This window comes from Manis javanica, chromosome 13 (assembly GCF_040802235.1).
Source record: "Manis javanica isolate MJ-LG chromosome 13, MJ_LKY, whole genome shotgun sequence".
In the NCBI taxonomy this organism is placed as follows: Eukaryota; Metazoa; Chordata; class Mammalia; order Pholidota; family Manidae; genus Manis; species Manis javanica.
Window position 1 is genome coordinate 18,977,569 of NC_133168.1, and position 72,089 is coordinate 19,049,657.

At 39.6% G+C, this 72,089-nt stretch overlaps 1 long non-coding RNA gene across 1 annotated transcript; it reads left to right on the forward strand.

Annotated features, from left to right (window-relative positions):
- Positions 1 to 8,244: 8,244 nt before the first annotated feature.
- Positions 8,245 to 44,635, forward strand: LOC140845756 (uncharacterized). Its single transcript, XR_012124632.1, has 3 exons — positions 8,245 to 8,743; positions 19,477 to 19,899; positions 42,647 to 44,635. It is a non-coding gene; the product is annotated as an uncharacterized lncRNA (long non-coding RNA).
- Positions 44,636 to 72,089: the final 27,454 nt, after the last annotated feature.

Consider the following 72,089-nt stretch of genomic DNA (forward strand, 5'->3'; position numbering starts at 1 on the left):
GCTGCATGAGAGGTAAGACAGAGGCTTCCTCCTAAAACTGCATGTAATATGAAAATATAATTAATACAACTAATCTTAAAAGAGCAACAGGAAAGAGGACTGCGCCAAAAACTGCATACACCTGGAGTAAAGAATAAACCTCACGGAACAGGGTAATGTACCAAAGCCATGGCCCAGCAGGACCCAAGCCCTTCCCCCACCTTAGCTCACTGGTGGGAGGAAGAGAAACAGAGCGGGGAGAGAGTGGAGGCCTGGGACTGCTGAATACCTAACTCCGGAGATCTGCTCTGGGAGCACAAACCTACATTTCATGGTGCTTGCATGGTACTCTCTTGATTAGGGGGTTGGAGAGCTAAGACAAGCAGCATTCCTGGAGAAACTGAGATTTCAGCTGCTTGTGGAAAGCAGGGATCCATATCCACCTGCTCTGGGACAAAGGAAAGGCAGGATGTCTGAAAGACTTCCTAACAGCAAGAGGGCTGCTAAAGGGGCAAGGACTGCACAGAGCTTAGTGCTCAGGAGAAAGGACAGGCAGACAAAATTATCTAAGTGCACTCTGCCCAGCAGGTTAGGAACTTTAATGAACTTCAGGTGCTCCAGCTCCCTGGCTGGCTACACAGCTCCAAGGAACCCCTCCATGATATGCAGCCTATTGTGCATTTCTCCCTGACAGCCCCACCTTGCTCGCAAATCAGAAAACCCTACCCTGGCGTTAGGCCAGCCAGAGGAAAGACCTGTCTACAGCAACTACAAATGCGAAGCATAGAGCCTTATACCTGTGTGTTCAACCAACTGGTTCTGGCAGTGGGGACAGGCATAGCAGCCAGGAAGCAGAAAACAGCTCTTTCTGCCCCCCAGGCACCAATACCACTCCACTGTGACCTCCAACATTGCTTCAGGGGCTGAGCAGCTCCAGAGAGTGGAGCTTCTGGACACTAGAGGGCACCATATACAAATAAGAAATGCCGAAGGAACCTGGTTCAAAGTAAAATTTTGAATACAGCTCCTGAGAAAGATTCAAACGACATCGACCTTGTGAATCTTCCTGAAAGAGATTTCAAAATAAAAATCATTAACATGCTCATGGAGGTAATGAAAAATATTCAAGAGCTCAGGAATGAATTTCAGTCAGAGATCCAATCATTACAGAACACAGTATCAGAAATGAAACATACAATGGAAAGTTTTAAAAGATTAGATATGGTATGGTAGAGGAGACTATGAATGAAATAGAAATTAGAGGAGAGGAATACAAAGAAACTGAGGTACATTTAAGAATGAAAGAATATTTAGAGAACTGTGTGACCAATGCAAATGGAACAATATTTGTATTATAGGGGTACCAGAAGAAGAAGAAGAGAGAAAAGGGGATAGAAAGTGTCTTTGAGGAGGTAATTGCTGAAAACTTCCCCAATCTGGGGAAAGAGATAGTCTTTCAGGCCAAAGAGATCAACAGATCTCCCAACACAAGGGACCCAAGGAAGGCAACACCAAGACATATAGTAATTAAAATTGCAAAGATCAAGGATAAGGGCAGACTTTTTAAGCAGCTAGAGAGAGAAAAGAGATCACATACAAAGGAAAGCCCATCAGGCTATCATCAGACTTCTCAGCAGAAACCTTACAGGCCAGAAGGGAGTGGCATGATGTATTTAATGCAATGTAGTAGAAGAGCCTTGAACCAACATTACTTTATCTGGCAAGATTATCATGTAAATTTGAAGGAGGGATTAAACAATTCCCAGGTAAGCAAAAGCTGAGAGAATTTACCTCTCACAAACTGTCTCTACAGTGTATTTTGGAGGGATTACTATAGCTGGAAGGGTTCCTAAAGTTTAATAGCTGACACCAGAGGGAATAAAACCATAGTAAAGAAAGTAGAATAGTTAATTACTAAGCAAATGCAAAATTAAATCAACTATCCCCAAAGTCAATCAAGGGAAAGACAAAGAATATGATACCTAATATATAAAGAACGGATGAGGAAGAACAAGGAGGAGAAAAAAAGGACCTTTACATTGTGTTTGTAATTTCACACTAAATGAGTTAAGTTAGACTGTTAGATAGTAAGGAAGTTAAGCTTGAACCTTTGATAACCACGAATCTAAAGCCTGCAATGGCAGTAAGTACATACCTATCGATATCCTAAATGTAAGTGGACTGAATGCACCAATCAAAAAACATAGAGTCACTGAATGGAAAGAAAACCAAGACCCATCTATATGCTGCCTACAAGAGACTCACTTTAAACCCAAAGATATACACAGACTAAAAGTGAAGGGATGGAAAAAGATATTTCATGCAACTAATAGGGAGAAAAAAGCAGGAGTTGCAGTACTTGTATCAGACAAACTACACTTCAAAACAAAGAAAGTCACAAGAGACAAAGAAGGACATTACAAAATGATTAAGGGTTCAATCCAACAAGAAGATTTAACCATTATAAATATCTATGCACCCAACACAGGAGCACCTACATATGTAAAACAAATACTAACAGAATTAAAAGGGGAAATAGAATGCAATGCATTCATTCTAGGAAACTTCAACACTCCACTCACTCCAAAGGACAGATCAACCAGAAAGAAAATAAGAAAGGAGACAGAGGCACTGAATAACACATTAGAACAGTGGACCTAACAGACATCTACAGAATTCTCCACCCAAAAGCAGCAGGATACACATTTGTCTCAAGTGCACATGGAACATTTTCAAGAATAGATCATATAGTAGGCCACAAATAAAACCTCAGTAAATTCAAAAAGATTGAAATTGTACCAACCAGTGTCTCAGATCACAAAGGTATGAAACTAGAAATCAATCATGCAAAGAAAATGAAAAATCCCACAAACACATGGAGGCTTTACAACATGTTCCTAAATAACCAATGAATCAATGACCAAATAAAAACAGAGATCAAGCAATATATGGAGACAAATGACAACAATAATTCAATACTGCAAAATCTGTGGGACACAGAGAAGGCCAGGCTGAGAGGAAAGTATATTGTGATACAGGCCTACCTCAGGAAAGAACAATCCCATATGAGCAGTCTAAACTCACAATTAACAAAACTAGAAAAAGAAGAACAAATGAAGCCCAAAGTCAGTAGAAGAAGGGACGTAATAAAGATTAGAGCAGAAATAAATAGAATTGAGAAGAATAAAACAGTAGAAAGAATCAGCAAGAGCTGGTTTTTCAAGAAAATATACAAAGTAGATAAACCCCTAGCCAGACTTATCAAGAAAAAGAAGTCTACTCACATAAACAGAATCAGAAATGAGAAAGGAAAAATCACTATGGAAAACACAGAAATACGAAGAATTATTAGAGAATACCATGAAAAATTACATGGTAACAAACTGGATAACCTAGAAGAAATGGAAAACTTTCTAAAAAAATACAAACTTGCAAGGCTGACCCAGAAAGAAACAGAAAATCTGAACAGACTAATTACCAGAAATGAAATTGAACTGGTAATCAAAAAACTACCTAAGAACAAAACTCCTGGACCAGATGGATTCACGCTGAATTTTATCAAACATTTAGTGAAGACCTAATACCCATTCTCCTTAAAGTTTTCCAAAGAGTAGAAGAAGAGGGAATACTTCCAAACTCATTCTATGAGGCCAGCATCACTTTAATACCATAACCAGGCAAAGACACCACAAAAAAAGAAAATTACAGACCAATATTCCTGATGGACATAATGCAAAGATACTTAACAAAATATTAGCAAACTGAATTCAAAAATACATCAAGAAGGTCATACACCATGACCAAGTGGGATTCATTTCAGGGATGCAAGGCTGGTACAACATTCGAAAATCCATCAACATCATCCACCACATCAACAAAAAGAAAGACAAAAACCACATGATCATCTCCATAGATGCTGAAAAAGCATTTGACAAAATTCCACATCCATTCATGATAAAAACTCTCAACAAAATGGGTATAGAGGGCAAGTACCTCAACATAACAAAGGCCATATATGATAAACCCATAGCCAACATCATACTTAACAGCGAGAAGCTGAAAGCTTTTCCTTTAAGATCCAGAATAAGACAAGGATGCCCACTCTCCCCATATCTATTCAACATAGTACTGGAATTCCTAGCCAGGGAAATCAGACAACACAAAGAAATAAAAGGCATCCAAATTGGTAAGAAAGAAGTTAAATTGTTTCTGTTTGCAGACGACATGATATTGTACATAAAAACCCTAAAGAATCCACTCTAAAACTACTAGATTCAATGTCTGAATTCAGCAAAGTTGCAAGATACAAAATTAATACCAGAAATCTGTGGCATTCCTATACACTAACAATGAACTACAAGAAACAGAAGTCAGGAAAACAATTCTATTCACAATTGCATCAAAAAGAAAAAAATACATAGGAATAAACCTAACCAAGGAAGTGAAAGACCTATACTCTGAAAACTACAAGACACTCATGAGAGAAATTAAAGAAGATACCAATAAATGGAAACACATCCCGTGCTCATGGATAGGAAGAATTAATATTGTCAAAATGGCCATCCTGCCTAAAGCAATCTACAGATTCAGTGCAATTCCTATCAAAATACCAACAGCATTCTTCAATGAACTAGAGCAAATCATTCTAAAACTCATATGGAACCACAAAAGACCCCGAATAGCAAAAGTAATCCTGAAAAGGAAGAATAAAGCTGGGGGGATTATGCTCCCCAACTTCAAGCCCTACTACAAATCCACAGTAATCAAGACAATTTGGTACTGGCACAAGAACAGACCCACAGACCAATGGAACAGACTAGAGAGTCCTAATATAAACCCAACCATACATGGTCAATTAATATATGATAAAGGAGCCATGGATATACAGTGGGGAAATGACAGCCTCTTTAACAAGTGGTGTTGGCAAAACTGGACAGCTACATGCAAGAGAATGAAACTGGATTATTGTTTAACTCCATACACAAAAGTAAACTCGAAATGGATCAAAGACCTGAATGTAAGTCATGAAACCATAAATCTCTTAGAAGACAGCATAGGCAAAAATCTCCTGAATATAAGCATGAGCAACTTCTTCCTGAACACATCTCCTCAAGCAAGGGAAACAAAAGCAAAAATGAACATATGGGACTACATCAAACTAAAAATTTCTGTACAGCAAAAGACACCATCAGCAGAACAAAAAGGCATCCTACAGTATGGGAGAATATATTTGTAAATGACATATCTGACAAAGGGTTAACATCCAAAATATATAAAGAACTTTTATGTCTCAACACCCAAAAAGCAAATAACCTGATTAACAAATGGGCAGAGGATATGAAGAGACAGTTCTCCAAAGAAGAAATTCACATGGCCAACAGACACTTGAAAAGATGCTCCACATCACTAATCATGAGGGAAATGCAAATTAAAACCACAGTGAGATGTCACCTCACACCAGTAAGGATGGCCAGCATCAAAAAGACTTAAGAACAACAAATGCTGGTGAGGATGCAGAGAAAGGGGAACCCTCCTACACTGCTGGTGGGAATGTAAGCTATTTCAACCATTGTGGAAAGCAGTATGGAGGTTCCTCAAAAAACTAAAAATAGAAATACCATTTGATCTGGGAATCCCACTCCTTGGAATTTACCCAAAGAATACAACTTCTTAGATTCAAAAAGACATATGTACTCCTATGTTTATCGCAGCAGTTTTTACAATAGTCAAGATATGGAAATAACCTAAATGTCCATCAGTAGATGAATGGATAAAGAAGAAATGGTACATATACACAATGGAATACTATTCAGCCATAAGAAAGAAGCAAATCCTACCATTTGCAATAGCATGGATGGAGCTGGAGGATTTTATGCTCAGTGAAATAAGTCAGGTGAAGAAAGACAAGTGCCAAATGATTTCCCTCATTTGTGGAATATAACAATGAAGCAAAACTGAAGGAACAAAATAGCAGCAGACACAGAGAGTCCAAGAATGAACTAGTGGTTACCAAAGGGGAGGAGTGTGGGAGGGCGAAAGGAATTGAGGGGTATTATGTTTAGTACACATGGTGTGTGGGTTCGCGAGGAAAACGGTGTAACGCAGAGAAGGCACATAGTGAATCTGTGACATCTTACTACACTGATGGACAGTGACTGCATTGGGGATGGGTGGGGACTTGATAATATGGGTAAATGTAGCAACCACATCGTTTTTTCATATGAAACCTTCATAAGCATGTATATCAATAATACTTTAATTAAAAATTAAAAAAAAAAGAAACCAGTCATAAATGTGACTTGTATTAGTGGTACACACCATGTCTTTCCAGAAACTCAGACTAGGACCTACCACTGTGCTTCCAAAATCTGTTTATCTGTTTTATAGGTAGCAAACAGTATCATTTCTGTCATGGAAACAAACTTGATGATATTTCTGTATTTTAGGCAGTCCACACAGAATCTGGACAGAGGAGAATGGCATATTTGGGGCTCCTAGCTTTGAAGTAAATGAATTGAGTTGATGAGAGTCATGGAAATGTGTCTGTTAACATGAATTTTCAAAGGTATGACCCCAGGGACTTTACCAAGCTTCAAAAGAGGAATTAACTCTCAACCATTAGTACCATATGGCTCTAGTTCTGAACACCATACAATAAAAAGTTCCGTGCACAGTAATATCTCTTGTTGCATTTCTGTAAATAAAATTGACCAAATAGATAAGACATCAAATAAGTGATATTGAATTAAAAAATAGCTTAAAAATAAACAAAATGTGTGTGGTTAAACCCATATCCTAAGGGTAGAATTTGTCCACAAGGAGGGACTGTAAGACCAAAACTGACATATAGCCCTGGCTTTATTATGAGTGAAAAAAAATGTGCACACCATGTCCCAGTGTCAAGGAAAGAAAAACTGCATCCTGAGATAACCACCTCCCCAACAGAACATCAAAACAAAACAAAAACCCAACAGGGCCCCTCTGCCTGGTGAGCCATTTTCTGTAAGTCACTAATTCCCTTTCCCTGACTTTTAAAATACTGACAACATGTCCTATAAGAAAATTGCTGTTTTCCACCATGACTAGAGTAAGTATAAACTCAAAAACCTTAATGCCTTGGGGTCTTTTCCTTTAAACACCTAATTAATTTTTTTTAGTTCAGTGAGCAGAGTTTGTAAATAAAAATGCTTTTCTCTTCATAATTCTCTTGGGTCTGCCTTCCTTTCACAGTTTAAAGAAAAGCAAAGAAGTAATTATCATAAAAAGCAGGATTACTTAGTCAGAGGGTGGGCTGTGCTTAGAAGGAGCATGCGTGGAGCTGTGAGCATGCGATCAATATTCTATCTTGACCTGGGTGGTGCTTCAATAAGTGATTGCCCTCTAACAGTATTTTGGAGACAATTCTTTATGAGGTGCTCATATTTATATGTGCTTGTCAACAATGGCAGATTTTTCTCTGCTCTCTCTTCAAGAATAACCATGTAGAGAATCCTTTGGCAGGTGAGGGTAGCGTCTCCCTCAGAACCAGAAGGTAGGTTTATTTGCTGTGCACTGTAACAAAGATAAAATTTCCCTTCAGAACAAAAGACAGACAAGCGGACTCTGAGTGCCTCCACACTGATGCGAGCCCACTGCGTGGTCACCATCCATCTGGGCCATTCCACACTGACCCTGAGGGAAAGAGCATCAGCAGGAATACGAAGGTTTTGTTGCCCACTGTGACTGAGTAACAAAGTCCTTTGTCTCTGACCCAGGAGTCTCCTAACTTCCACCAGCGTCTATGACTCTGAGGCTGACTAACCTGTTAATCTGCAAGTACGATAAAATCAATGACTTCTCACAGCCCTTGACAATCATTTATTACATTTATGACCTTTATAAACTTATGACATTTATATTTTATGGCTTTTTCTATATGCATTTTATTCTATAATATGAAAGATTTGAAATGATAATTAATGGTAAGTACAGCTAGTTTTACTTTCTTTTTATACTTCAAGTATATATTTGAGATAAACGATTATAGAATTCTGAAAGTTTTGATGTTTGTGAGTAAATAAATTTGGGTTTGAGAAATTATCTTTAAAGCCTCAAAGATAATAGTAAATTTTTATAGCTGTCCGCTGAAAGAGGAGCCCTCCTGCTTTTTATTTCCTTGCCCAGCTCCCTGCTGTAATACAAAGGATATCTCAGTGTGAAAGGAAATGATCCTTACAGATCGGGAAGGTGTATGAATCAAAATCAATGGAGCAAGAAGTTTAATCCCTGGGGATGTGGCCTACTGACAAAAGGAAAATATATATGAGAAAAAGAGATGAAAAATAAAATAGACATGAAAGTAAAAACAACTTGTACAGATCTCCTCTAGACTTTGCAGGATCCTGGCCTGTTGAGAATGGTCTAAACTCCGGGATCTTGCCTGACGAGGAGAATGTCAGGACTGTAAAGATGAGAGAAGCAAGTTGATATGGGAAACGTTGCTTCCTAAATACCATGACCATATGCTGGCCAAATGGCAAGATGTACTTTGTTCCATGGATGGGAACAGTTTGAAATAAAGGTTATGCTGTGAACAGATGCTAGAAGTCTCTTCTTGAGGAATTAAAATTCAGGGGCAAAATTAGCCAGAATCCACTTTAAGAAAGAGGCTTTAAGAAGTCAGCATCAAACTCTGGGACCAACAGCCAGCAAAATGCCTAGAGCAGCCCTTCTGAAAGTCTCCGCTGAAATCACCCTCACCACAGAGGAGTCCTGATTCACTAAGGTGAGTGAAATAGGACTTAACAGCAAATAGCTGTGTGATGTATATTGTGTTATTGTTTAAATAGGTGTGATTTTTGTGCTCTGTTTATATCTGTATTTTCTTTTTCTACAGATGATGTTTTAGATTATTTACCATCAAGTAGAGTTTATGCTCTACAAAGATCATTGAGAAAATGCTCCATTTTGAAGTTGTGAGCCCTTTAATTCTCAGATGTCTTGGGTGGAAGCAAGACCTGGACTCCTTTCCCCTCTTAACTAAATATGGGTTCTGCTTTAAATCTCAAGAGAGGATTTTTTTTTAACTTAAGTATAGTTGACATACAATATTATATTAGTTCAGCTGTACAACATAGTGATTTGACAACCACATACTTTACAAAATGCTCACCAGAAGTGTAGTTACCATGTCACCATACAAAGTTTTTCCAGTGTTATTGACTATGTGCCCTTTGCTGTGCTTCTCATCCCTGTGACTTATTTCTTTTATAACAAGTTAATATCCCCTTTATCTGTTTACCCCAATCTCCTCCATGCTTTCCCTCCTGACAGCGACCAGTTTGTTCTCCATATTTATGAGTCTGTTTCTGGTTTTGTTTGTTTTTTAAGATTTCACATATAAGTGAAATCATAAGTTCTTTGTCTTTTTTGTCTTCTTCCACTTAATGTAATATCCTCAAGGTCCATCGGTGTTGTCACAAATAGCAAGATTCACTGTTTTTATGCCTGAGTTGTATATATGTACCACATCTTTATTATCTGTTAACCTATCAGAGGACACTTAGATTGCTTCCATAGCTTGGCTATTATAAATAATGCTGCAGTGAACATAGGGGCGCATGTATCTTTTCAAGTTAATGTTCTTGCTTTCTTTGGATAAACATACAGAGTGGAATTACTGGGTCATATGGTATTTCTATTTTTAACCTTTTAAGGACACTTTATACTAATTTCCAAAGTGGCTGCATCAATTTACATTACCACCAAGAGTGCACAATAGTTTCCTTTTCTCTACATCCTTGCCAACACTTGTTACTTCTTGTCTTCTTGATTCTAGCCATTCTGACTAGAGTGAGGTGGTATCTTACTGTGGTTTTGATTTGTATTTCCCTGATGATTAGTGATGTTGAGCATCTATCCATGTGTCTGTTGACCATCTGTATATCTTCTTTGAAAAATATCTCAGGTCCTCTGCCCATTTTTTAAATCACATTATTTGCGGTTTTTTTGGTGTTGAGTTGCATGAATTTATATATATATATTTGGATATTAACCCCTTATTGGATATATCATTTCCAAGTATCTTCTTCCATTCAGTAGTTTGCTTTTTTGTTTTGTTGATGGTTACCTTCACTGTGCAAAAGCTTTTTAGTTTGATGTCATCCCTATTGTTTATTTTTGCTTTTGTTTCCCTTGCCTGTGGAGACTAATCCGGAAAAATATTGCTGAGGCTAGTGTCTGAGAGCTTATTGCCTGTATTCTTTTAGGAATTTTATGTTTTCAGGTCTTACATTTAGGTCTTTAATCCATTTTGAGTTTGTTTTTGAGCATTGTAAAAGAAAGTGGCCCAGTTTCATTCTTCACATGCACTTGTCCAATTTTCCAAACACCATTTATTGAAGAGACTATCTTTTCCCCATTGTATATTCTTACCTCTTTTGTGATAAATTAATTGACCATGTATATGTGGGTTTGTTTCTAGGCTCTATATTCTGCTCCATTGATCTATGTGTCTATATTTGTGTTGGTGCCATACTGTTTTGGTTATTATAGCTTTCTTGTTAGTGTGATGCCTCCAGCTTTGTTTTTTACTTTGTCTATTCAGTCTTTTATGGTTCCATATAAATTTTAGGGTTCTTTAGTGTAGTTCTATGAAAAATGTAGTTGGTATTTTGATAGAGATTGCAGTGAATCTGTAGATTGCTTTGAGTAGTATAGACATTTTAACAATATTAATTCTTTGAATCCATGAGTATAGAGTATCTTTCCATTTATTTATGTCATCTTTAGTTTTTTTCATCATTGTCTTATAGTTTTCAGAGTATAGGTCTTTTACCTCCTTGGTTAAATTTATTCCTAGATATTTTATTCTTTTTGATGCAATTATAAAAGGGACTGTTTTTAAATTTCACTTCCTGCTAGTTTGTATTAGCGTATAGAAACACAACATATACATGTATATTAATTTTGTATCTTGTAACTTTACTGAATTGATTTCTTAGTTCTGATAGTTTTTTGGTGGATCTACAAGGTTTTCTATATTGACAGTTTTACTTCTTCTTTATCAATTTGTATGCCTTTTATCTCTTTTTCTGGCCTAATTGCTATGGCTAAGATAGACAGTAATATGTTGAATAGAAATGGCCAGAGTGGACATCCTTGTCTTGTTCCTGATCTTAGGGGAAGCATTCAGCTTTTTACCTTGAATATGATGTTACCTGTGGGTCTTGCATATATGACCTTTGTTATGTTGAGGTATGTTCCCTCTATACCTACTTTGTTAAGTGTTTTTAATCATGAATGGATGTCAAATTTTTTCAAATGCTGTCTCACAATCTTTTTAGATGATCATATAGTTTTTATCCTCCCTTTTGTTAATATGATGTATCATGTTGATTAATTTATTGATATTAAAACATCCTTGTAACCCTGGAATAAATCTCACTTAGTTATATGGAATGATATTTTTAATGTACTATTGAATTTGGTTTGCTAATATTTTGTGAAGGGTTTTTGCATGTATGTTCATCAGGGATATTGGTCTATAATTTTCCTTTTTTTTGTAATGTCTTTGCTTTTGGTATTAGGGTAATGCTGGCATCATAGAATGAATATACAAGCATTATTTCTTCTTCTAATTTTTGGAATAGTTTGAGAAGAATGGGTATTAACTCTTCTTTAAATGTGAAGCCATCTGGTCTTGGAGCTTTGTTTGTTGGGAGTTTTTTGAATACTGATTCAATTTCATTACTACCTATCAATGTGTTCATATTTTCTATTTTTTCCTGATTCTGTTTTGGAAGATTGTATATTTCTGAGAACTTACTGATTTCTTCTGGTTGTCCAAGTTGTTGGCACAGAATTTTTTGTAGCAGTCCAGAAAGGACTATCAAATCATAAATATTTTAATAGCAAATAGAACTGTAGAGGTAATACATTAAAATCCTTGTTTTAACTGAAAATAAAACTGAAGCACAAGTTTACTCATTAATTTGACCACAAAACAAAATTAAAATTAGACTTCCTAATTCCTATGTCAGAGTATGTTCTATTATATTATCATAAATCCTGAGAATTTCCTTGCCTTACAAATCCCAACCTACTACATATCTTAGCATACTTCTTTGTTCATCACTTGTCTCCAGCCCCTAGAACAGAACTTGCTACGGAGTAAGTACTCAATGAATGTGTTTTCCAAGAATGGATATTCAAGTCCATATTGTAATGTGTGGTATTGCTGAGCCACAAGAGCATGTATTTTTATCTGATGGATATGTCAAGGGTTTCTTCAACATGATTCTGCTACTTGCTCCCCTCACCAACAAGGTGTGAAGGTGTCTAGGTACCTGCACTCACCCCAGCAATGACTTTCTTCACATTTTTAAATTCTGTCACAGATATTTTTTAAATTATGTTTCTGTGCTCTAATATTCTTTTGTTGTTCAATTATGGGAGAAGATGAACACTTTTCATCGCTTTTGAGCAATTTATTTTTTTTCCCAAGAATTGTTTATTCAGTTCCCCTGCCTCTTTTATCATTGAGTTGTTTATTTCTTAACCTTAATGTAAAGGTTTTTTTCTGTTAAACAAAGTGGTTCTTTTTTCTGTCAACTGAGTTGCAAATGTTTTTTTCCCCATATTTTAATGTTACTCTAATTTCTTTTAATACATAGTTTAGAATTTCTATGTCATAAAATTTATCAATGATTCTTTTATGACTTATGGTTTATATCCTATTTTAAAGGCACTTACCATTAAGAATTTTTTTTAATTGACAATATTTTTCTAGTGCTTTTATGGTTGAAGTTTATATGTTAATTCTCCAGACATACATTTTGATGGCAAAGTTAAGGATCTAGCTAAACAAATATTTGGGAACTGTTCAATCATTTAAAAATGCAGTTACCTTAAAAATAGCTACGATTGGGTCAGTGATGACAGCTAAGTGGTATCCAACACAGCTTTGTCTTAGGGAATTTATATTAGTCAATTCAGATAAAGTATAGGGAGCAACACTTTCTTCCTTCCAACCCCTGATTGTCGCATTACTTCATGGATCAGTTGCCAAACTGTTCACTTTTATCATGTATGCATCTTGAATCTTTAGTTGGAAAACCTGGATTGCAATCCAATATTTTCCTGCTTATGTGATTTTAGGCAAATCTCTTTCCTTCTGTGAGTTTTAAACTTTTTTCTACAAAATAAGGATATTAGATGATGACCTCCAAGATCTCTCCAGAAATAAAATCTCACAGTCCTATAATATCTTCCAGCTCTGACTTTTCACACAATTTTACATCTATGGATACTATAGATAATCCGCAACTGGACAGCATGTTACATCTGAAGATTCCTCAAACGTCACACATTTCCAAGAGGGAAATGCAGAATATAGTATTTGCCATTTTTATTTGACCACAGAATCCTGTTTCCTAATGAAGCTCGGGCCTCTGAATACATGAAAATAAAGCTCCTGCAGATTTAATTCCTTTCCTAGTTTCAGTTTCTTTGCTATAATGTTCTCACGTTGTTTATAAAAAAAAATTAAGGAATTATAAGTAGCCAGGTACTTAAGCCTAAACCATGAAACATCATGGTATTTTTAAACTCTACCAACAGCAGAAGTATTTTTCTTTTTAAGATTGCATTATTTCAACTGATTATATCAACATCCAGCAAAGCAGTTGGTTGAAACCTTACTAGCACCATCTGACACTGAGTTTTAGAGAAATTGAGGCAGTTACATGAGAATTCCGTCCTCAGGCTCTCCTCTCCTAATGAGTACATGAAAGAGTCATTGTTTCCCTTATTCAGGGATACTTCTTTCATGCTTTATATTGCTTAAAAGTATCAAAGTCTCACAAAACCCTAGGAGAAATTAGTGTGAATGTCATTGTGAGCCAGTCATATGCCAGTTTCCAACTCGGGAGAGTGAGTTTTTGCACAGCATTTGCAAGCAGGATATTTATAGTGGGTCACAAGAAGAAGTGGTTAACTTACTCCCAAATTATACCTCTAGCCTAGAATGCCTCAAACTTCACATCCATTTATCCGAAGGTCTGCTGGATATTTCTACTCAGATGTCCCAGAGGCACCTCCAAAACATGTCAAATACTTAGCAGCCTTCTCCCCGCTGCCATCTGCTCCTGTTACGGTCTTGGTTTTAGCATCCACCTTGAATTCTTGACTCTTCCCTCTTCCTTACTCCAGTACCAAGTTAATCACTTCTTACAGTTTTCTCCTGTCCATCCCTTTACTCACCTCCCATGTTGCATTTTATCTTCACCACTACTTAGAGGACAATCTCATTGTCCTCATTCTTGTCCCCTTAAACTTTCCACGCACTGAAAATTGCTAGAAGGACTTATTTAAAAACAGATCCAATTATTATTAACTTGTTTGAAAGTGTTCATTAACTTCTTGTCCACACCTAATAGGATAAAGCCTGAATTCCTTAGCATGGCTTTAGACTCTACCATTTTACAAATCTGTTCAGGCACTGTGAGCCCTATAGTCACCCCTGACTTCTCTCTTCCCCAATCCACCCAGATCAGATTAGGATTTTCTCCTGGTTACCCCCTTTAGATCTATGAATACCACGCTTGCTGGACTTGCATGTTATTAAATAGTTACCTGATGTGTGCCAGTCTTCTTCACTGAACTGAGAACTACTTGTAGGTAGAAACTGAGTCCTAAATACTTTTGTTTCTCAACATCTGGCACAGTACTTGGCATAAAGTAGGCATTCTATGAATATTTACTAAATTGAATAAATATTCAAAGACATCAGTCATTTTCAGAAAATATTCCTTAAATCTATGTGAGAAACCATTTATTGGCAGCATGACTTACAAAATATAATGTCCAACTGGAAGACAGATGATATGTAGGCATATTTGGGGAGGAGTCTAACCATTTATATGATATGGGAGAAAATGTATTTTATATTAATTCAATAGTATTTCTTGAATACTTCCTAGTGTGAAATACAGTATCAAACATTGGGAAAGCAGAATTTGAGATTTTCCAGCCACTGCCTACATAGCTGGAATTGAAAGTAGCAAAGCCCTCCTATTTAACCCATTCTCATTTTCCAGGGAAAAAATGTTGAGTGATAGAAAAGAAGTTGAGAAGGACAAATTTTGGTAAACTCTTGGACTGTAACATATACAGATGGCTTATTATTTACTTTAGAAGAAAACAGTGTAAAATTATACATACAGTCTTTATTATAAAGCTGGTTAACTATTAACTTAAAACCATCCTAGCAATTTTATTATTATATGTGGATAACATGTTCCAAGTTATTTTAAGGACTCACATCACAAGCAGCAAATGATTTATGATCATCTATGAAGCACATTAAGAGGGAGAGAAGGGAGTCACCTGAACTTTGTGTTCCAATGACCTGGTTCCACCCACGAGTAGGAGAGCTGCCCTTGAGTGACACTTGTATCTTAGACAAACGATGTTGAATTAGAGTCCTAAGTAAATTCTGAAAAGCTCCATCTATTGTGCATGTACATTGTAATAACACTTAATAACTAACGTGGTTAATGATGTTACAAAGAAAAATACTGCTCCCTCTAAATTAGAGTGTAGGTCTCCAGAATACTTTGATGTGCTTGGGTGGAACAATACAAACTACTAACAATAGTTGAGCGCACTTTGTGTGCTATGCAGATTTTAAGAACTTACTGTCTATTATTTTATTTATCCACACAACAATCTTATATAATAAGTAATCTTATTCCTCTTTTACCATTGAGGAATCTAAGTCATAAATCAGTTAAAATAATTTTCCTGAAGTAACAGAGATGTAAGTACGATGCCAGAACCCGTTCTCTAAACTCGCATTCTCTAATCCCCCACCCTCAGCGGCTTTTCCATGCACATAAATGCACCAGTGTGCACATGGTGGGGAGGGCACACGGAGAACGTGGCAGTGACATGGACAACGGGGAAGACAGAGCAGTCCACATTGGCTTGTGTTAGGAACTTTTTCTAACGATGTTAGAAAGTGTCTGCAATATAAATTCTCCTTCATCTCTGATTCCAAATTATCAGTCAAGTACATGTTGCTCATTAAAGTTTGTTGTAAAGAGCATTTTTTTGTGGGATTCAAATATATGTTGAGTTTCACATCTAGGTCAATGCAGTGAAGTACAGACATAGCATGTGACCATGCCAGACACCAGAGGCAAGGAGATCTGAGAAATTTCAGCACCAGCAAGATACTAAAATTTGGGGGAATCCCAGACATTCTCTAGGCTATGAACTTGGGACTTCATTAAATTCAATCTGGATCTCAAGATTTGTAGAGATCTGTGTAAGTCTTTAGTCAGTATTAAAATAAATCTGTGGATGCATATGCCAGGGCTTGCTAATATGGGTAAGTTAATGTCCCTTCAAAGCTGACTCATAATTTGGGCTTCAGACTGTATTTTCATAATCCCCTGATTTAGGCCTGGGAGGTGTTGAAGAAGACTCTGTTCTATCTTTCAAGGAACTTACAGTTCAGAGGAGGAGACAGGCAAGCAAGAGGCAGTGATTCTCCAGTGTGATTAAGTCCCGTGACTGCTGTAAGCAGAGGGGTGATGGGAATATTACGAGAGGCACCTCTTTCAGTCCGGGGGAGGGAGCTAAGGAAGGGTTCCCAGAAGAATGGATGCTTAACTGAGAATGAAAAACTCAGAAGGAGCTGGTCAAAAGGGGAAGTTTGTGGCAAAAAGAGGAGGAGGAGGAGAGAAGAGAGGTAACTGAAAAGAAGTAACAGTCATGCAAAGGCCCAGAGAACAGGTGGGCCAGGACACCACATACAAGCGGTCCACTGGGGTGGGAACACAGAGCATGAGGCGGAACGGGGCCGGCCAAGCTGCAGGGCTCAGACCTCGGAGGGCTTTGTCTAACTGAAGCATTTGAAATTTGTTCTACTCCAAGTGTTGAGATACTGACATATTGAAAAGGGACAGGGACACAGGCTGAGTTGCAGTCTTGAGATCTCGGTGGCTGCAGTGCTGAAAGGGGGCTGGCAGGGGCGCAAAAGGAGAGGCAAGGAATCCGCCTGCCGAGAGACCGATGCAGCGATCTGAGCTGGAGGGGATGATTGATGGCTGGGACCAACTCAGTCATGGCGGCAGGAGGAGAGAAGCACTGGATTTGGGGACTAGTTTGAACATGGAATTGGCAGAACTAAACCATGGCTGGGAAGGATATGAAGAAAGGGAAGATCAAGGATGACCCCATGCTTCTGACTTTTTTTTTAAGGCTGAAATGAAAAGGACAAACTTGCTTATCACTTAGCCTGGGAACACTGTCCAGTTTTGCTTTGGAGTAGACGCATTTCTTCCTGAGAACCAAAGAGGAAGAATCTGAAGGGAAACACTTCAGTGAGGACTCTCTGGGTGACAGGATAGGTGACTCCTGAAGAAAGCAACAGAAAGAAGAACCGGAATGAGCTGGATAGAAACCTTACTGAATCATGGCATTTTAAATTGAACTAAATTTAGTACGTGAAAATAATTGGCTTTGGAACACGTCCAGGAGCTGATTAATTCTAGTCAAAGTATTTTTAATTTTCTCTTCTGAATTAAACCAAAAATACTCATTTGTCCATGGTGGAGGCTGAACATGTCCAAAAGATGAAAGTTAAAAAAAAAAGTCTTAAAAGTTTCTGGTAAATTTATAAAGGATCATCTCACTTAACTGTTTTCCCATGTAGCAAGACGACGTCCTGGAAAAGGTCCTCTCCCGGGAATCAGGAAGCTCTGACCTGTGTTTCTGCTACTGTCACCATCCCGACCCATCATTCACCTCCCTGGGCTTCTAATTCCTTGTCCATGAAATGAAGAGTTTAGGTGAGACCACCTCTTAGTTCTCCTCAAGCTCTAAAATTCTTAGGCCAGAGCATATTTGATTAAAGAACCTTTCTGTGTGCTGCTCACTCACGAGAACAAGAGGTGCACATGGCTATGGAGTCAGGCTAGCACAGTTCTTCACAAATATTTGACCTTTATGAATGGAAATTGTTTCTGTCATTATTGCTATTTCATATGATAATGAAAGTGGTGCCATGGCAGAAAAAGACAGAAGGAAGGAGGATTTGCCAGGTTCAGCTTCCAAAGTTGGGAGCCATCCCCAAATGATTCCTTAGTGATCTGGAAGAGTTAAAGCACTTGTAGCCAGAATGTCTTTGAGTTGGTCTTTGTAGAAATCCTCTTTTCTTCTGTCTGAACTTGATGGCTTAACTCTGAGATGCCAATACACTGGGCTAAACACCCCAGAAAAGGAGGGAACTTTTGTTTACTTACTTGAATTCTTCCTTTCTACCTTCACAACTCTGTATCTTTCCTTTCTTTGGTAATCTGGGGAAAGCAGTAAGGGAGTCATAGCTAACGCTGGGTGGGTCTCATCTGCAAAGCCTATTTTTTGGATAAGACTGATTCATTAGACAGGTAGGTGCTTCGGATTTACAGCCTGGCTTAGTCATTCCTTGCTGGTCATTGACTGAAGCCTCACTAATGAGGCTTTCTCTGCCCCGTTTCCTTGGGTATTCTTACAGGAAGGGGAGACAAGTGAACTGTTGAGAAGGATCTTCAATAAGACTGATGTTAAAATATCCTGACAGATGGCAACTACTTACATGTGTTCTGCATGTGCATGTGAGCATGCATGTGTGTGTGTGGGGGGGGGGGCATGTGCACACACACTGCTGATGCTCCTGGTGATGTTCATTGGGAGGGGGAATGAACAGCCACTTCCTTCTTCACTGGCTGTTATCTCTTGCCAAAGATCCCTCATCAGGCTGCGGAATGGCTGCCTCCCTGGGGCTCTGCCCTGTGAGAGCTGCTGTAGCAGCTTCCCTTCGCTGGGGCAGCCTTCTGGGTTATCCTCATTCCTGTCCTTCCCGAACCTCCCTCTGTTTCAGAGCCTTCCTCTTGCATTTATTACATTGTTCTCATGGTTTCACAGTTTTATTGAAGCTGTGCCTTTCATAGTATTCTGCATTTAATACTTCTGGAAGGAAATGAAGTATCTATTTCACACACACACACACACACACACACACACACACACACACACAAAAAGCAAATCTGTAAGGGAGATGGGGACCTTCAGCATAGGACTAGGGTTAATTCATTTCTCAATATAGAAATGATACACAGAACTAATTACCGGGCATACTGCAGGAGTAAAAGCTTTATAAGAGTAAACATTCCCTTTTGTAAAGGGAAATGGATACAGGAAATTTCAGGTGTGGTGACCTAATTAAGGAAGCTATTAGAATCCTAATAAACTTGGTCATTTTGGCACTCAGGGAGTTAGTTTTTCTTTGCATTTTGGTTGGCGTAGAAAATAGGACTTTTAGAGGAAGAGTCGAAGTAAGGTTCATGAAAATTTCCATCATATTTATTGTTTTTAATTTGCCTTCTAATATTCAAATACCAATTCATAAAATCATTGTTAGAAATGCTTGACTTGTTCATTATATCTATTAAAACTCTTTTTCTTTTTCAGGGTCTTTGGAGGGAAAGTGGGTCTTTGAAAAAATCCACATTTGAGCAAGAACAAAAGATATGTTTTGTACTGAATCAATCAGTTTGCTTTAACACAAATGGTAGGCACTTCTAAATGGACTTCAGACTTCCTGTTCAAAATATCAGTTCAACCAAGGAATCTGACCTCTTCTCCCACCTTCCATCCTCTCCTCCAAAATTCCATTGAAATGACAGGAGGATATATTTCTAAAAGAACCAATCCATAATAACACTGCAAAACAGGAAAAGTGCCATCAATGGACTAGACATTTTGACACATTTCAGCTGGTATAGGATTGGTGGAGAAATCAGAGAAGAGAAATTACAGCACAAGACACCACAAGTTCTGTGGCAGAGGAGAAAGCATGGCAGTGCCTGAGTTACAGCCAGATGTCAAAAAAAGGTAAAGAAATAAGAGAAGAAAGGGAGTGGATAAGGAGGAAGGAAAGGAATGAGCAGCTGCACCCAAGACTAAAGTAATAAAGCACCCCACTTCTAGAGTCAGGTTCCCCCCTATATTGTCAGTTGTGGAGACCCCATTTTGCCTCTCTGTTGCCCATTGTTTAGCCTTAAAGAAAACCTACTCATCAAAATGCCCTGTCCCAGCACACAAAGCTTGTGGTGAGACCACCGAGTCAGAAGAAAGCTCCATTAAGAAAATGGATCTACTGGTCTCTGAAAGGCCCCTTCCCAGCCATTCATACTAAGCAACAAAGTTCTTTACTCACCATGATTTAATCACCAAGGGTTGTCAGACATGTAAAAAAAAATCAGAAGCGTGAAAGGGAAGCTCCAAGTTAAACAGAGCCTTGGAGAAAGCAAAGATAGTTCAGGTACCAGAAGTGGACTTTTTATAAAGTCTATTTTCTGAAAAATTCCAGAGGTTGTTATATTCATAAAAACACAGTGCTTAAAAAAAAAAGCAATGACAAAAAGAAAAAGGTTTTAAAAAACACATACACAATCATTGAATTAAGGTGTAATCACTGGATAGAACAGATTATTAAATGCACACATCTAATTATTTACATGGTAAGCTGTGATCTAGCAGTATGGATAACAGAATGGAGAAAATTTCCCTCAACCTAGGAAAGAAGTCTTTGAAGTAGGATTCCTGAGTAGCAGCAGAGACATAAGCTAAGAGATTAATAAAAGCAAGTCTCCATATTCAGCTTTTGGCCTTGAGCCTGCCAAGTGCCAGACAGCATGGAAAATGTTCCTGTGTAGGTACACCCCACTGAACAGTCATATCCCCAAGAGCAAAGAGAGAATCCTCAAAGTAGAGAGGAAAAAACAGATTACCTACAAGAGAATAGAACCAGATTGCCTTGAGATTTCTCATCACTAACAGTGGATGCAAAAGGAATTGAGCAATAGTGTCAAAATTTTTAAGGCAAAGATCTTGAATCTAAAATTTTACACCACAGATTTTCAAACACATTTTCAGACAAGAACTTAAGAAGTTTACTAGGCATATATCCTATAATTTAAACCTTAATTTGGCAAGAGAGGAGCAATCAAAATAAGAATCTCAGGATGAGGGTAGGGTGGGATGTAAGAAATATTGGTAACTCGCGTGACCCAGAATTGAGAATTTAAAGAGGATTGTTAGGCCTTGATTCTTGGAGCTTCTCCTATGAGTGGTGAAGTTTTAGCGCTACAGAATTCTCATTGTCTCTTCTGACATAATATTTGATTCTACAGGGAATAATGTTGACATGTTTATATTGAACATGCCATTTGGGGTTTCATTTTTCATATTATCTTACCAGGCAAAGCACAGAGGACTTATATTTATGTAACAGAATATAGAGATGGATGGATAGACAGAAAGGCAGACAGGTGATACGTATAGAGATAGACTGATAGGTTTTTATACACCTTAGAATTGTAAAAATGAAGGTATAACAAAATATTTGTGAGGTTCCTGAGGAAGAGCAGTGGAAAGAAACTTAATGTGATCACTTCTTCCAGGTTCATTGGAGAAGCTCAACGGACAATGTCTACAGTTTGTACATCCAGACATAGAAGCATAATGACAGCAATAAGAAGGATAAAGTCAGATAAAAAGGTTACAAAAGATTCTGTCAGTGGAGGCAGAGTAGAGGGGCAGCCACAAGGAGGTGGTAAAAGGAAGAAATTTTGGCTTCATATTTCATACATTATTTGCTGTTTGAAATTTGTTACTGTGTTCATGGATTACTTTGATGATTAAAAACTAGTTTAGGCAGCAACAGACTCACAGAACCCAAGAGCGGACTAACAGCTACAAGGGGGAAAGGACTGGGGGGGGGGGGGGGGCGGGGAGGGAGAAGGGGGAAAAGGGGCATTACGGTTAGCACACATGATGTACTGGGGGGACACGGGGAAGGCAGTGTATACGGAGAAGACAAGTAGTGACTCCATAGCATCTTACTATGCTGATGGAAAGTGAGTGAAATGGGGTTTGGGGGGGGTCTTGATAATAGGGGGAGTCTAGTAACCATAATGTTCAAGTAATTGTACATTAATGATATCAAAAAAACTAGGAAAAGAGAAAAAAGCATATTAAAATGACTTTATAGTTCATCCATCTTTTAGCTTTGGAGCACAGCTGAGGAAAAGGGAAAATTCAGCTGATCACCCTCATGTATTTTTCAGTGCGTTCAAAAATGCCAGGATGAACAAGAAGCAAGTAATCACTTGAAAGCTATGGTAGGCAAAGTCCCAGATAAAAATGGTAAGTTCTGTTTTACTATACAGAAGTGAATTTAGAAAAATCAGGGATAGTGCAGACCAGTGAGAAAAAGTATTTAAACTGTGCCTGAGAGGTTGCACTTCTTTAAAATCTGCTCCCGCTACTTTTTGACACTCATTTAACAGATATTTTATTGGATGTTTACTACATATCAGGCTGCTGATAATGTATCAATGGAGTTTGTTTTTATTTAAATCTGTAATGAAGATATAACTAATAGATATTTTGTTTAATAATTTTATGTCTTAATAGAGAATTCTGTCCTTGTTGAGAACAAACAATGCTATTGATTCAGTGTCTGTGATTCTCATGGTATCTCCTAAGAATATTTCTGTAGCTGAAGAAAGGCTGACATGGTCAGAGCTTAAGACAGCATCCCTCACCTGCTGGCACTTGCCAGCATTTTATGCACCATGCCTCCAATGTGTCACCAACCTGTTTGTTATGGAGTTTGACTTGCAAAGCTAAATTGGCAAATTGCAATGAATATTTTTAGAAGATAATTCTTAAAGAAGCAATGTTTTGGAAGCAGGCTTTTTTGTGGAAACAAATTTGGGCACCAGACTAGGGAGGGCTGTAGTGCTAGGTTAGAAACCTGAGCTCTCTTTTCCATATTTTTTTTTGTATGTAAAATGGGATAGTAACACTTCCTGCTTTCTAGAATAACTGTGGGAATTAAGAGTTATAATGATAATAGTGTCTGCCACATGGTTAGTACTTAATAAATTTAATAATACAAGTGGAAAGAAGTTCCAATATGTTAAGACAATAAAGGATTTGGAGGATCACCCAGAGAACATCATTAAGGACCAGGAAGGTCCTAAGGAATAACATGAATTATATAATGGTTTTGATGGGCAAAGGCTGAACATAGCAATGGAGATATACACTAACTAGGCCTATACTAGTGTATATGAGGTGCAGTGAGGGACCAGTCGGGTGACACCACAGGGCTTGTCTGCAGAGCAGAAGTAGGGTGTGATGGCTACAGAGGCCTGAGACAGGTGTTTTTCATGTATTCTTTATCCCACTCCCAACTCATGATGCTGACAAGTAGCCTCTTGGTGAATACCACGGAACATTGCTGGAAACTGAAAAACAATTCAAGAACTTTCCAAAATCTACCTTGTCAATTGAGAGTTGGTGCAAGTCATTTGATATAAAATAACCATCTCCCTGGTTTTCTGAAAGCAAACAGTTAGTTTGGTACATGCTCTGAGATAAATTGTGGCAGTACATCTGTAAATTGGGGAGTAAGTACTGAGATGAATCTTTTCATCTATATACCTAGAACCCTCTAGAGTATCAATGCTTTGTGTAGATATAGACTCTCTAGATAATCTACTTCGAAGATCATCATGCTTACAAACATACAGAATGAGATGACGAAGTAGAGTAGAAAAAATGTTATCTATTGTCTTATATCCATGAACACTCTAGAAAATAAACACAAAAACATCTGTTTCAGTTCCATTATGATCTATTTTGGTACAGTGACATTTAAGCAGACAGGGCACATCTTCCTATGATGCCAAGCAAGCTTATGTCCTAAACTGCTTTCTACTGGTCACACAGGGAGACATGAAGGTAATGAATCACCCACATATGATGTGCCCACTCACTCTGTGGAGTCACTGCACCACGGTGTATGTGTTCAGCTGTAGAGAGAGAGGCAAGCTGATAGGAAAATGCAGGCAAGTACGTGGCTGTACACTTCCCAAAGAATGATGAGTTCAAGAAAGGGCAAACTGTCTAACAATCTCAAAAAAAAAAAATGTGAGGCTCAAGGGAAGAAGAAAATGTAGGATGATATTAAAGGGAAGGAAAGGGAAGGTCATCCTGCATGAAAGATTCAGGACGTTCTTGGGTTTGAGGTGACACAGAAAGGGAAGACTAAATCCTCACTCTCTGAGATTTCAGATCTCAAATATGACATGTGGACCTCCTCACTTCCCATTTCCACCCTGGACCTGACCATAGGTACTATGCCAGACCATTTGCCACCAGCAACACACCATGAACAAACCTTTCTTATACTCAGAGGCCTATGGCTAAAATTTGCTTATATCTCTTATAGAATGCTATTGTGTTCTGGAAATACACAGATGAATACAAAACATTCACCAGAAGCATTTTCCCAGACCGACTCAGCTGTAGGCCTCTGTGACTTCAGGATCCCAGACAAGGCGGGATATCCAGTTACTTAGAAATGACTGAGCAACAGCTGCACTTCATTCATTGTAACCTTTTGTAAAACATGACCATAAATCACTAAAATCCCTACCTCTCCAAAAACCCTGTTGCTATATCAGCTGAAGTGCATATAAATACTCGAAAGAATTCCTCTGGGGAGGAATAAAATGGCCCTCTCCATGTAGCAGTTTACAAGAAAGCATTTGATTTGGTCCCTCAAGTACAAGGAACTAACTCAGTTTCAGACACAGAAACTCTGTACCACATACAAATATCATTACAATAGATCACACCTATTTGGAGCTCAAAAATTTGAAATTTTGGAGAATTTTTTAAATGATTAGAATGAAAGATGAGTTTTATTCTGGGAGAATTAGTTGAAGGATTTGAATACAATTCTCTAAATGTTTATTGATTAGATTAGTGTGTTCCCATGGTGTGCTCTATAAAATTTTAAGCGGTTGGGTTAATGGATATGTTCACACACACATCATTACCTTTTTATTAGTTTGTATGCATCCCTGGTAGCTATTTTAATAGCCCTAACCAATTTGTGATGAATTTTGGGGGGTGTTGAATCCTTAAGTCAAGTGTAACACTTTAAAACATTGAGGGAGAATACGAAGATAATTCTTTTTTTTTCTATTTTGGTATCATTAATATACAATTACATGAGCAACATTGTGACTACTAGATTCCCTCCATTATCAAGTCCCCTCCACATACCCCATTACAGTCACTGTCCATCAGCGTAGTAAGATGCTATAGAGTCACTACTTGTCTTCTCTGTGCTATACTGCCTTCCTGGTGCCCCCCCTACATTATGTGTGCTAATCATAATACCCCTTAATCCCCGCTTATCCCTCCCTTTCCACACACACACACACACACACACACACCCGCCCTCCCCACAGTCCCTTTCCCTTTGGCAACTGTTGGTCCATTCTTGGGTTGAAGATAATTCTTAAGTAACAATTTCTTCAATGTAAGTTAGATTTAGGTTATACATAAAGATGAATCTTTCATCTATATGTGTTCCCTTTGCCTTAAAATGTGGTATATACGGTCCAGAGGAAGCAATGTGCCTTCTGAAATTCCAATGAAGGAAGAATTTTCTGACAACAGAATGGTTTTCAGAGCTCTTTTCCAAACCATGATTATTATCTCCTATCACATTTTAGTCACACTAGTCTCGTTTCTAGCCTGGCTCCTGACGCTGCAGCAGCAAGGCACAAGTTCTAGTGGTTTTGGATTTTTCATTTCCAAATTCCTTTGATTGAACAACAGGCAAGAGTTGGTTCTGAAAAGCAGGGATTGGCCCCAGCAGGGATGGCAATCAGTAGTGTAAGGCTGACCCTGTGGAAGAGGTGAGCCCATCCCAGAGCAGAGGGACTGAGAGAGTGGGAATGGACTGGGCTGGACTCCGCACTGGTGTAAGTCCCCAGCCCCACAGCTGCAGCTCTCTGGGTTGGTGTCATGTACTTTGCTGAGCTCCCCACCTGTATCCTGCATCCCTCATAAAACTAGTACAAGGGCACACAGAACCTTCTTCAGGGGTCACCACACACCGTAAATTCCTTCACATACCCCTGCCAACATTCGGGGCCAGTACTTAAATCCTTCATGCAACATCCCTGTGCAGAGTCTTGTGACCGCCACTCACCCCGTCATGCATCTAGGCACACATTGATTGTACAGTTCAACAGCTGTTCTCAGAATAGGGCCCAGGAGGAAACTCAAATCTCAGAATTTAATATGCGATACAGGTGACATATCAAATTAAGGAAAATAGGATGGTTCGTTCAATAAATGAAGGTAAAATCATTGGTTCTCCATTTGGAAGAAATTAAGGTTATATTCAAATCTCAAATTAAAAGAATAAAAAACAAAATTATAAAGAAATAACAATAGACAAAATATTTTTTCTAATTCTAGGTTGGGGAAGGTCTTTCTAAACAATATAAAAACAGAATGATATATAAAATATTTAACAAAACTGGCTTCAAGAATATGAAACTAGATGGCAAAAGATGCTGTGAATGAAATTGAAAGACAAGTGAGACACTGAGAGAAAATACTTGTAATATGTATGAAAATAATCAAATATATGTTCACTGAAGAGGAAATGCAAATAAGTAATACGGAAGCTCCCTTTAGCTAATCATTAAAAATTCTAATTAAAACAACACTGAGATATTTTGTGCCCCACCTCTAGACAAAAATTTATCCGCATATTGGAAGTAGCTACTGATCCCGGGGGTGTAGGGAGACAGGCACTTTTCGTAGATTCAGTTTTGGTGGGAACACAAATTGGCACAACTTCACAGAGGGAAATTTACTAGTATCTAATGTATTTAAATGTTTATAAGGATTTTACCAATCATTTCAATATCTAGAAATTTCACCTATTGAAACACTTAAGAGACAGGGAGAGGGGGAGGGGGGGAGGGGAGAGAGGCAGAGATGGAGGGGGGTGGGGAGGGAGGCAGAGATGGAGAAAGGGGAGGGGGAGGGGAGAGAGGCAGAGACAGAGGGGAAGAGGAGAGGGAGGGGGAGGGGAGAGGCAGAGATGGAGAGGGGGGTGGGGAGAGAGGCAGAGACAGAGAGGGGGGTGGGGGAGAGGGAGAGGGGGTGGGGATAGAGAGGGAGAGGGAGGGGGAGGGGAGAGAGGGAACGAGAAAGACCCATATAATCAACTGTTACTCAGTCATTAAAAGGAATGGGTTAGATGTGAAAATGAATACAGGCAAAAATGTAATTTGCTGAATCCTGTAAATACCATGATCTCATTTCATAAAAGTATGTATGCACATAATTATATAGTTTTCAAACTATATGTATATGTATATGTACGTATAGTTTTATGAAATGAGATCATGGTATGAGAAGAGAAATTGTATATATAAGACTCTAAAACATACATTTTAGAAAAAACTCAGAATGTGTATTTATCAAACTTTAATGATTACCTCTGAAGAGTTGGATTGTTTACTCTTTTAAGATAACAATTATTTAATACCAAAAAGAAAGGTAAAAGTAAGCTTCTTGGAATAAAAGTTTGGAGTTGGAAGAATATTAAGGAATGATTTCATCTAACCCTCCCGTTTGTCAAAAAAGACATCAGAATTGTAGAGAGGCTGAGAAAATCCCCACGCTCACACAGAAGGTGGGCAGCAGCGCCGGTGAGGAGAGGTGAAGCTTGTGTTGTCACGTGCTCAGTCAGCATCGCCCTAGTGCACCCGGTCAGATGATGGGTTTTTCACTTTTTTCCCTTTCATGAGAATGCAACAATAATTAATGCGAAGACATGTTATTTAAACCAAGTATCTACTACGTGGTAGGCATCAGGCTAGGCACTTTTCAAGCATTCCCTATAGCGTCTAAAGCTCACCCTGTGAGATGGGTTGCCTGTGTTTTATGGCTGAGGCGTACCCATTCCTCGCTCCTTGAGACGGTTGAGGAGCATCTCTCCCAAACCGTGAGGCAGCTGTTCTCACCTGGGTCTGGACTCGGCCCGCAGTAACCACTTCACCATCGCCCCACTCAGGCCAACTTCCTCGCCTCTCCAAATACCCACCAGTGTCTACCTGTGGTGTCTGAGTATGAATGTGGTGCATGAACTTTGCACAGGTAAGTCTTACAAATATCGAGGTTGATTTATTTTTTAGGAGCAGAAACATGAATAGAATGTTTCAAGGAGCACGTCCCTTCGGGACTCAAGGTAAAAGCAGATTTCCATTTGTTTTCAGTGGACAGTTGTGCAGAAACCAAAGGAGTGGAGATTGCCATAATATTCTAGTTTGCAGATGGGACCTGACATGTAGCTACAACAGGTCTGTAAAGGAGAAAGCCAATTTCAGCTTCTTTATTGGTGCTAGAAAATGAGAATTGTGGGATGAGAGATTGAAACAGCGGGGCGGGCCAGGGAGAACCCCCTGGGATTAAGGACCGCCCACGAAATCTGTGGGACTCAGCACAAGAAGTGAAAAAAAAGGTCGTCTCCTTTGCCTCAATATTTATTGAGAATTTCAAGATGGCAACATTTAAAACCAACCATGGGGCCCTTCTGAGCATGAGTCCTCTGTGCCCCAGTACAGGTCACCACATCCTTGGAGCCAAGCCTATCTGGGCCCCAGTTTAAGTCCAGTCTCCGTGATAAACCAGATGCTGACTCTGTCACAGCTCTGGCCCCTGTTTCTTCCCTCTTCTCCTCCCAAACTGCATACCTTTGATCATTCTTTATTTCCCCGTCTGGTTTCCCAACTCAGATTTTAGAAGTCTGCTTCATTCCAATATCAAATGATTTCAATGATAAAGCAAGTGCACCTCCTAAGTAAGTATCCTTTCTTCCATCTCTGTTGGCTGCCATCTGTGCAATCAGCCTAGAGTGAAGTGTTTTTTGGAGGGGGTGAGAAAATATTCTTGGACTGACTTGTATTTTTCTTATATAAGTCGGTGTTAGACAAATTTTATAACATCCAAATATTCTTAGATTTGCTGTAGCATAGTGCTTAGGACTCGACTTATTTTGTGAATAAGAGATCCTTCTTAGAAAAAATTTTCTTCCAGAGAGAGCTTCAAAATGTAAATACATAGAAGACTGAGAGACTTCCTGCTATAAAAGCCAGAAAAGCAAATACTGGACCAAAAAACAAGAATGAAAGGGGTCTGCTTTTTTCCTTATAGGCCTTCCCATGACTGGAAATGATTTATTTTTATTTCAGCCAAAGGAAAAAGAAAATCTATTATGAACAAAAGTTTCTCATGAAATTAGGATATTGAGAATGGGCAAATAATATGAGGAGTTAAAGTATACTTTCTTACTGAAATCCACAAGTGTGGCAGTTGTATATGTTTTAAATGTTCACAAGAGTTTTTATGCATTGAGCAATACAGGCACATATGCTATCTCACTCATTATTGGGAATAACACAGAAATGCTGACTTTCTTAAAGACATCTTTTAAAATGCATTAATTCAAGAAGTCTTGATAGTGATTCTCCTCCAACAGACAGGAGTCAGGGTTATTGACCTGGGGGAACCACAGGCACACCGCGAGAGTTGCTTGGGAGAGAACTGGTGAGCACAGGAAAAATCAAGAAATCACTGATTTAAAAAACATATGGTTTGCTCAAGTTGTACATATGTAAAATCAAAGTCACCAAATGATGCAATAGATCAAACATAAACACCCATCTGAGCATTTCTGATCCCACACTCTAAGTCAGGAATGATTCTCTATAGGCTCAGAAGTTTATGGTGTCTCCTTCCATGAGCCCTCAAACCATCCCAAACCATGTGCATGCACTCCACATGCATGATACTAGTGGGCTGATGTAAAATGCAGAATGCAGTGGCAGGTTTCCTTTCTCCTTTGATCTTTAATTCAAGGCCAATCATTATTAAGGGCGCTCTGCAAGGATCCCCCTCACCTAAAGCCCTGGGTAGAGCAATGTGCTGTACTGCTGCCGTGGTAGTGTAGTCATGGTTACATTCAGAAACCTAACCGTCTAAGGAACCTTGGTTTTCAGTAGCGGGACCTTAAGTCAAAGTGGCTGAATAGAGAATGGAATGGAATGTTAGTATGCTGAGGGAAGGTGGACTTTAGGCATTGCTGTAGCCAAGGGTTCAAATGTCATTAAAGTTCTGTATTCTCCTTTTTCATCTTTTATCTACTTTCCACAGCACTGTTTTGATCTCATGTAGGCTTTCGTCATGACGGTGAAAAGATCAAATCTAGTGCTTAGGCGTCCATGGTGCTTAGTTCTCCTAATCTCAGAAAAACGGAGAGAGGACTTTAGTCTTACAAGGCATAAATCTACCCTTCAATGGTTCTGACTGGCTTTCCGTAATACAACAGGCCTGCGTCTAAAGGAAGGAGTCCTCTGCTTGGCTCAACTGGCCCATACGTATGAATCTGTCAGGAGGGAGTCAGGATCTCTGACAGACAGCCCCACAGTACTGCCCAGGAGTGGGAAGGGGAAGTCCTCTCACAGGAGTGAGGAGATCTCATTTGAGATATTAATGAAACCCTCCATATTTTAGGAAGCTGTTCCTTTTGTACTTAATGTGTTGTATAAATTTATACAAAAAGATAAATATATAAATTTATAGAGAGATAAATGGGCAATTGATTCATAATAGACAATGGACAAAGGAGGAATTACAAATATTAACAAAGAGGGAAGTTTCAATCATGCTAAAAACAAATTGAAAATTAAAACAAGAAGATAATGATTTCCACCTCCAGCTATGATGGAGTAACAGGAATCTGGTTCACCCTCCCATCTCAATAAACTAGAAGAACTGTACAAGATACATCATCTTTGGGAGAAGGGAAGCAGGTGAGCCTTATCATTGCCCAGAGCAGGGGCTGCAGAGTCTCCAGGTGACAGCAGGTTCCAAATGCCTTGACATTTTAAAGAAACAAAACTCAACATGTGTTCATGATTCCTTTCTTAAATCATCAAACTTTGTGACCTGATTCAAAAAAACATAGTATGGAATGGAAAAATTAGTAACTTCACAATGAAAACATCTGAAAGATGCCACCTAAACCAAGTGATCATGGTTAACATCACCAGCAGTGTCATCAGACATCAATGATGTCACCAGAGCATGTGCTCCCAACAGGATATGGGGAGAAGGGCATCTCACCTCTGTGGTATGAGCTACACCCTAGCCTGGTAATGAGGAACCATCAGACAAACTCATACTGGGGGTCATTCTACGAAATTCCCCAACCCTACCAGTACCCTTCAAAACTGTCAGGGTCACAGAAAAAAGAGAGAACCTGAAAAACTGTCATGGATCAGAGTCGAGTTGGAAGACATGACAACTGAATGCTAAGCAAACAGTATCCCTTAACTCAAAAACAGTATTCTGATACGTTTAATTAAACTTTATGAAAAGGAAGCTACTTCTTAATGATCGTCTGGCACTTAAGTGACAAAATCACATTTGAGCTTCCCACTAGCTCTGTGAGACGGGGAGAAAGGAATTATGGGTTGAACTATGTGAGGAACAGAAAAAAGATAGTAAGGGTCTTTAGAGGTATTTAAGATCTTAATGAAAACAAAGGCTTACATAAGTCAGAGGAAGTTATACAAATATTTTTGTCAATACTGCACATATCTGATTTCCTGCCACATCTCTGGCCTTGACTGTCAGCCTCCGTTCTCCCTGAATCCTCTTCAACTCTAAACGTATGGATTTCCTCGGACGTGCTCCTAAGCCCCATCCTTTTCTGCTTCCACACTCTCTCCCCACCTGATCTCATCCATCCTCGTAGTTTTAAATATTACTGCTATGCTAAATTTATGTCGACCTCAGGGCTCTCCTCTGACCTCCAGATTTTTTATATCCAAATGCTTATTTGAAAATCTTATCTTAAAATTTCACAAAAATCTCAATCTTAATGGGTCTAAAAAAGAATGTATTGATTTTCTGTCCTAACATCATTCTTCTGCTCCTCGCCATCTCAGTAAACAGCCCCTCTGCCCACCAAGACTGTCAAGTGTTTTACTTGCTAGTCAGACTGGACCATAGGTGCTCCCAATCTGCATGTCTCTCCACCAGCAAATCCTGTGGCTCCCCCCGCAGGAATGCGTCCCCTGTCTCTCAGGTCCTGCCTCTCTCTGGCACAGCGCTGGGTGCAGCTCCCATCGTCTCCCTCTCCAGGACAGCTGCTTCCTTATTAGCCTCTCGGCGTCAATTTGGACACTTTTCCCATCTATTCTCACAGCAGCAGAGTCATCTTTTAAAAAGCACAAGTATGATTAGATCACTTTCACCTTAAAAATCTTTCAATAAAATCCCAAAGCACTTTAAAAGTAAATCCAAATTCTTTGCCACATTCTGTGACCTGCATGACCTACACCTCCCCGACCTGTCAGGCTTCTCTCTCATCTTAGATTTCCCCTCTTCCTGCTCATTATTCTCCAGTCACATGAACTTTTAAATAATTAGCTGAATTATCCAGCTCTTTGCCATCTCTGGGCCTTTGAGCTTGCCCTGCCTGTAAAAGCAGCCCCAGCCCACCCACCCACCCACATACAATCCTGTCTTCCTCTGCCCACACTCCCTTTACATGGAAGGCTTCTGTTCATCCCTCAGTCTGTGCTTCAGTGTTCCCTCCAGAAAAATCTGTCCCTGACCTCCCTGTCTAATTAGCTTCCCTAATTATAACCTGTCATCAAACCCTCTTCACTTCCTTCTTATCACTTAGTAGAATGCATGGTCATCTATGTGTTAGATCATTTAACATCTCTCTCTCTGCAGGACTAAGAATTGCAGCAAAGCAAAGCAACCTCTGCTTTGTTTCCCACTCTAGTTCTGCATTTGGCCCATAACCAGCCCTTAGTGAATCCTTGTTGAATGGCTGGATGTATTAACCAGTTGTCAGTTACTGTCTCCTTTGAATAAATTAGGTTTGTTTTTACCAGCTTCAGAACACAATACAAGTGAAGGAGGGAAACTAAAAATGTAGAAAACATCCAAGAACAACCAAATGGACTCTTGCGTCTTCAGCAGGTAGAGAATGACTAGAGGGTGGTGGAATTCTGCCTGGGTAACAGATGACCAGAGGGCTTGGAGTCAGAGGACTGAGGTCCAGCCCAGGTGCAGAAAGGTGCATGAGCCACTGAAGGCTCCAGAGAAGGCTGAATAGTGACTCTCCAAACACATTCCTGTCCTACTCCGTGGACCCTGCAAGACAGACTTGGTAGATGTGATTGAGTCAAGGGTTTGGAAATATTCCGTTGTCCAAGTGGGCCTGATGTACTCACCAGGGTCCTTATAAGAGGAAGGCTGGAGGGTCAGGGGCCCTGAACTGAGAAATGCAGGCAGCCTCCAGGAGCCAGTAAAGGCAGGGAACGGATTTCCCCCCTGGGCCTCCAGGAGGAACACAGCCTTGCTGACCCATTTACATTTCTAACCTCCACGACTACGAGGGAATAAATTTGTGTGCTCCTTTCAGCCACTAAATTTGTGATAATTTACTATTAATATAAGCCATGAGGTTCATCTCTAAAATCTGCTTATTTACATGTTTTTGCTTTGTTACTGTTGTTGTCTCTCTACACAGCAATGTAAGTTATGTGATAGAAGAGGCTCCATCTCTGTTGTCCACACTTATTCCCAGCACCTAGAACAAGGCCTGGCACAAAGTAGGCTTTAAATAAATACTTCTTCAATCAGTGAGCAGGTGAACACAAATCCCTGTCCAATGGGTTTTTTGTGAACATCTGTTTGCGAGAGTCAAGAGGAAGCCACTCTTCCGTTCTCCCCATTGTACTTCCCTTTTCCTTTCTAATTCATTCATCCCTTCTGTTGCCTTCCCATCTGGCCTCTTCCATTTCTTCTTCCTTGTCTGGTATCCTTTTACCCACATCTTTCCTCAGGCTCTCTACCCTTCATTATAAGTCATACAACAATTCTTCCTGGGGATCCAGGAATGACTGGATTATATCAATACAGAGATGGTCGTTTCTCATTTAAATATATGTCACACATGAGCCCTGGGCCTGTGACTAAATTTAATATGTATTCATGATGTATGAATTTACCTTGATTTGATGACACCATCGTGTGCGACAGAAATTCCAGGTCTGAGATTGCTCACATTGATCACAAAAATGCCCCATAAAGTAGTGACTTGGAGCACGTTTTCTTTTCAAGGCACAATCAAGTCACATGCAGTTTTAGTCAAGTGAGATGAAGTAATTCCTCTGGGGCAAGGCTGGGTTGAAAAGCAAGTTTGTGACCCCACTTTCTTTCCCTTGCAGGCCTGCTGGTCGACACTGTCAGCACTCTGGTTTACCACGCACTGTCTCGGGGTATTTCTGAACTGCAGATTTCAATCAAAATTATGCAGTGTGTGTGTGTGTGTGTGTGTGTGTGTGTGTGTGTGTGTGTGTGTGGTGGGGCAAGGCTGGAGGCAGGGAGTGGGGCAGAGGGAGATGGAAGGGAGCAAGCATACTGGGATGTAGTCTGAAAATCTGACAGCAATCCAGAGGCTATACCTTTTCAGACTTGTTTTTGGTGGTTTCAAATACACAGTATATGTCATGTGAGATCACGCAAATTCCCAAGGAACATGTTGATTGAGAGGAATAGGGGTGTGGCTCTAATCTTGGTCCCTCAGATTTTTTTTCTTGAAATGCAGATGGGCGGGGGTTGGTGACTAATGCTGGGAGGAGAGGAGATTGGTTCTGGTAGCTTCATTAAGCAAGGGTTCAGGAAGCCTCCACTGTGTGGAAATACAGCCTATGCAACCAGACATTCATTTGGGTGAACAAACTCTTCGATTTTTTCCTACTTAATTTTTGAACATCTTCCTTTCTTGAAGATGGTAGCCTCACTCATGCATTAGTCCAAATATGATTGCTTATCTCATACAAATACACTGATATGTACATATATAAGGTATACTTACAAATATGTGTATATTACATATACATATATGTGTGTACACCAGAGAGCTCTTATCCTCTACTGGACAGAGAGAAAATTACAAAAAGTAAGAATGGGGGTATTCTTTAAATAAAGAAATAAGTACTTCCTGGGTTGCTAATCCTATTACTTATTTGTATCTTTATTAACTTAAATTACATAGTCAGAGCAACACTTACCTAAATCAATACACAAAGAATTATTTTAAAGATTTCTTTTTATCATTGACATTTCATCCATTCATTTCTTCATTCAGAAAACTTTCACTGAGCTTCTACTACGTGCCAAACTCTGTGTTGGTAGCTGGAATTGCAGTCATGAAAAAGTCCTCCCTGCCCTTCTAGAGTTTATGGAACAGTGGAGGGAGGAATATGAAACAGGAGCACTGCACAAATCGTGTTAGGTAGTAAAAATGAAAAAGATGGGAATAAAATATTAAAGGAGCCTCAATACTAAAATACTGAAGGAGCCTGAAAAAGAGAATTAAAATTTTTTTTCCTGAACTATTACTATTTCATTTTTATGTGATCTAGAAAATAAAATAATAATATTAATGATAGAAGTTTAGATGTAATTAAAGTAATTCTCAATTCTCATATTCTTCTGACACTTTCTGATTGTCACAGAATAACATTCCATACAACCAGTCCCCTTACGCACAGCCCTCCCCATTGGTGTTATGTAAGCTTGCTAGAAAAGCTGGGATTGACTTGGGAGCCCCCTCAGGCTGAGGGAGAAGGAAGCACCCAACACTGGGAGGGTATATTACAGCCTCTAGGTCTTCTCAGCACTGAGGGGCTGCCCTCTGCATGGAGCTGGTGCCCAGATCCACTTTTCTGCCTCTCTACTGTACCATGACCTCAGCCTACTTAAATTTGACTCATCGCCAGCAACCACTGTGTAACATTGTAAACCTGAGTAATAATCCCTGGCCATTGGTAGATTGTTTTATTTATTTATTTATTTTAGACTAAGAGAGAAGGGCTCAAGTTCTTGCCACTGACATTGCAAAAGTGTCCATGTGGACAATATAGCCTCATATTTCATCACAATAGCTGATGAACAAACCCTGCTTCTGCTGTACTATATAAATCCAAATTATGCATCTATCCCTCCTATCATTAGCTTTTACAAAGAGTTAGGTGTGCAGTTAAATTTATCTTCATGTTCAGAGAGAACTGTTTCATTGATCTAGAAATTAAGCTATGTAATTACCTTAATGAGTAATTTTGGTTACTGATTTATTTGTGCAGGGATCCTCTATCATTTGTAGGCATAAGAAGATATATCTGCTTTCTGAATTATATTTGCACCCATTGTTTGAAATGGAATCAACTGTGTCCTGATTATGATACCTAGGGCCACAGATTACAAAATTTTAGATACATTTTTTAAATTAGGCTAGTACTATGGACTGAATATTTGTGTTACCCTAAAATTTCTTTGTTGAAATTCCAACCTCCAAGGTTATGGGACCTTTAGGAAGTTATTAAGTCATAAGGGTAGAAACCACATGAGTGGAATTAGCTACCCAAAGCAACCCTTCACCCCTTCTACCATGTGAAGTTACAGTGAAAAGATGACCATCTATAAACCAGGAAGTGGGCTCTTACCAGACACCAAATCTGCTAGCACCATAGCTTGGACTTATCAGCCACCAAAACTGAGAAATAAATGTTTGTAAACCACCCAGTCTGTAGTATTTTGTTAAAACTGCCTAAACAGACTAAAATAAGTATTTATGCCAGAATTCCTTGCTCTAGAAAGTCCTAAGGAGAGAATCATAACACAGACTCATGCTACAGTGAAACAAATCCATAACCTTTGTGGCAAATACCTAGTCTCCCTTTGATAGAGAATAGACAGATTCTGGTTGCTGCTGATCTCCTGGCTTTGGGAGAGCAAATGGGCTTGAACCTGAACTACCTTATAACAAACGGTATGCTATTAGTGATCCATCATCCACAAAGCTGACCAATATTCCCTCATAAAGTAGAAGTAAATGGAAACAAGATAGGTTTTGGGCAGTCCCAAAGGATCAATACACTGCATAAACAAGTAACTCATGGTCCAGTGCATTTAATCCTGCATTTCCACATTTCCCTCAACCTAATTCTATGTTCTTACAAGGGGTTCCTTTTGACATGAAGAGGTCAGGTTTAGTCCATGAGAACGTAACAGCTATTCTGATTTGTGAATTTGCGCTTCTCTTTCCCCTCCCATAGATCTCTCACCAAAACCACACAATGAATTTCTGAACATTTTATTCACTCCTATAGTATTTCATGCAATATTGTTTCAGATCGAGAAACTCCCTTTTTAGTGAAAGTAATAAGCAATAACTTAATGCTCATGGGATACACTGGAGCAGCTAGCTTTATAGAAATGGAAGACTTACCACTGAGGACTCAGTTAGGCAATAGCTTTGAGGCATCTGTGTGGAGTAAGTCTGAGATGTACTCAGTAGTGGGCTGGAACTCCCTCCTACCACCTTGCAGGACCTGACTATGTGTTCAGAAATTTTGTAAGCCAGTTGTTAAACACAATCATTCTTAAAAACTAAATCACATAAACTTAAAATTAAATGAATTATATTTTTAAAAATCAGTTCTCAAATTTAATCACTTCCTAATTATTTTTTTGAATTTTATTGTCACTTATGTTCCTGAAGTTAAGTTTATCGAATCTGTATGGTGGAAACACTATATAATGTTGCATTACTGCACATCTCTTTGTAATTCTGTGCTCAATGATGCTAAACATGGTGGGAGTACTTATACCAGTAAAATTAGCAAATGTTACAAATCAGGGCTTTTTCTTCCCCAGAGCTAGTTCTTAAATGCATACCAGCACCCCACTGGTGCTCTCTGAAAGGATGCAGTCTTTACTCTGAGCCAGTAAGCAATTTGAAGTGCTGTCTTTTTCTACAGATGAACTGAATGGCAGCCAGAATCCCAGGGAGTAGAAATGAGAGTGGCATCCCTCACTAAAATGTCTAAAGAGCTGCTCACAATTTCTCATTTCATTTCCCTAAAACCTTGGCCCTTACTTGATTAGATATTTTAGTACTCAAGGAGGCATATTTCCATCAGGGGATACATTGAAATGGTGCTGGTACTGACATTAAGTCACTTTGAGATTTTTAACATCCCTGGAAAAATAACTCCCAAGCACACACAAAAAATAGGAGGTTAATTGCTTAGAGATGATGATGCTAATCATCAAGGGGAAATCATTTTGCTGCTTGAACAGGGTGGGGAATTGTAGGACATGAACTCAGGATGGCCTCTGAGTTGCCTGCTGGTGCCGCCACACTCAGCAGTGAAGTTAAAGGAGAGCCCAGTAACCCCATGCAAATGAAACTACCAAGGAGCACACCTTTCACTGAGGAACAGCCAGGTCACTCCACCAGATAAAGAACTTAAGCCAGCTGAGGTTTTGGTGAAGGGCAAGGGAACGTGGAATGGAGTGCAGAAAAAAGGTAACAAAAGTCACGTAGAACATTATGACCAGCTGCAGAAAGAGGGCCAGGGTGGCTAACTACGGTTGCCTTTCACTCTATTATTCATATATTGATGTTATTTACTAATTGATTTTCTTTTTCTTTTTCCCTTCCTCTGTCCTTTAATAAAGGGTTAACTTCATTATTTAGTCCATAGGTTACAGGAATTAAGAAGTAATTCCAACCAGCCTAAAGGAGGAAGACTTTAGGTCTCCCTCTTGGGGTCAAGGAAGAGAGCACTTTTATTGATAAGAGAAATGGTTGCTTTATATCAAGTGGGAGCATGCTGTAGTCACTGTTTTGTTATTTAGAAATTCCAGTTTGGGAAGAATAGCATTGAACAGCCAAACACGTGGACAGTGGTGGATACAGAGAATCGTCTCTCTTGACCTTTGCTTTAACCCTTTATGCTTGTGTCCTAAACTAAAATGATAGAAGAAGGAGGTAGAGCTCATAAAATGATAGAAGAAGACAAACTAAAAGAAGGAGGAGGAGGAGAAAGAGGAGGAGGAATGAGAAGAAAAGGCGGAAAACCCCACCAGATTCTCTTGAAGGTCGGGGTTCTGACTCTGACTTTGCAGGTCCATGCAGCTCTGCAAGACTCAGAAGGAGAGAGTTGCCAGGGTGACGGAGTGGCTACCCACATGGCTATTAGATGCTTTTGCAAGCATGTTAGCAAGAAATTTGGCCTTTGAAGGCAGCCACAGTGCAGGTCTTAATGTCCAGGCTCTATGTCATAGGTGTTGAGCTGAGAAGGTAGCAATAGGCCTACCAGAACAGTTCTGTGTCATAGTTGGGCTTTCTCCTAGTTGTTTCTTTTCCAGGTCATGTGGCTGTGAAGTACCTACACCTTGAATAAATCCTTTCCTGTTTAAACTGGCTGGAGTGGATTCTATCATCTGCTGCTAAAGGTCCTGACTGATACATTAGTTGGTACACCACCTCTACTAGCAACCCCAAATACTCACATATTATTGTTACAACAGGAAATTCAAATATAACAGAATGAAGTGTCTACCTTCTTAGAGTCTGGTTCAGGAAAATTCCGCTAACATCCATTATAGTAGTATGATTGGAGTCAACTACTTGAGAAAAGGGACCATGTCTTATTTGTCCTTTTCATGCAGTCTCACAACACCAAATACTACACTGAACTGAACCTGAAAGCAGACTGTTCTGTGGGAGAAGATAAGACAGCTCAGTTCTTATTTCAAAGCCAGTGAACTCAGGGAGCTGAAACTCTGCCATTAGAAATTATTTTGACTGTAATTCAGAATACATCATTTACCCTCTTTCTGGCTCACCTGTTTCATCCATAGAAGTAAGATAACAACACCTGATTATACCCCCAATGGTGCCATGAATAATCATAATTATCACAAATAAAAATTCCTAAGTACTTATTAATGGGCAGTTTTTTAGATGTTTTATTTGCATTACCTCATTTAATCTTCACAGCTATCTTGTAAATTACATAGACTTATTATGCCCCTTTTACAGATGAGCAAATTTAGATGAGTCAAAGTCATATATGTAAGATTTTAGGATTTCGGCCCAGGCAGTCTGGCCCCAGACTTCATACTTTTCATCACTATGCTTTATTTTAAGTAAAGTTAAAACTTATTATATAGTGCAGTAGAGATCAAAGGAGCAGCGAAATACATTGAGAGTGATCCAGAAAGTATAGTTTCTCATGGCTAGAAGCTATGAAAATGGCATCAGATTATTTTGTGTAGATTTTGTGGTGGTGAAGTATTATTTTTTTTTCTTTTAGATTTTATGTATAATTGGGAAAGCTGATATGTATTGATTACTAGTGTATATATATGTACTGATGCTCTATGAGAAGCTTGGGATTGGATGGAGGGGGTCCCTATTAACACTAGATGTGAAAACAGTCCTTAAAAAGGAGTTTACGTTTAGATAGGAGAACAAAATATATGTGTCTGAGACAACAGTAAACTCCTGAAGGATTCCAATCATATCTTTTCTTAAAATCTCCATATTTTCTAGTCCACAATGCCTTGAATTTAACAGATAACAATGTTTGTTAACTGGATAAACATCAGTCACCTCGTACTTATCTCTCTAGGACTGTGTGAGTGTAAGAACTTAGTAATACCCAGAATAACAGATTGCAGGCAGCAAGTGGAACTTGGGCCTTAAAGCCTGGCTAAGATTTATATAAGGAGGAGAGAGAAGGTGAGGTTTCTCAGGCAAGGAAACAAGAGAAGGGAAATGTGGAGGTGGGAAGGGCAGCCCAGCCTCTGCAGCAGCCATGGTAGTGTCTTGGCAGCCATGCATTTGTTCAGAAGGACAGGTGGGCAGCTGGGCAGCTGGAAAACAATTTATTAGGTTACTATGATGAGCACATTGGTTTTTAAATGTTCTCTGGAAAAAAATCAAGTCGGTTTTAAGCAGGGGACTTTTAAATCTCATGAACTTTCAGTGGTCAGCTATAGGCACCCGTTATCTGTGAAAATGAGAACAGAGAGAGGCATTACTGTTGATGCATTGCCAAGAAGAGCAGTATTTACTGTATTGTTTCTGTTTAATGAAGAGAGAGAGACTATCTGAAATATGCTAATAAAAACCATAATTGCCCCGTAGTTATCCTCTCCTCTAAAGCTACGATGCTGCCAGGGAACTAAATTACTCAGGAGTGTTAATGATAAATATAAGAGAAAATGACTCTGGTATCAGGCTGATTTTGATGCCTGACTACTCAAATGTGGGTCAGCTGCATCTGTCACCCCTAAAATGGTGGGCTAATTTCAGAAGAAAATATGAATTATCCTGTCAAACCTTTCTTGTCAAATAATCTTGTTAATGGGCCATACTCTTTCATTGCTATGTCAGTCTAATGTATTTACAAATATTTGTGATTTCTTTGTGGGACTGAAAATATACATGTTTGAACTATATTTGGGGGATGACTGGCTGAGTTCAGGATGAAGATCATGGAGTGATGTAAACCCACCATAATCCTCCCTGGCCACTGGTCTTGCAAGAAGATGTTCTCCCCTGATCCACAGCATCCTCTCAAATCAGTATCTGTGATGGTGCCATAATATATGCTGTCCTCTTTCTCCCCCCTTTCTTTCTGCTTCCTTCCCTATTTTTCATGGTACTATGTTGCATGAGGTTTCTTAAATCATCTGTTGTACTGGGGTGCCCTGGAGAAAAATTCTGAGTCATAAGCTTCTTTCCCCTTACTGCAACACTTACTCTAAGGATACTTCTGACATTATGCTATTTCCATTTCTCCCAATTTTAACTGTGAGTCATGTCCTCTGGAACACTGCCATTCCTACCCTGACAAATTTTCACCAGTTCCCTTGATGTTGAACAAAGGTGTATCTTTTCAAGGTGAACTGACATGGTAAGGATGCTGTCGGCAACCATCAAAAGAATATTTCCAAAAAGAGGAATAATAACCCTTTTTGGTAACATGAGGCATTTCCAGAATACGCAGTTTTGTCTGTATATATGTGAAAGTAGACTGCTACTCTGTTAACAATTGTTTTATGTCTAGTAAGAACACTTGGATAGGTATTGATTCACAGGTAAATAGGATGCTTTAGAAAGTCCTATTTATTGCAAAGGAACTCAAAGTTAATAAACCATTAAATGAAAAATTTGTTAGTTACATAGTGCTTGACATGAAGAATAATGACCCATTGTTCAACACCTTTACTAATGACAATTCAAATGAGATTTATGGTAAGTTAAGGCAAGCTGATTACATTATATATCAGAAATAATTTTTAACAGTAGGAGTCATTATGCCTGATATAACCTCTAGAATATCTTTAAGAAAAAAAATCTTATACTTATTTGTATAGTTTAATTACAATCTTCATTAAAGATTTATTGACATATACCCTGTATTATTCCACAGACACAAAAATTGAGTTGATTGTTAAGAAAATGTACTATAAAACAAGATATTAAAAAGTAAGAACTCAGAATCAAGGAAATAAAATTAGATTATTGCTCCCACATCACTAAGAATATTTTTACTGAATTGCAATTTGGTGTAATCTGTATTTCAGGTCATTATTTAAAAGAAAAATTACTCTATAAAAAACTCATTATTAGATCAAATCTAAGAATACTGTCAAGATCATTGTTCCTCATAAATGTGATTTCTAGGGAGATCTAGAAAGATGGGAGATCTGACAGGCAGCGTTTAGTATAATGTTCAATATTCTCAGAAAACAACATATATCAAGTGAAACATACACATCACATTTCATGTTACAGAAACCTCAGCGAGCATCTGCTAGTTGGGCCGCTAAGACAACAGGATGCCAACTGTTCTGAGACCACCAGCTGACTATCAACTAATGCCTCACAGCATGCTCGGCCAACCCTCGGTCAGGTCACAACTGCAAATAAACCTGGCTAGATGGACTTCACTGGGAAGCCACTGACAGCTCCAGAGGGCTGCCAAAATGAATGAGAAGCTGGAGGACCAGGCCTGGATCATGGGCCAGATCGGGAGAGCCCCAGGGACCTGCGCATCGAAAAGGACAGCGGTGGCCAGCAGCAGTCTGATCTGGCTCAGCCACTGCCTTGTGATGAATGCGATGACCCCTTCCTCTCTACGTCACCAGCTTAGGATTTAGAGTCCTGGGAGGAATCATCTGACTGTTCAGGTCAGACCATGAGCTCCCCCCAGGTTTGCTCTTCCTCCTGAAGTAGATGACATCTGTTTGGCTCAGGTGAAAAGCCTTGGCATCATCCATGGTGACTCCCTCTGTCTCACCTCACACCCAGTGCATACGCATATCCTGGAAGCTTGGTTTTCAACATCTCTCTGCATAATCAAACCTCTTCTCAGTAGTTGGGACAGTCAAGATTCTACCCATACACTTATCATCTGCTCCATTAATGCCCTGCTGGGTTGGCCAGTTGGATTGTGCCCATTAGAAAAGCACTGGAGTGAATGAGGGAAGAGGTTGAATGACTTATTCAAGATGGGTCATCTCCTTTGCTGTGGGAGTTTGAGCTTGTGGGGTTCACATAGGACACGCACTCTACTTCTTTTTTAGGGCCATCTGACATCCTCTGCCAAACCGTCATGTAACCAGTTCTCCAATCTTATTTCTGTGACCATGCAGCCAAATTGTTAGCCAAAACAAATGAGATGGCCTTAATCAGACCATTCTTTTCCCAGAATAAGTGGATAATGGACATGCTCTCCTTGAACTTCTGTCCCTGTGGATTACTACTGAGATGGATGTAACAGCACAGTAATGCATTTCTTGCTGGGGCTATCAGGTTATGCAGAGGCATTATAAACCTGACTTGAATTTTTTGTACTTTAATCAACTTCTCCTGCACAACTCTCTGTGAGGCCGTAAGTGTGGGCCTGATTCAAAGTTTATCAGAATTATTGGAGGTAATGGCATCTGAAACAGCTCCCCAATTATAATACACTGGTGAATGTGTGTCTCAAAAATGCTAGGACCAGGACAGTCCTTTCTAAATTGTTCCCCGTTGGCCAGGCATATAGCCATGGGCTGCCAAACATCTGTTACAAAGTGCGGGAGGATATTCAAAGAGATAAGACGAGTTGAGGAGCTTGCCAAATGACATATTTAACAAATATAGATTGTGGAGCATTTTCACTGTTTAGAAACTTACAGTTGTGACTGAAATTCAGATAATAAAAGGACTGTGAATCGCCTGCCAAATCATTTCTTCCTGCCCATTACCCTCTGGGAAAGAAATGAACATATTATTGATTTTGAATGCATACTATGTGCCAGAAACTATTTTAAGTGTTTTACACATATTAACTCAGAATTTAATTTGTGTGGACAAGAAATAACAGCCTCATACAGCATTCTAGGAAAGTTCCTTGTACTTTTGGATACAGTTAATTACATTTTACATAAGAATTTCCCTCAGGTGAAGCAACATATAGAAAAGAAACAGAGAAATAGCTGTTATCTGAATAAACAGTCATTAATTTTTGAATAAAAAGTTGTGATGTTCTTTCTGCTAACAGAATAAACCTATTGGTGACATTATTCATTCATCCTGGACTAAGTAGCCAGATAGGGCTGAAGCTCAAGCTTACAAGAACATATCAATGGAAAGTTCTCTTTTCAGAGCATGATTATAAATTTGCCCATTTCAGAGCATAGTTAAGGATTCTCCAGTAGGAATCAAAATCTTGAAAAATTGTTATTACCAATAAGTGAGTGTGTATTGTTTATATACCCTTTGATTTCAGTTTGTCACAATAATACTCATAATTGATGTAATGTGTTTTTTGAAAGCTCCATGGAAAGCGTTAAGCCCACTGAGGTTTGCTTCTCCTAGGATATAATTTAAGCAGCTGCAGGAGAATTGAATGCCATTCAATTTTCTTAAAGTATATAATTTTCTACTAATTGTTAGATTAGCATGTTTGTAGATTATAGCATCATGATGCCAATGAACTTTAGAGGCAAAATTTCAGTGCAAATTGCAATACAAAGGCATGATTATTACATTTAAAATGACAAACACTAAGGAGGAAAATTAAAATAGCCAGGTTTTGTTTGGCCACGTAAAAGGTTCAGCTTGATCAATAGTCCTAAAGGCCTTTATTATTTTGCCTTACTACAAAGTAACAGAGGTTTAGGGTTTTTTTTAAATACACAATTTAGATAATATAGCTCATCAAAAAGAAGAAAAAGAAAAGTCATCTATTATCTCATTTTGAAGATTACCTTTGTCACATGTTTACCAAATTTCCTTCTAGGCTTTGAAAATTGAATATGCATATACATATTTACTTTTACAAAGAGGTGATGTATTATGTATTCTATTTTTAATCACATATCTATATATTGTGACTATTATCTCTTATAATAGCCATATGTAATCATATATGATGCATAATTATGTTTATCATAAATTATTAACTAATCCCCATTTGTTGGACACTTATTGTTTCCTTTTTTCTTTATAATTATAACCAGTGCTGTCATGAAGGATCCTGACATGATATCTAATAATATGGTTTCTTGAAATGAATTTCCACAAATGTAATTGTCACTTCATGATATAAGCAAAAAGTCAAAGTCAAATTGCTATCAATTAAAAAATAATTTAAACTCTGAGCCACAATATATTGTCAAAGCCTAGTAATAAACATTTCACAGAAAAATATATAAAAATGCCCAGTAAACATGGAAAACATGCTTAATCTCATTTAATAATCCAAGAAATACAAAAATTAAACAACCAAAGATACCATTTCACACACTTTAGATATAAAAATTTTAGGATAAATATTTAAAGAGGTAAAATTTTTAAGAAATTCGGAACAGATAGTTTCATCCACTTCTCAAGAGAGTGTAAATGTCTTGCCAATGGGGTTCAGCCCCAGGCAAGTTCACTATGGATTCAATGTGACTAAAGAAATGACAGTAGAACGGTCTTGGGGAAAAAGGGTTATACCCAACTTTATTCCCACGGTGGCAGGTCAATCACTAGAATTCTGTCCACTCAGAGCAAGTCTGCGTGCAGCAAGCTGGTCTCTACCTCTGGGCCTCTCTACCTGCACAGCCATCCCCTGGGCCTCTCTGCCTGCAGAGCCATCCTCTGGGCCTCTGTCCTCAGCACTGCCACCACTCCAGCCTCTGCTCTGCTCTCCTGCAGCCTGGCAGCCCCGCCACCGTGTCGAGCAGAGCACTGGGTGGAGTTCTTTATAGAGAGTCAATAACGGCATATTGCCCACACCTGTGTAGTGAGCCAGCCAACCAGGGCCAAGTGAGAATCCTGGCCACAGGAACTCTCATTTTATCCACAGTAAGTCAACACAGATTTCTGAGGGCATTTAGGTGTATCCTAAAGGGAAAATATGCATAGCCTAGAGCCCAGTAATTTTACTTTTGATAACTTAGTTTAGAAAATACTCACACCTGACCCCAGGACCAGCCTGGGCCCCATGTCCGCCCGTGCTGTCAGGGCCACACGCAGTGGGTGAAGAGCACTTCTCTAAAGGAAGGCAAACGAGGCAGGCTGTCAGCAGGCACCCACCCCCGGAGCCAGAGGAGTCACTGTGCCCTTCCGCATTCTAAAATCAATTATAAACGACCCACTTTGTGTCAAGTGACATAAAATCTCAAGTTCCTCGGCAAAGCTGTAATTGGTTCATGTTGAATTGACACACCCAGCTGCCACATGGTCAGAAACAATAGGAGCCCTTTTACAGTTTAGAGTAGAAATACATCTTCACCATTTCTAACTCCACGTGTGCTCCCTTTGCTTCTATTCGGAGACTTCTCGTCCAGAGGAAAGCATCTGTCAGATACAATCCTGAGTTACAGCCTCCCTGTGTCAAGGAAGGAATTCTTCCTATTCATATTTACTTTTTAATATTAATATGTACTTTTTAATATTTCTTATTGAGGAAGGAATTTGTGGGAAATTAAGGTGTTAGCACATTGTTTCAGGGCTTGTCTGCACTTTAGAATCACTTGAGGAAATTTTTTAAATATTAACACCTGGGCCCCACCACCCAGACCAGTTCAAACCAAATTTCTGATGGTGGTGAATTTGTACTTTTCAATAACCTCCCCAGGTATTTACACATACAGTGGGGTGTATAAACCACTGTCTCAATGCCTACCCAGGGAACATTTTTAGCTTAAAAGGGAACGATCATGTTCCTGAGGAATGATACAGGTGCTATTTGGGGACAAAAGGCCTTGCCTGTGTCTTTACCTTGATCCACACCTCTTAGGGCTCTTTTCCCACTGGGGTGGCTTTCCCTGGCCATTAGGGAAGGTGGCATGCCTAACCTAGTGGTCATATTATTTCATGGAGTCCACAGAAAGCCAAGTAGCAACATTGCATTTTCTTGGTTCTCAGATGCTGACAATTATATCGTAGGGCTGGGAAGAAAACTCACACTACCATATCAAATATACATATCCATTTTTAAGACACTTAAGAAAATTTGAAGTGTTATAAATTCTGTCTTCAAACTGAGGATTAGTAATTTCTCTATTATTATTTTTAGGGTGTTGAGGTGAGAGTGGAGCTCAGACTGGCAGAAAATAGTTTTGTAACTTGCACTTGGGAAGAAAAAGAAGAAAAGAGGACAAATACGAACGCTGTGAGTGTGCGTTCCTGAGCGCGGCCAGGACCGCCAAGCCACACGGCCTTCACGCGTCCTGCGCACGCTGTAGTGAGGAACCATGGGAAGTGGAACTAATATTTTATGACCCGAGTGGCTACAGTGTTTTCCCCCAAGTATGGCTCAGCTAAGAGTGTCAATAAGTCAATATAAGATTACCCAAAACTCTTTCTGGATAAACATCTTGGGAAGGGCGTAACTTAACTACCTAAAAGGCAATATCCTTGTCTTAAATCTCAGAGAAATCAGCAATAGCCTTTGTAGCCAGTTACCCTGGGAGGTAAGAGTCACCAACTTAGAACAGCATCCACCGACTTCCAGGGCACCGCTTCCCAGAGGCATCACAGTGCCCGACCACAGGGAGCAAAACTATCTCAGGGGAGTCTTTGATTTGCAGGCAAGTGTGAACATTCTCTTAATTTCTGTAGTCTTTGGGTTTCCCTTTAATGAACCAGGGATTAGAAATTGGGATGAGGCAAACGTGTGACCTGCAGTCAGTGCCCTCCCTCTAGGGGAAAAGACAGTGACCTTATTAGTCCCTGAAGATTGATTCAGTGGAAGATCCTCGTAGAAAGTTTCACCCTTTGGGACTTGGTAAAACCAATCAGATGTATGAGAGAGGATGGTGGCCTCTCCAGACACAAGAACTGGGATGTACCGGTTTAGGACAAATGGAAGTAATCAAAATTAGGCAGAAAAGATAAGGTAAGATTGGTTTTTGGAGGAAGGGCATGAAGTAAGTGGTAGTTGGGCACAGGGAACAGTATCCAAAAAACACAGGGCTTAGCCCCCCCATTTAGGACTGCTGAGCATTCTTTTAGAAACAAAAAATTGAGAATTCTTCCAGAATATATCCCACACTCAGGAATCCTGATGCCTGTTTGGGAGAGTTGTGATAACTGGACTTAAGAATATTCTTTTTTCTTTCAAATAAAAGTGACTCCTAGGTACACCAGGAGATTTTTTCTTAGTTAAACTAAGCAGTATATAAAAGATCATTCAAAGTTTCCATTTTATAGTAGCTTTAGAGACACTACAGTTCTCTGGTTCATGGGTTAAGGGAAGCCACCTTGGTAAAAAATACTGGGAGTAACATGAATATCATCAGCTGCTATTGAAGGGAAGGGCCAGAATGTGGTGTTTGAGAGTCAGACTGCTTGGACCTGTAGGGCTTTTCCACTACAATTTCTACACTTTAATTTCTTTACCTGCAAAATAGGGATAATAGCAAAGGCATTAGAATGATTAAATGAAATGAAATGTGTAAAATGCAAGACACACAATAGGATGGAGGTACATAGTAGCTGTTTCAGGACCTATGGTCTCAGAAAGTGTGAGTTCAAATCCCAATTCAACCTCGCTTCAATTGTCTGATCTTAAGCAAGTTAATAAACTCTTTTGTGTTTCCCTAGTTGAAACTAGAGCTAGTAATAATACTTACCTCAGAGCATCATAATATTTGGAGGGGTGGGGTGGTTCAGGGTGGTGCTAAATAAGTTGATATATGTAAAATACTTAGGGAACACCTGACCCATAGTAAGGGCTTGATAAATGTGAGCTAATTGTCAATACGACAATTTTCTGAGTTTCTATTCATGCTGAGTAATAATAACAGGTATTGCATTAGGTGCCTGTGACAAAAAAAGACATCACATTTCCTTTCTGTGTTTGGATTAGAGTAGAACCCTGACCAACATGTGTATTAAAAATAAGCTCCTAAAGTGTTGCCCAATTATTTGTAGTGTCTGTCCAGAGATATCCAGCAAAATCAAATATGAGCCTGTAACAAGCAGAGTCTTTACTAAGTATCCACTCTGTTCTTTTCCTTGGGCTCTGATACATACTTCTTACCAAATCCCTTAAGGCATTCGGAAACTTCCTCTGCCCATCACAGGAACACCAACAGCCATGCCAAATCTACTATCTCCAGAGACTCCCAAAGCTACTCACCTAGAACGCTGTATGTCACGCAAAGGTGTGGAAAATGGTCTCTTTTCCAGTCCTGGGCCACACTCGGTTACCTGAGCCCTGGAGTCACAGGCATCTGGTGTTCGTGTCCTCAGTTTCTGCTTTTAACCCCACACTCTGCAAGGCCACAGGCCAATGCCAACAACCAGATGAATCAGATATCATTCTGTCTCCTATATTGTTCTAGTTGCTTCTTTCAGCTGCCCAGTCCAAACCAAAATGCCTCTCCCAATTATAAAACAAAAGTTCCTGGGCCTAGAAATAGATACAGCCTGTGGGGGATTTTATTTCTCACCCCAGCACTGTGGGTCCTATGTGTCAGCCATGTTGCCCTGCTGAATTTTCATTAAGGTAACTTACAAAAGGCCCATAGTAGACATGGTAGGTTATCACCAATCAGCCATTCTCCTCCCCTCTTATTTGGGAACAGATTTTGTTCATGTATCTGACTGCTATATGTTTTGGAGAAGGCCAATTCTCCCCCAGACTAGGGGTAGTGGTGGAGAGGAGAGAATCTATTGACAGACTAAGTCTATCAAGAGGTAACTCCATTCCTCTTGCCAATTATAGGATTAGGAATGGGCTGGTGGTACAACTCAAAAATATAGGAAGAATTCAAGTCCTCGTGACGTCTTTGAGCTATTGAATTAGCAAGCCTAGAACTGCCTGCTTCTGTACTTCTTGCTATTGACTTAATACACATACTTAATATTTTGCCCCTGGCTGCTCAAAGGGAGGCCCACGTGTCCTCGCAGCATCAGCATCATTTGGGATCTTGCTGGAAATGCAGAATCTTGGGTCTCATCCCAGACCTACAGATTCAGAATCTGCATTTAAATGAGTTCCCATGTGATCCACATGCACATTAGCATTTGAGATGCAATGGTTTAAGTTACTGTTATTGTTTCTTAATATCCATTTGTAAATGAAAGCATCTTGGAACAGTCACACAAGCCAGCAAGTGTCAAAGTTGGAACTTTAAAGTCTATTTTTCATTAAGTCACACTGTCTTACAATTTATGTAATTACCGTAGATGAAATATAGGTAGACAACATTTCTAGAAAGTACAGACATTTTAAAGATGTTTTCTTACTTTCTGAATAAGAGGGCTTACTTTGCTTGCCCAGATAATTATCATACCCACTCCCCTCCACTTCGCCTCTGCAGATAATGCAGTCAGTGAAAGTTAAATATTTGCCCTGAGTTCTCTGGGTGTGAAATGACAAAGAGTTTATGAGTCTGTGATTCTACATTCTTCCCAGTTAGTGGACTAGAGAACAGAGAACAAGCCATTCTACTCTTTGTCTTTTAACTAAAGGCATTTTCCCATGGGACTCCACTGATGTGTCATTAAACAAACACGTGTCTGACATTGGCCCAAGTCGCTTTGGCACATAGCGGAACTTCAGCCAAACATCACATTGCTCTCTGAGGGCATGTTTTTGGCAAGAGGACCCTTCAGATCTCAGCTCTTCAAAGATCCACCAAGACTCTGGGAGCTCTGATATCAGCACCAGCAGTGCTTGGCTCTCATTTTCAACTTTGCTAACAGGCTGGGATGCTTCACCAGCAGCTGGAAGGAATGGGAGCATGTCGTGTCCCATGCAGGAACCCTTCTCTTCCTCATTGCCTACACCCGAGGGCAGATGCCAAGTGTCCTCCTAGTCACCTGCTCAGAGCCACTGACTTTAAACATGGGATACCCAGTAAGCCACATCAAAGCACCAGACAGTTCAGAGGAAATTCTTTTCAGGATCCTGAAGTGTTCTTCTCTATTGATATGGACAGCCCAGGAAAGTCAGCTGTTTCCACAGAAGCATCTAATCCCTCTTCTCTCTATGGGACAATTTAGGAAGGTCAGTGTTTAGCCAGGTGAGAATCCAAGAAGCTACTATTAAAGGCAGACAATCAAGTCACTTGTTCAGAAAGGTCACCTAAAACACCTTTCTTTTTATTGTGAGATATCATACATGTAAGATAAATAAGATAAATGTATGCTTTGGAGGTGAGGCCTCTGGGCAGTAATTAGAGCATGAGGGTGGAGCCCCCATGAGTGGGATTAGCGCCCTTATAAGGAGAGACATGAGAAGGATGATCTCTCTCTGTCATATGAGAACACAACAACAGGCAGCCATCTTCAACCAGGAAGATCATCACCAGGCACCAGACTGGCAGCGTCCTCATCTCAGAGTTCAGCCCCCAGAACGGTGAGAAGTAAATTCTGTTGTTTAAACCACCCAGTCTATGGTATTTTTGTTATAGCAGCCTGAGAAGACTAAGATATATTTTTTTTAGAGAATAAAAATAAAATAACATACCCATGTACTACAAACCAATTCAAAAATAAATAAACTAGAACCAGTATCTCTGAGTGAGCAGGAATGGGTAGGAAAGAATGTGGAGACACCAAAGGAAGGTACTTCTTTCCAGAAGCTTGGCTATGAATGAGAGGGATGGTTAGGGGAGTTGATATGCTCCCCACAGGTAGCCCGCTTCCTCTACCACCCCTCGTTAGCTCAGCAGTAACTAAAATCCTGTGTTTTTAGTTAATATGCTCATATCCCAACACAGTGTTTGTTGTTGGATTTTTCCTGATTTTGTACTTTGTGTAGATGAATCACACGGTATGCTTTGCTTCCTTGACTTTCCTTTTCACTTAACATTTTGAGATTTACTCACATTAATGTGTATAGTGGTAGTTCATTTTGTGTAGCTCTTCAGTATTTCATTTGTGAATATAACATAATTTGTTTACCTATCTTGGCACTGATGGACATCCCATGCTTCTGTAAACAGTGCTGCTTGGAATCCTTGTGTGTGGTTCCTGGTATGCATGTGTACGTGTTTCCCTAGGGGAATACACTGAAAGAGTCGTTAAGGCCGGTCACACATATTCTGCTTCCCATCAAGTCTTATGTTAGAATTGCAGTTCACTGCCCACTTTTAATTTAAGTATGGCCAAGCTGGACGAATGAAATATGAGCAGAAGTGGTGTGTGACATTTATGGGCAGAAGCTTTGGGAAGCAATATTCTTATCCCTCTTCTACAGTGCCTGGGAATATTGCCCATGGCACCTGCTCAATCAGCAAGGACCCTCCCCTCCCCAGCAAGGATGACAGTGACATAGAGTCAGGTTTCCAGTCAACCCTCAATGACCATGTATCATGAATGAAATAGAAACTTTGTGGTGTTTTAAACCACTTTGGTTTTATTACCCAAAACATTATCTAGCTTATCCTGACTGATACAGAAATTGGTGCTTGAAATGGAGTTGTTCGGTGTACATCTATTCAGCTTCAATATATTAGGCCAAACTGTTTTCCAAAGAGGTTGAGTCCATTTTTACACTACTTAACAAAAATGGATGAGACTTGACTTTATTCCACAGCCTCGCCAAAATTTGTTGTTTTCAAACTATAATTTGATCTGATGGAACCATAGGAAATAGTGTCTAGTTGTTTTGACTTTTATTTTTTTGATGACTAGTGATATATTTTTGTAAGTTTGATGACTAGTGATATATCAAATGTTATATTTGATAGACATTCAGTTTTTTCTTTTCTGTGAAATGCCTATTTATCATTTATGCCCATGTTTCTATTGATTTATATTATGTATTTCTGTATACTATTCATTTTCTTTTTTATCATACGAGTTCTTTAAATCTGTCCTCTGTGCCTCCCTACCTCTCTTTCTTTGTTATTTTTCTCCATAGCACTTACCAACATCTTATATATTATTGATTGATTGATGTGCTTATTGTCTTTCTCTCTCAAGCTAGGATGCAGGCTCCATGAGTTCAGGGACATCCTGGACTTTCTTCACTGGTGAATCTCCAGTTCCTAGAAAAATGTCCAGAATATAGCAAGCATCAGGTAAATACCTGAATGAATGAAAAAGCAGTCACAAGAACTGGTAACAGTATTTTAACATTGAGTTTCTTGACCATGGCCAGCTTCCCTGTATAGGCAGGTTTTGTTCTGATTCCTATTGACCCTTGAGCTTGATGGGGACCAAACTTCAATCCCCAGTCTGAACCCAAGAGTTTGAAAAACAGTGGCACCCATGTCTGCATGCAGGAGAAGATGGATGCTTCATCTCCACCAGAGAGAATGGATTCACCCTTCCTCCACCTTTGTGTCCTATTCAGGCCCTCATTGGACTGGATGAGGCCCTCCCATATTGGTGAGGGCAATCTTCTTTACTCAGTCTACTGATTCAAAGGTTAAGCTTTTCTGGAGACATCCTTACACTGGAGACAAGCCTAGAAATAATGTTTAACAGCTATGTAGGCATCCCATAGCCCAGTTGAGTTGACATATAAAATAAATCATCACAAGTCTACCCTTTGTCAATCTAGTGCCTATACACAATTCCTTAAACCATACTCGATCTCCAAATATATACAATAATGTCTCAATTCCACCTAACATGATACAACTATCCTATGTACAAATGAAAGTGCGTTAATCTCTTTCCCAGAAAAGGAGGTAAAATCTTTGAGTGATATTTGCTCTTCTCCTACTATCCTGTAACTTAAATATTTTGATGTAAAAGCAAATACATTTAAATACTGATATAAAAATCAATACATGTTATATGAGAAAGGAAAGAGAAGAAAGAAAACAAAGATATTTGCTTAATATATGTACATATGCCCACAAATATATTCATAACAAAATAGGAGGAGTACTCATGACAGTCATAGTCCTTGTTTCTGTAGCTGATCCTAAGGTTGTAGCTTGTAATTACAGCTACTTTCTTCTGCTACCCATTCTGTGTTCCTCTTGCCCTCAGCAAGCACGTCAGCAGTGTGTGGTTCTTTACCTGGTGATGCCCGTCATCCAGTTTCCATCTCTGCTGTGATCTAAGACTGTTCCTCAAAAGGAGAGTAGTCATCTGCAGATGATGGCAAGGCTTTGCCAAAATCCCAAAGAAAGACCTGTATTGCAGTTCAACTATAGGGGCTTGGCAAAGGCTCCAAACAACATCCCTATCTGCCACTGACACTTCAAGTACCATTGGATCTGCTGAATTAAGGGACACAAATGGCAGAACAGCCTAGACCTGTTGCAGACCATTGTCTTCTTCTGTGCCCCACTCAAAACTAGCATCTTTTCAGGTTACTCAGTGAATGGGCCAGAGCAACACACCCAAATAAGGAATATATTGCCTCCAAAATCCAAAGAGCTTCAATAGGCTTTGTGCCTCTTTCTTGGTTGTAGGAAGGGCCAGATGCAACTTTTCACATTAGAAGGGAATTTTCACATGCCCCACACCACTGGACACCTAGAAATTTCACTGAGGTAGAAGACCTCTGAATATTAATTGGATTTATTTCCCACCCTCTGATATGCATATATATTACCAACAAGTCTAGAGGAATTGCTACTTCTCCCTCACTGGGTCCAGTCAGCATAATGTCTTCCATATAATGAGCTAGCATGACATCTTGTAGAAGGGAAAGGGCAACCAAGACCTCTCTGAACTAAATTATGACAGGGATGGAGAGTTGATATACCCCTGAAGTATGACAGTGAAGGTGTATTGCTGGCCTTGTCAGCTGAAAGCAGATGGATTCTGATGGACCTTATGGACAGAGATAGAGAAAAAGGCATTGACTAGATCAACAGTTGCATACCAGGTACCAGGGGATGTGTTAATTTGTCTAAACAATGAAACTACATCTGGTACAACAGTTACAGCTGGAGTCATCACCTGAGTAAGCATATTATAATCCACTGTCATTCCCCCACGTCCACCTGTCTTCTGTAGAGGGCAAATAGAGGAGCTGAATGGAGATGTGGGAGAATCACTACCCCTGTGCCTTTTAAGTCCTTGATTGTGGCACGAATCTCTGTGATGTTACTTTTCATTTGCTATTTTCTCATTAAAGGCAGTTCTAATGACTTCCTCTTGGCCTTTCCCACCATAATGGTGTCACTCCACAGTTTAAGAAACGATTGTGGGGATTCTGCCGGCTGCTAAGTAGGTTTATTCCAGGTATGCATCCTGGAATGGGGAGATAGCCACAGTATGGGTGTGGGGACCCTCGGGACCTACTATGAGGCAGACTGGACTTAACTCTCCATTGATCACCTGATCTTCATAAGCCCCCACTCTAACTGGAGAACCACAGTGACGTTCTGTGACTCCTGGAATCAGTGTCAGTTCAGAACCAGTGTCCAATTCCTTGGAAGGTCTGATTATTTCCCTTTTGGCCATGTACAGTTATCTTGGTAAAGACCATAAGTACCTTTGAAGAAGGCTGGGAGAAAGATAAACAGGACATATTTTCAGTAATGTACTGGGGTCCTTCCTCAAGGGGACTCAGCAGTTCTTTCATTCAAGGAGTCTGAGATTGTAAACTGGTTCAAGTCTGGGATTTAATTGAGGGGCTGTGACTCTTTTTTTATGATTTGAGTTAGATTTGTGTTCATTTTACCTAGAAATTCTCTGCTTATACAGATCACATAATTCAGTAGGCTTTCTATTTCACTTCTAGGAACACCATGATTAACTGGCACAGGGCGTGGGTCTGCATGAGTCAGACTATTCTGATTGCTGCTTTGACTCTGCTTTCCATTATGGCAACCAAGCCACCTTACCTTTGGCCACAGAGTGCCAACATTTGGCCCCAGCCACCCTAGGGTCCTATTAATGCCATTGCATTTATGTTTTCCAATTGAGTCATTGCAGTTTACACTGTAAGGTCTGGCTTACAGAAAAGAACAATCACAGAGCCCTTCAAGAATGCTGGGGCCCCCCTCACAAATTTATTTCTCAAAATTGCTCAAAGGCATGTCTCCTGGACCCCCACAGTATGGATGAGTTGGTCTTAAGCAACAAATCCACTGTAATATTCCATCTCCCTAGGCCTTGTATCTCTTCCTCTGCATTAAACCAAGAGAGATCAGGCATTTCCAGGTCACTCCGTGGGCCATCTTGTGGTCCATGTTTTAGCCAACCAACTACATAATCTGTTAAAGCCCTTTCTGTCTTTCCAAGCTCTAATATTAAATGCAGAATCTCTGCTTAGTGGGCCCATATCAATAAATTCAGCCCAATCCAACTTTGTCTTCCTTCCATTGTTACGTGACACCCTTAATATCGATTCCCATATGCCACCTAGATTTCTGCATGGATAAAGTAGAATGTTCAGGTGTTCTTTTGGAGTGCAGCACACCTTCTCTCAGTCACACTTGGTAACTCACTTTTAGGGACCTGAGACGACATGTGTCTACTGCCACTAGCTAGGGAAGAATACAGCCATAAGGCTCTTCTCCACTAGGAAGGGCTCATCCCATGTCAGAATTCAGTTCATTTAGGCCTCTTCAAGTCCTTAAATCACCGAAGGGTTTTGTTTGTTTTTTGAAACTATGATTATGTAGTTTGTATTGCTTCTCACTATTAGGAGGGGAGCTTCTATCTCCAGTGACTCTGTAACTGGAAGCAGAAGGTCTGTGATAGATATATGGACAAAACAAAAGCTTATAAATCTTCCAAGCAAAGGTTATTCATTAGTTTTAATTTGCATTTCATTGATGACTAATTATTTTGAACCATTTCATATACTTATTGGCTGTGTCTTTTGTGAAGTGCTTTTTCAAGTCATATGTCCATTTTTTGTTGGTACTTTGTCTTTTTTTATTACTTTTAAAAAGTTTTTTAAATATTCTGTTTATAAGACCTTTTCATTGCAAATAACTTATGGTCTATGGATTTCCTATTCACATATTCAGTAATTTATCTGAGGTCAGATAGATGACCTTCAATTAAAGAAATTCATAATTTTAATAAAATCCAATAGTATATTTCTTTGAGTTTTCACTTTTATGATTAGTACATCTTGTATCTTCCTTAAGAATCATGGCCAACCTCAAGTTCATAAAAACATTTTCCTATCTTATTCTAGAGCTTAATTTATTTTTAGCTTATCTTAAGAAGCTAAAGATTGATGGCCCACTTCAAATTAACTTTTGTTTATGGTTTGATATAGGAGTCAAATGTTTCATTTATTTCCCCATGTTTCTAATTGCTCCAGCACTGTTCATTGAAAAAACCATCTTTTCTCCTCACTGAATATAAGTGGTATCTTTTAGTAAACTAAATGACCATATATGTATGTATGTGTCTATTTCTGGGTCTGTGTTCTAATGTTTTATTTGTCTGGCTTTGCACGAACACAAAGATGTTTTAACTACTACACTATTACAACTTTACAGTAAGTTAAAATTTGGTGGAGGAAGACCTCTAGATTTGTTCTTCTTTCAAAACCGTCTTGGCTATCTAAGTCCTTTGCATTCTCATATATAGTTTAGAATCATGCCTGCCATTTCTACCTCAAAAAAAGCTACTGTGATTTTGATTGTGGCTACATTGAGTCCACAGATCTATTTGAGAATTGATAAGTTAATCATGTCGAATCTTTCAATCCATTAACATACATTATCTCTCCATTCATACTTTTCCATTTAGGTCTTCCTTTAAGTTAGCCTTTGTTATTTTTAATAATGTGGAAGTTTTACAGTTTTCGGTATAGTTATTCTTAGGTATTTTGTGTTTTTTGATGCTATTATTAATGTTATTGTTTTTATTTCCCAATTGTTTGCTGCAGAAATACAACTGAGATTTACATATTGATCTTGTATTCAGCATACTGCTAAATTCACTTATTAGTTATAATAGCTTGAAGATTCCTTCGGATTCTTTATGAAACAATCACCTTATCTAAGAATAAAAAGGTTTACTTCTTCCTTTTCAATCCACATGGCTCTTGTTTCTTTCCCTTGCTTGCATTATAGCCTGGCTAGTCCCTCCAGCGCAGTGCTGAATAGAAGGGGTGACAGTGAACATTCTGGTCTTGCTGTCAGTCTCAGGGACAAAGCTTCAGTATTTTACCACTGAGTGAGGATGGTGATAGCTGCCCCTCTGAGAGCACAACCCCCCCACAATGCCCTACCCTGTGAAAGCCAGAACACCCAGTGAAAGAGGAGTGAGGGAAATTCTTCCAACAGCACAGAGATAACAAAAGGGCCTTCATCCTGGCCAGAATGGGTGAGATATCAGAAACTATATTAATCATATGCCTATACTCACGTAAGGTGTGGCCTCAGTTTATGCTACCTATACAGTGTAGAAATTCCCTCAAATACAAATTATCTTAAAAGTTGTTCCCTCAGACATTCAGCATAAGCAAATGCAAAGCCTCTCTGAAGCCATGCACCTCCACTCCCCCAGGGCCTAAGATTTCTACAAATAAAGGCTTGATTAGGATGAGCTCACAATTTGAAACAACAAAGCACAGGAGAAGAAAATCCTACACGACCAAAAGTTTCTAGACAGAAACAAGATATTTAGATCTTCAAGAACTATAGATAATATAATCTGTTAGACACTAAAATTATAAGCATGTTAAAATACAACAAACCTTATTAAATTCACTTAATGAATGTAACAGGGATGCAAAAGGAGAGAAAAGCACTAAATTTCTCATCTTAATGCTACAATGAGTCAATAAATATGTTTTTTCATTCCTGAAATTAATAGGTAATTAGTTTCACTTGAGCCTCACAGCGCCAGGTTTTCCTGGCATCCCGTGTGCCCTCACGACACAGTCACGCCTATCCTCTTGCTGCCATCCAGGGATGTGATGTAATGTTACAAGAAATACATATTTGGTCATCCACATGACCAAATACGCATTTCCCAGGTATATTTGGTCTTCATCTGCAGTGCCTGAAAACACTGCAGCACCTTAAAGGTGAAACGGGTGTTCTGTCATGTTAATGAGAGACTATTGGACCCCCCACCCAAGGGCAGGGCCTGGAGGCTGAATCAGCCAGCGGCCTGTAATTTAGTCAGTCATGACTATGCAGTGAAGCCCTCGCAGAACCCATGAGTAAGAGCTTGCTCTGCGCTCTGCTCTGCTGCATTGGGCCCTGCTGCTTGATCGGAGAGCTTCTGTGCTTGGGAAAGCAGAGCGCCTCCACGTGCCACCCACACAGGCCCCAAACTCCACGAGGACAGAAGCTCCTTTATTTGGGACCTTGCCCTGTGTCTCTTCATCTGGCTGTTAACTTGTATCCTTTACGGTATCCTTTCTTAATATGGTAAATTTAAGTGTTTTCCTGAGCTCTGTGAGCCATTCTAGCAAAGTAATTGAACCTAAGGGGAGGTTGTGGGAACCTCCCATCTGTAGCCGGTAGGTCAGAAGCACAGAGAAAGCCTGGGGCCTGCAACTGGCAACTGAAGTGGGGGGTGGATGGCAGTCTTGTAGGATGGAGCCCTTAACCTGGGGAATCTGGTGTTGTCTCTGGGAAGACAGCATCAGAATTGAGTTGAGTTCTCCAACAACCTACTAGTGTTTGAGAAATGCTTGGTGTAAGTATGTGTGGGAAGACCCCCTCCCACATACTTGCATTGGAATTGGATCCAGGTACCCAAATGACGTTATCCTACTATTACTGCTGTGTATGATACTGTTATTGTTATACATATATGTAGGACAAAAATACACCATGGCATTTGGTGTCAGAGATGTGGCAAGGAAGGAGCTGAAATTGTGTCAGCTAGGATACCGTATTCTCTTAGTAGTCTATTTTGTAAAAAAACCAATGCTTGCACATTAAACATTTTACTATTTTATATGTAAAAAGCTTTTTAACAGTTACATTCATATCCATACAGAGCATTCAAAAGCATTCACTAACATGGAAGTATTTCAACAACATGATGTTGCATATGGAAAGCAGATGGCCTAGCAGTAGGTAGAAATGTAGATTTGGCTATGTAAAATTATCTTTCTATGGATCCAGAAAGGCATGAGGTGGTACTCACAGAGAGAGAGGTCTGGAATTAGAAGATGCACTGATTATGTCTGTCTGGGTGGTAGGGTTTCCAGAGATTATTGCTCCCATTTTCACACCTTTTTAATTTATTTGAACTCCTATATTCAGAAAAATTAAATAAGGTATTAAATGAAAGCCTAACTTAAAATTTGTCTTTAAGTATTATATTTGGAATTGGAGCCTGCTTTTTCTTTAAAGACAATAACTGGTGTAAGAGATTATTTTCAACAATTGCTGCAGCACTTACTGTTTAATGAGATTTAAGCGATTGGTGGCATTTGGGAACAACTCTAAGGCTTCAGAGGCCTTCTCAAGCCTCCATAGCTTAAGCTTCTATTTCTCCATGGTTCAGGGAAAGAGAAGGTGGTGGAAACCACCAACATGCAGAGTAAACAGAAGTACAGGGAAGAAAACAGGGCTCGCTGGGGACCACCACCACCCGAGGATAAGGTGTGGTGTGGTCTTACCTCCAACCTAACACACGACACCGTTCTCTGCAGCCAAACTCCTTGGCGATGCATCTGGTAAGTGGTCGTTCAGCCTGTGTTTGACTAGCACAAGAAATTTGCCATCTCACAAGTAGATCTGTTTGATTTTCAGATGACATGAATTGTTTAGATGATCATCATTTATGTAATCTGACTTCTGTGTTCTTTGTGCCTAAGAATCCCTGTCCCCAGGGCTGGAAGTAAACCACATCCCTGCTTCACAGAAGAGTCCTTTGGACATTTGGAAACATACCCCAGGGTCTGTTCCTCCACCTCCTTCCTGAATAGACTCTCATTCTCCAGGTTAAGTATCTACCTCCTGGTCCTAAATACCCTGCATATAATTCAGTTTATCATTACTGTCTGTTGAGTACAGAATAGAATAAGACCCCTCTTTCTGGACCCTTTGGTTTTAATTCAGACTAAAATCACATTAGTTTGGGGGGCAGTCTTTTCACATGACTGATTATTTACACTGATCTTGTCAATTTTTAAAATCTTATTTGATAAGGGATATTACTAATCTCTCTCCTACAAATATAGAGAAGTGGCATTTTTAACTCAAATGATGGCCTTTTGTTTATATCTATTAAATATTTCATATTAGAACCAGAACATCATTCTTTTGAATATTGTCATCTGATGTTTTTGATAGTTCCCAGTTCTGTGACCTCTTTGAATTTCTTTCATGTGCCCTCTCTATCTTCCTCTAAATCATTGGTGAAATGTTGAATGGAGCAAAGCTGTGAAGAGATTTCTAAACCATTAGTCAAGTATTTCCCATTCTTTCCCATCCTTCAACTCATTAGGGATCTACTTAGATTTATTGCTAATATTTTCCACCTGACTTTGTGGATCCACTCATCCCCTTGCCCAGCAGTGCTCTGGACAGCTGATCTGCATGAGCAGGTTCACTATCTCCTGGCCTTTGAGTGATCTGGTCGGTAGGTGGGCACCAGCTGTCATTCAGAGGTGAAGAGGGAGGCGAAGTAATCTCTCTTCATAAGGCTGCTGTGACTGGGCTCATTCCTCTACTAAACACCACAGTCCCTGTCAGTGCTCCGTTCAGGAGCTCTCTCTGCCATCTGGCATGCCTCTTTCCCCTCGTCCCTTTAGGCATCAGGTGGTAATAACTCTCCATCATTTCTAACCACTAGCTATCGCATCATGCTGTGTTGGTTTCCCGAAAACATGCCCCATCTTTACAAACAGTCCCTTTGTTCAATGCTCTTCAATTAACCTGTTTCATTTCTACTGGATTCTGACTGGTCACTATCAACAGTAATATCATTCAGGACACAGTGCTTGATATTTTTAATGTTTTAATGAAAATAGCATGAAATGCATTTTTGTGAAAAAAAATCTAGATAAGATTCAAAGCATTCTCTTTACTTGCCATTTTATTGCTTTATCTGTAAAAGGATATAGAATTAATCCTGCATCACTTCTTGTTACTAATGCCAGCCTCCAATGGTCATCTCCTCTTACTCCCTGAGAGTGAGGCTTTTTTTTTCCTGGAATTTTCCTCAAGACTAACAAGAAGCTCATCACTATATGACCTGAAATACTTAGTCTCCTGCCCTTTTAGAAAATTAGGTTTTTTGCCTAACACTATAAAAGCCTAGATACTTCAACATTAAAATAAAAATTTGTCTTATAGAGACCAAGAAAATAAAAATAATGAGAATATCAGACTTTTTTATAGGATTTCTTTTCTTGCTTGAATTATCTTCTTTTTCTGATTATGGTATCATAAATTTGTATCACAGAAAATTGGTCAGATACAAAGAAATATAAAATAAACAAAAATCACCCATATTTTTACAACTCAGAGATAATAATATATATTTATTTTTATTTGAGTTTTGTATAACTATAATCATTCTGTATGTAATTTATAACTTACTTATTCCTATTACATGTTATAGTATCATGGAAAATCCTTTGATGATCTTTGACTCAGGGAAGCTCAGTTGTTGGGATTTCCATGCCACAACTCAGGCAAAACATCTACCTGGTACAGCACACCTAAGTCATGGTCTTCAGAAGGAAATGGGACTCTTGGAAGTAATACTTCTCAACTGTGAATGTGTATATGACACATCTGGGATCGTTAAAGTGCAGATTCTGATTCTGTAGGTCTGGGGTGGGACCTGAGAGCCTGCATTTCTAGCACGTTCTTGAGTGATGTCAATGGTGCTGGTATGCAGATCACACTTGAAGGAATCAGAACTGTTATTTGCATAGTAATGATATTTATACGCACATTAAAGTTTGGTAAGCATAGATGTACATCATCGATTCTCAACCTTGCCTTCCATTTAAACTTCCTTGTATTTGTGTGAAAACTAATGCCCAGAGATCCCTGTTTTTTAAAAGTTTACCAGGTAATTCTGATGCACAGCTGAGGTTAACAGTGACTCCTCTAGGTCTAACTGCAGAGCATGATGGCAAGTGTAGCAGTTACAAACAGCTCACATAGTCTTCGTTTCTAATTTCCATTAGAAAGAAATAAAATAACAGCAATAACCACAACAAAACAAAACAAAACAAAACAAAAAATCTGACCATGGTGTTGGAAGGCTGGTGCCACAGCTGAGGTACTCTACTAAATCAAGATTCTGATTTGAAGCACACAGGGATTTAAACTAAATTGAGCCACCTGAACCCAAAATTGACTTGGAAATCTCATCAGCATGATATACCCCAAACAATTTCCAAAGCTTCAGTTTAAGTTCAATAATCAATTTAGGCAAATTGTAGAAGTGACACACATCCCACCTGGGATTGCCTGAGTGCTTGGTCACAACAGAGACCCAGAGGCCATCAGTCAGAAAAATTTGGGCACACAGTCTTTGCATATATAGGAATCAAGAAAGTAATCACCAATTTTCTTAGCATTAGCTCCATTACTTCAGAGGAAGACAGGTCAGTTTGCATCCAATTTTTGCTGGAAGACTTTGTAAACAATCAAAGGCTGAAAAGTGTCAGCGCTTACAGAGCCCTGACTTTAAAATACCATCAATGACTTCAATTATGTCTTTTCTTTCACCATCTGGACAGGAGAGTAAATTGGACAAGGATGGCTGCTGTCCACATTTCACAGAACAACAGAAAATGCATTAAAGCTTGTGAAAGTGCAGTTTTCTGTTATGACACGATGGCGCAAGGCCCGTAAGGAAGCATTTTGCAGACCTCGCCATAGATCTCTGGGTCTACTCGCACTGCCTCTTGTGTGTGATGGCCTCACACCACCGTGAAGGCACATGGGAGGCCCTGGGAGGGACTCTCTGCTGGGCCATGAATCTGTGTGGTGTGCATTCCACCATGTGAGGAGCTACCGAGCAGCTCTGGCTTCTTGTAAATAGATAAAATCCAAACAACACAGAAAAGCGAGAGAGCAACCAAGAATCTAGAGACCTGGATCTAGACTTTGGTTGCCTGCCTGACTTGGGAAGCTCAGTATTTCTCAATGAACTTCAGGTCCTCATCTGTCAAGTGAGCTGATTAGACACAATTATCTCTAGGGCCCTTTCTGAACCTAGCATCATATATAATTTCATATCATCTAATAGTAATGGTAATGATACTAATAGCTAACATTTATTACGTACCTACTGTATATCAGAAACTATTCTGAATACTTCATATGTATTGACACATTTAACTATTTTTTTAGTAGATGCCAATTTATCCCAATTTTATAAATGAGAAAACGGGCTCAAGAGACAGGATTTTAACCCAAAAACTCAACCTCAGAGTTTCTGCTCTTAACCACTGCATTCAGTTTTCTCATGCTGATATTTGCACTTAACCATTCTCTGAACATTTAATAGAAGTGGGAGAAATGCTTCATTTATAATCATGAAGAGTCAACAACTGTAGCTATTATAGCATCAGCCAGATTTCGCAAGGGAGGAGGCAGGATTCGGTAAGGTCATCAGTGAAGCTCCGCGGTCACCCTGCTCCTGGGCCAGTAACTCCTGCGCGCAGCCTTTGCACCCACGCGCCCCCTGCCAGCTCCTGTCTGACGTCACCGGGACCCTTTGTTCACCGCTTCCCCCATTGTTTTCCTTTCCAATCAGCAGCCTTCTCTCTTCACTCTTTCCTTCCCATTAGCGATTTCATGCTCAGTCACACCAACTTCTGTCTCACCAACTCCTTGGTTCCATTTTCTTCCCATTGACTTGCTTAGAGGAAACCTCCACTTGCCAGGGAATCCACGTGCTCAGGCCTCCGCACCCACCCCGGGCTGCTGGCGAGGAACCACCCAGGAGGGCTCCACTTGGAAATCGCTGGCTTCTGCTCGATCGGAGCCCTTAGAGCCGCAGGCCAAGTGTGCTCCCTCCCTGGTCAGGTCTGCCTGCCTGCGTGGACGGCGGGGCTGCCGGGACCTTCTTCGCCTGTTGCAGCTCTGACCCTGCCACCTTGCCTTGGTTTGCAGGAGGTGGTCTCTTATTCTCAGAAGAAAGAGAAGGTCTCAACCCCTTCACCCCTTGACTAAACCTGGAAGTTTTTTTCAATCGCCACCTACCCTCCTCCTTCCGTTTCCTTCAGGAGAATGTGAATCTCTTCCTCTCTCAGTGGTAACCCTCTGCTGTACCCCGAATTTCATCCTTCCACTTACTCAAGGACGTGGGCCTTTCAGGCGCCTTCTGTACCCCATATCTCCACCCTCTCACTCTCTAGTGGCTCCTTCCCATGGCAATTAAATATGCTTGAAAACAAAAACAGAAATCTGTCTACCCCTCCATCCACTTCCCTAATCATTCCCCTCATGCATAACCGAATTTCTGGAAGACCAGCCTTCCTTTGCCGCCTCCACATTCCCCGTCCCGCCCTCTTGTACTCACTGCAAACTGGCTTCCCTCCTCCATCCCTCGTGTTTGGTGTCTGCGTGGTCCTGCTGACACCGGGGGCCACTTCACCCTTCCCGGAATGTCCCCCTCCCTCTGCTCGGGATTCTACGCCACCACCCCCTATGGTTTCCTCTCATTCACTGGCCATTCTTTCTGAGTCTCCTCTTCATCCTTTTTCTTCTCACTGCATCAAGGAAAAGTTAAGGGTTATGACCCTGTTTCTCAGAGTATGGTCTCATATTCCTCCTCAGCCATCCCGTCTATTCCCATAGCTTCAATTCTCTTTTTGATGCAGATAATTCAAAAATATATATTTGGAGTCCAGACTTTTCTCCTGACCTTCCAACTCACACACACCCAACTGCTTGGACATCTACACTTGGAGGTACCGCACATGCTACCAACTTTTCAAAAACTAAAGTTAATTCATTATCTCCCACTTGAAATCTACTGCTCTGTTGTGTTCATTAATGGTAATGCCAGTGTCTCAGCAAGATTCCTGGTAGCTGTCATCATCTGCTCCTTTTCCTTAATCACTGATATCAAACAATCATATGACCAATTGAATCTACGCCCGGATTCAGTCTCTCCACTGTCACCACCATTCCCCTTTTCCAGAGCACTGTTGTCCCTGACTCAGACAACTTGAACAGCCTCTTGTCTCCACGCTTCCCATCTTGACCTGACATCTATTTTCAGTGTTGTGGCCAGATGCATTTTTCTGAATATATATCTAATTGTTTCTCTCCTATTTTGAATACCCTACAATGTCTGCCCTTTACCTTAAAACAAAGTCCAAGAACACTTACCATGGCTTGCATGACCCTTTGAGACCTTACCTGAACCGCCTGTCCGGCTTCAGCTCTGGACATTCTCCAAATGCAGCATGCAGTGTAACAGCCATATTGAACTCCTTTCAGTTTTTGAGTTAGCTTTATTCACTGTCATCCTTAGGTCTAAGTAAATGTTGTTATTCCTACCCAGAACACTTTTCTCCTTCATTCTCTAATTTCTACTCATCTTTAAGGCCTCAGTTTGGAAATCAGTTCTTCTAGGAAGGTTTCCCTAATTCTCGAGAATATCCTGAAGGACACTGAACTTGTTCTTTGAAGCAGCAAAAGCAGTTCAGTTCTGAAATCTATACATTTGTTAACCTGTTAAGTAAGGCCCTCTGAGTCGGCACAGCACATGAATAACCAGTAAAAATCCCACATGCGGGGGAGAGGAGTGGTCACTGCAGTGTACCTAGTTGTAATTCAGATTAAAATCTTATGTGATCCTAATAATAATTCTTATAATTTTTCAAGGGTCTACTGTGTGCAGGTATTGTATTTAGTATTATAGATCATGATTTGGTTTGATCCTCTCAACAAACCCTATGTTACTGACAAGGACTCAAGTCTCAGTGAGGTTAAACTTGTACAAGTAAACAGCACTCAGAAATAGAGTAGGAAATAGCTGGCATTTGGAGGTCAGCAGCCGATTCCAGCCCTCTTAACCATGACAACATATCCCTCACCCCCTGAAGTAGTCTATGACTAGAAGAGGCGATGCATACTTTGTTTAACCTGTAAAAGGGGCAGTGATCAGTTATTTTGCCTGATAGCTGCATAATATACAAGTTGCATTGTTCCAAAGAAAATAAATGTTTTTAAAATCTTAAAACTAACTGTAGGAAGGGAGAGGGAAAGACTGGGCAGGTGAGAAATGCCTGTACAAAGGACAAGGGAGGCTTTCCAGTAGGGCTTCATCTTTTTAACACAATCCCATTAGTATTTTAACACAGCTTTTGGAAAGAATGTCTTCCACATCACTCTGCTCCCCGGGGAATAGATCCAAAGGCCATGTACGTTTGCATATTAAGTAAATACATATACAGAAGTTCATAGTCAGCCATTATCCTTCTCTAAACTAAATGTCCTGTCATAACAGTTGAGGGGTTGGGATTGTTAAAGGATTAAAGTAGTCACAGCTGAAGCTACACCCTCTCCGTGGATGACAGCTAACATTGACTGTATGCCAACCGTGCCTGAATAGTAGAGCTAGCAGCTCGCCTTTGCTTTGCCTACTATGAAGTCTGCTGTTTGTAATGCCAAACAATTAGACCATTTGTTAGATGGTGCTTTAATACCCTCGTCAAAACCCGACAAGCACCTCAATATGGTTTCTTATACATGGTAGGTAAAAAAAAATACTTGTTAGATAAATTATGATAGTGTTAGAGCAGGTAGATTGGCAGATATGAGCAGGGAGGGGGTGGGGAGACTTTGGCCAACTGGTTGTTTATATTCTAAATATTCCATGTAAGTTGTTCTCATGGGATGTGGGGAGGAGGGTATTGATCAGACTGTCCAAAACTGGCTGGTTCTGGCATGGAGGAGAAACTGACCCAAATTTCACCCTAAAATTCATTATATGCTCATTAACATAGTAAAAATCACACTTCCCTGTGCCATGACAGTTCTGATGAGAACCTGGTGTGAGGGCGGAGCAAGCTCTAACTCCAAGACCCCACCTGTTGCCTTTGAAACCATCTAGTGAATCTTCATCTTCCTTTACTCAAAAAAGGCTCCCTATTGTTTCCTCACAGCAACTCCCAGCTGGAGTCTGCACATGCTCAACCCTTGGTATGTACTTTAGGTTTTCTCTATACTCCTATTTTCCAAATAAACTACTAAAGCTTAACCATTTACATCCATTCTTGAATTCTATCTCATGATAAGACCAGCAACCTGAGTCCAGTAACAAGTGTAGCAACCATTTATTGAACACCTACCATGTGTACTTGCCACATATCCCAGAAATATCTCTAAATCTCATAGACTCATGCAAGAAAGCAATACCGTACCCATTTTCCAGATATGAAAACCGAGGTATTTAAAGTTTACTGACTTAAGACTAAATAGCTAGTGTCTGGGAGACCCGGTATTTAAAAGCAATTCTGGCTAATGCTAAAGTTACCTTATTTCAGCTATAGAAAGAAGGAGGGTGTGAGGAAGAAAGATCAAGAAATAATGAAATGAAAAAAAATAATAAATGGAAGTAAGCAGAAAAATCTAAAAACTTTCTTTTAACTTAAATTTGAACTTAAACAACTTCAGGATTCCACCTTTGACATACATTATGATAATTACATATAAAAAGAAGAAATTATAATTTGTGAGTTTTCAGGTAATCAAATTGTCTATATGACATGAAAAACATTGATCAGACATGCCCAAAAATAAGTGGGAAGAAACACTGTAGGCAGATGTTTTCAAAGGAAAATAAGGGTTCGCAGAGTGTTGAAGATATTAATTTTCATGATTGCTGCCTTTTGTTATTTTGCTTCATTGTTCTTCACTCTACTTGATCTAAAAATACAAAAAAAATTTGAGAGAAAATTTGTTTTCAGGGCCAGTTAATTTTTGAAAAAAAAAAGAGAATAAAGGACAGAATTTCTGGAAAGTTCTTTGTCCCTTCAGTCTTCACTTGATAGACCACTAGTCATGAATTTAAAGACCAAGAGATAAACCGTTGAAAAGAAGGCAGTCTAGGAAAAATAACTTGACTTTTTTATGTATTCCAAAGTAGCTTTATTCTTATAAAATTATTTCTGCGTGTTTCCTTTTTTCAATGGGTAATAAATAACTCTTAGGGAAATAAGTGTGAGCAGATTTGGTCAAGGGACTGGGATGGAGAGGCCTTGCCATCTGTGAGATGTGCCTTAGAATAGAATTGCTCTGGGAAGAGGTTATCTGTGCTGCCTGCTTTTACGGGGTGGCATTTAAATACAAGTACTGGTTCACTTTTTATTGATCTCTATACATTAAAAGGCATTTCATAAAGAAGGGTGGTGTGAATAACTGAATCATGGGCTGTTTGTACAGATGGAGAACTTTACGGGCTGTGTGTGTAGATCTGCAGGACTGTAAGCTATTTAAGGAGACTGGTATGCTGGGGCCTCATCACACTATCTATCTTACAAATATTCAACACACTGATGCATAGGCACTTCCATTGTCTCTCAGAAATAGTTTCTGAAACAGTTTCTTATATATAGAGAGAGAGGTTTTGCATATACCTTGATTGCCTAAAGGCTGAGCTTAATTAGGAGAGTAGGTAGGGGTAGGGGCTGGGGGTGAAGAAGGAAAAGGAGAGGCCATTTCAAATTTGGGACAACTTTTTTGAAATCTCAAGTCATCTAATGTTCAAACACAGAATTTCCTTTGCCTGGTGATATCCCTGGTCTTGGTTACCCAGTTTTATTACCTACTACCATGTTTGGAATATAACATTGGTTCTCTAGCATGAAAACTAGAATTTACTCAAGAGCTGAGGAATATATCTGAGAAACAATCTCACCAGGAACTGCTCAAACTCTAAGACTTTTAAACTGTCCTGGGGAGAATCTCCTACTGTCCCACTCCTACTACTTTTGGATTTTCAATCTGACCTTATTTACTTGAAACTTTATCTCCCTCTAGGCTCTCCCTTATCCAGTTTGTACTCAAACTTCCTTATTTATTGCTATACTCTTCCTTTGAGCCCACAGTTAACTAATACCAGGATTTTCTCCTTAGCAACTTTTAAATAGTAGTAGACCATTTGCAAAGTGGATCACATTTTACAAATACTAAACTAACACATTTCAACTTTCTTCTTAAGTCATATTGCCTTGTGTTCTTCTAATCTCTGAGGCCAAAACTTGAGATTTAAATCCCAGGGCAACACTTAAATAGTAGACCGGAGAGAAGACTTTCCAAATTCTTTTAGCTTATCAAAAACTAATCCTTGAGATCTCAGATAATTGAGCTGTCTTCCCAAGGGACTTTGTCCCTTCCTCCTATGCAGGCTGGAGTCCGAGTTTCCCTGCCCTCTGAAAAGATAAGGATATCAAGTAGACAGATAAAAGAGAAGAATGGCCCAGCCAATCCTGGAGGATTTCAGGAAGATGGGAGATGGAGAAGGGAAGGAGAGGAGTCAGCCATGGATGTTCCATACACTTCTTCAGATTTATGCCTAAGGAAGGGATGAATGTTAGATACATTGAAAAAAGGGTCCTGAAAGCAAAGGATTTTATCCTAATTCAAGTTTGGACTCATAGAAGACCTTATCTCACGTGCTATCCGTGCCCATCCCACTCCCATCCTCCTTACGTGGTTGGGGAGAGACACTTCTCTAGACTCTTATCAAGCCAAGAGAAGGACTGAACAGTGAGTCACACCTGCTGTACCCTTCAGCCACAGAGCTAGCAGGATGACCAGCGGTCAGGCAGACAAGGGACATCACCATGGAGACAGAGAAACCAGAAGATTTGAGGACCACGTCTTCCCAGTCATCAGGATACTTGTGTAGTATCCTGCCCATCCCCCCAGGTGCCATGTTGCCGAGGAGAAGGTGGCGTCCAAAATAGCCCTCCACCTAAATTTTACATAGGCTTTTTCCTGACTCTGAGCCCTGACCTCCCTTTCCTGACAGCATTTACTTTAGAAAACTTAACATGATAAATTCTTTCTCTATTTCTTCCTCCATCATAAATTCTATGTGTAAATTTTTTAAAAGCCTCTTGCCCGTTTTACAACCCAGAAACATCTTTCTCAACGACTTAAGAGCTATTGTTTTGAAATGTAAGAGGGAGATAGCACCCAATTCTCCTGGTTTCTGTGAGCCTAACTTCAGTAGGCACATTGTTCCAAGTTGTAAAACTACCTCCTGTCCTATGGACACAAGAAAGTTTGCTTTCCTTTGGGTAAAGCTATTTAGAGAACCCGGATGACCTATGTTAACCCTCTCACTCTGGTATTTAAAAATGCTCAACTCTGTGTGTATGGAGAATTGAGTTCAGACGGAGTTCTGATCTCTCTCCTCTACTTCAGTAACCTTAAAGAATGTCTTCCAGCCTGTTTAATTTTGTCCAGTGCAAATTTTCCTTTGACTGTGAAAAGAGAAAAAGAAAAAATTCTACTTTTTTTTTCTTAAAGATATTGAACATAGGCCACAGGAACTATTAAAAGTTTATTGCATCAAATTAAGGTCACCATATTGGTATACATTTTGTTACATTTTTGTTTTAGTTTCATTTTCTTTTCACCTGGTAAAGAGCAAGTAAAGACTGTGAGGATGGGGTGGTTTTACATGAAATAGTTGACATTTTGTGTGCATATCTGACCCATAAATTCCCCTTTTACCAGTTATCATATCCACCCGAACAAATTCTCAACATTCCACCCTGTAACGTCAGTGTCTACCTGAAAATGGGAAGTTCCTAGAGAACAAGAACCCTATCTTACTATACCTCTTCCCACACTTAGCATACTGGGCCTTAGGTAGACACACAAGTATTTGATGAATTCACCCATTTTATTTATTGAGTGAGTGAATTCTGTGTGGCTAGCAGTGTTCTAAATGCTGTGAA